Here is a 70,665-nt window from a genome sequence, read left to right as displayed (position 1 = left end):
CATTCATCTGTTGGAGGGTATCTTGGCTGTTTCCAGAGTCTTGCTATGGTAAATAGTGCTGCAATGAATATAGGTGTAAGGAAGGGGTTTTTGTATTACATTTTTGTGTTCCAAGGTATGTTTTATGTGCTAGCATGTAGTCTATCCTAGAGAATGTCCCATGTACATTGGAGAAGAATGTGTATCTAGGTTTCTGGGGATGGAGTGTCCTATCTATCTATCTATCTATCTATCTATCTATCTATCTATCTATCTATCTATCTATACATATATATCCACTAAGCTTCTTTCTTCCATTTATCTTTTCAGGTCTAGTATATTCTTGTTGGGTTTCAGTCTGGTTGACCTCTCCATTGTTGACAAAGCCGTGTTGAAGTCCCCCACAATTATTGTGTTGTTATTGATATTATTTTTCAGACTTGTCAACAATTGTATTAAATATTTTGCTGGCTCCTCATTTGGTGCATATATGTTTAGGAAAGTGATTTCTTCCTGCTCTACATACCCCTTGATTAATATAAAATGTCCATCTTTGTCCCTTAGAACCTTCCTGAGTATAAAGTTTGCATTATCTGATATTAGTATGGCCACTCCAGCTTTTTTATGGGTGTTGTTTGCTTGGATGATTTTTCTCCAGCCTTTAATTTTGAATCTATGTTTGTTCTGACTATTCAGGTGTGTTTCTTGTAGGCAGCAGAAGGTTGGATTGAGTTTTTTGATCCATTTAGCCACTCTGTGTCACTTGACATTGACATTGTCCTGGGATTTGAGTTGGTGCCATCTTTATATCGGAGTTTGGTGTGTCTGTTGGTCAGTCTTGTCTTAAAGTAGGGCATTCAGTTTTTCTTTTAAGAATGGTTTTGAGTCTGTAAAGTTTCTGAGCTGTTTTTTGTCTGTGAAACCATGTATTGTTCCTTCAAACCTGAAAGTGAGTTTTGCTGAGTGCAGTATTCTAGGTGAAGCATTTATTTAATTGAGTTTTGTCACTATGTCCCACCACTGCCTTCTGGCCTTAAGTGTTTCTGGTGACAGGTCTGCAGTAAATCTCAAGGATGTTCCCTTGAATGTAATTTCTCTTTTCGATATTGCTGATTTCAGAATTCTGTCTCTATCTGTGGGATTTGTCATTGTGACTAGGATGTGTGTTGGGGTGTTTTTTTCTGGGGTCTCTTTTAGTTGGTACTCTTCGAGCATGCAGGATTTCATCGCATGTATTCATTAGCTCTGGTAGTTTCTCTTTAATGATGTTCTTGACTGTAGATTCTTCCTGGAGATTTTCTTCCTGGGTCTCTGGGACTCCAATGATTCTTAAGTTGTTTCTGTTGAGCTTATCATAGACTTCTATTTTCATCTGTTCCCATTCTTTGAGTAATTTTTCCATTATTTTTATCATTTGCTTTAAGGCTTTTTTCCAATTTCTTCTGCTGTATAGAATTGTTATTCATCTCATCTTCCAGTGTACTCTATCCTCAGCTGCTGTTAACCCGTGGGAAAGCTCAACCATGTTTTTCTTCAATTCATCTACTGAATTTTTCAGACCTGTTATTTGACCTGAAATTTCAGTTTGGAGTTTTCTGATTTCTATCTTCATATTCTCTTGATTCTTATTAGTCTTCTCTTCTATACTTTCTTTGAGTTCTTTGAACATCTTCCATGTTGCGACTCTAAATTCCTTATCTGAGAGACTGATTAGTTGGTTGGTCATGTTCAAGTCATCAGAGTTGCCATCGTCATTCTCTATGTCTGGTGCTGGCCTGCATTGTTTCCCCATTGTCACACTTGTATTGTGGGTTTTTCTACGTGTTGTGGTTGTATTCATTGGCTAAATGATGTGCATGGCCGGGAAGCGAAGAGGAGTGGCCATGCTCCTCTGGCTCCACCCTTTCTGGGCTTGTAAACTCACCTCCAGGGAAGGCGAGCCGTCCTCAGATGAGCCACACACAGGATGAAATCAGGCCGAAAATGGAGCACAGCACAGAAAACAGGCAGATAGGGGTGCTGGCATCTGAGTTCCAGCAGAGTTCAGTGGTTTCCCCTTTCTGGGCGTGTAAGCTCAGCTCCAGGGAAGGCGAGCCATTGCAGATGAGCCACACACAGGTTGAAATCAGGCCGATAATGGAGCACAGCACAGAAGACAGGCAGATAGGGGTGCTGGCATTTGAGTTCCAGCAGAGTTCAGCCTTCAGCACAGTTCTTAGTGTGATTTTTTTCTTCTTGTTTTAATGGCATTCTTTCCTTAGAAAGAACTTTTCGGCCCCCTCCCAAGAGGTTCAAGCTACAGGACAGGAGACAGACACACACAGGGAGCACTCACAATTTCTCACGGTCAGGCCCCACTGGGCAGGCCAAGTATTATTTTTCTATGTATGGTTTTCATCATTGTACTTGGATATTCCTTGGGTGTTTTTATTTGGGTCTCTTTTATCTGGTACCCAGGATGTGTGTGCAGAAATATTCAGCTCTGGGAACTTCTCAGTAATGATATCTTTGATTCTTGCTTCATTATAGGGGTTTTCTTCCTGGCTCTCTGGGACCCCAATGACTTTTTTAATTATCTTTATTTAAAGACCGTGATTACAAATATAATTGTAGTTGTATGATTACAGTCATGTAAAGAACACCCCCCTTCACCAGTGCAGGATTCCCACCACCAATTTCCCAGGTCTACCTACTCTCCACTCCACCCACACCTGTACTTGAGACAGGCTTTCTTTTTCCCTCATTCATTCACAATGTTATGATAGTTTTCAGTGTAGTTATTTCTCTAACTGCACTTATCACTCTATGTGGTGATCTTCATGTCATTAGCTGCACCTACATGGGAAGATGGGGGGAAGTAAGGGTTGAGACTGAGGCAGTAAATATTAGAAATGAGCTTTGTAGGGCAGTATCAAGGTCACAATACAAGATGAATATTATGGAGATATAAAATATATGCATACAATACTATCAATATGAAAACAAGGAGAAAAAATTTCCAGTGACTGTCCCAACATAAACCAGTGCTAGAACGGCCCGCCCTCCTCCCTGAGCACATTCCCATTAGTGTAGGGAGAGGTAGGGGGAAAGCCTGTTGACCCCTATAGAGTCCACCTACACGGGCGCCCAGGGAAGGCCTGACGTCCAGGGGAGAAAAACCCTGTACCTGGCAAGAGCTGGTCTCCAGAATCAAGGAGGAAACTGGAAGCCAGATGTCTGCCCACCCTCCTCCCTGTGCACCTCCCCGCTGGAGTACGGAGGGAGGGGGGAAGCCTGAGGACCAATAAGAGTCCACCTGAACCTACTTCTGGCCATCTGAGCTGGCACCCAGGGAAGGCCTGGAGTCAGGGGAAAAAGACAAGGATGGCTGGGGGGCTGCCAAGCCTCCCAGCACTCCCCAGGCTACGGTGAAAGGCTCTGGTATGGGGCCTCCCCAGACCCTATACCTGGCAAGAGTTGGTCTCCAGAATCAAGGAGGAAACTGGAAGCCAGATGTCTGCCCACCCTCCTCCCCATGCACCTCCCCCCTGGAGTACGGAGGGAGGGGGGAAGCCTGAGGACTACTAAGAGTCCACCTAAACCCACTCTGGCCATCTGAGCTGGCACCCAGGGAAGGCCTGGAGTCAGGGGAAAAAGACAAGGATGGCTGGAGGCCTGCCAAACCTCCCAGCACTCCTCAGGCTAGGGAACCCAGTGACTTTTAAGTTATTTCTGTTGAACTTATCATGGAGTTCTATTGTCTGTCATTGAGAAATTTTTCCATCTTTTTTTCTTTTCTTTCTTTTTTTTTTTTTTTTTTTTTTTTGGTTTCTGGGCCACACCCGGTGATGCTCAGGGGTTACTCCTGGTTATGTGCTTAGAAATCGCTCCTGACTTGGGGACCATATCAGATGTCGTGGGATCAAACCATGGTTTGTCCTAGGCTAGTGCATGCAAGGCAGAAGCCTCACCTCTAGTACCACCACTCTGGCCCCATCGTTTTTAGGTTTTTTTTTTGTTTGTTTGTTTTTTTAAGATTTCTTCCCATATCTGTGATTGTCTGGAGGTGTTGTGCAGCTCACTTCTTCTTCTTCTTCTTCTTCTTCTAAAATCCTTATCAGAGAGGTTCAATTAATGGCCGATACTAGGTGAATCTGGTGGAATTCTTCATTGCTTTCCCATTGTAATGTGGTTGTTTTATATGTGCTGTGATGTGGTTCATTGACTAGAATAAAATTGCAGCCACAGGAGGAAGCAGAGCTTCTTTTCCCTCTGGACACAACGACCTAGGGTAAAAATGGCTCTTCTGAGTTACAAAAAGGACCTGCTGCCTGTCTACCTGTCTGCCTCTTACTCATTTATTGAAACAAATAATTGGATAGAGAAAGCCAAGAAATTGTCCCAAGATGCCCAGCAGTCATGGGCAAAGCAACCAAATGCGCATTTTCCCCATCCACTCTGGGACAGAAAGTGATATTGCCCAGCTAAAAGATTTATGAGAAAATTGATTAAGTTACAATAATAATGTTGTTGATAAATGTGGCAGCCTCTGAGTTCTTTGAAGAAAGGGCTGTACAAATATCTAGGCTGTTTTTTTATAAGACTTTTTCAAGTCTCCTTGGGAGGTTATTGTTTGGATCTGGAAATGCTGAGGCCACTGATTTACATGGGATAATTTTTGAGTGTCCCCAGATCCCTGATATAACTTGCTAAGCAGGAACACTCTGCTTTCTGACTGACGTTAAGTGAATCTTTGTTCTATTAAAAATAAAAATTAAAAAAAAAAAACCAAACTGAGACTCTGTGGTACAGGAAGAGCCCCAGGCAATTACCAGACTCTTGACTCTAAAAGTGTGAAAGTTGACTCTAAGGGATTTACTCTAAGGGTTTATCATGGGGTATTTGGGGCAGCAGGAAGGGCTTTATAAGGATATTCAGAAGTGTGCATCTCATGAGTGGGCAGGCTGCTTTCTGGCTCAGGATGGCATCCTTCTGGCTATTCCACTGGTTATTCCACTGCACTTTGTACCAGAGGAGACTGCATAAATCAAGGTTTCTGTGAATGTTTGAGGAGGGTAAGATGGCACTGATTAACTGTTAGTATACTTTTCTCCTAGCAACTGAGCACCCTGTTATTTTATAGGGTGCTGCTCTCCTGCCTGACTGAGGGCACTGTGAAGCAGTGCTGGCAGTTGCAGAGGGAACACATAAATGTTGCTAAAACAGTCAAGGGTTCTAGGAAATAAAGCTCTGCAGAGGAGCTGCTAGTAGATTGTCTAGGAACCAGCCTTTCTAAAACTCCTCTCTCAAACATCCATTCTTTGGAGTTAGAATCGAACTTTTTTCCATTTGCCAGCCCTTTTCACCCAAGAAATGCAACCCAGCCACTTCAGAATGGTTACATGGAAGGTTTTGGATGGATGTTTAGTCACTGTCCCACTGGAAACATTTACTGTTGTCAGATTTTCAAGCCCCAACCCCACATTCAGCAAAGACCCAAACAGTTCTAGTAGCTAAGTGAAGGTTCTTTCTACTTCATTTGCATTTTCAATTTAGACAACTGCTCCATCTAGTGGGATGAAAAAGCTCGAAACCCAAGTATTTGAGATTCCTTTTCAGAAAAGAGAATATGGAGAAACACTTGGAAAACTTCAAAACAGGTGGGAGGCACTTGCAAAATGGACAAATCCCATAAGCAATAAAAAATACTCTATTGTATTCTTCCTGATCATCAAATGACACAGATAGCTTTCAACCACAAAAGTATTCTTCCTGCCTCCCAGTTGGAGGGGGAAATAAGGGAGGCACTAAGACCAAACAGGTGCAAGACTACTAAGTAGTAAGCTAGGTACAGAGGGGACCACATATTCTCGCAGCCCCGGTGGGTGAGGGAGGAGGATATGGGAGGTAGGACAAACACGGAGGTGTAGGGAGGACACATCGGTGATGGGAATCCCCCCCTGATTTTATGTAAATATGTACCTAAGATATTATTGTCAACAATATGTAAGCCACTATGATCAAAATAAAAATTATATTTAAAAAAAGAGTATTCCTTACCACTCTCTTCAGGATTGTTTTTGAGAGAAATCTGACAAGAATGTGGTAGAAATGGGAAAAGTTTAATGCACCACTAGCTTAAGTGATGCTTAGGACAAAAATCAGCAAAAGAAACTTAAGTTTCAAGCCCCCTCCATGGGACCTCCATCCTGCTGAATTATGGGCAGCACCACTTCCTTTGCTTCCTCCAGCTGGGTTTTTTTTTTCAGGGTTAGTTCTGCAGGGAACCATCAGAACCAAACTGCACCCCACTGTGGCTATCAGCTGGCCATGCAACACATGGATAAATCCCTGGACTCTGCTGAAGAAAGCCAGTCTGTCAGGGTGTAGGGTTTACAGGTGTCTACACACTGTAGTGGGATTTCGGCTTTGAAAGGACATTTCACGTTCCTTTCTCTGCCACTCTTCATGGGCAAGTGGGCAGCCATCACCCAACATGGGGTTCCCCCCTCAACACCACCACTGCAGATGAGCATAACTGCCTGAAACAGAGCAGTCATTCAAGGGTTTGCTCCCCCGCCACCCCCTTTCCTAGCAGTTGTCACTCACTGAGAAAGCACCTGCTCTTCTCTTTGGCTGTCAGGCCCCAGAGCCTGCTTCATGCCTAGTCTCCAGCCGAGATAGTATAGTACAGTAAGTGGGGCCTGCAAACTGAGAGCGCTTCAGGGCAAGCCCCCCTGCAAAGCACACACAGGGCTCCAGACAGTCCTCAGGCTCACTGTGCGTGTATGTGTGGGCAGCAAGTCAAAGGCTGAGCCTGAGCATTTTCAGAAAGTTCCCAGGTGACTGAACCACACAGAGATATGCTCAGCTTGGGTTTTGGGCTTCTGAATTTGGGAAACTGCCAAGCTGAACAAGACCAAGAGAGAAATAAGTGCATGAGCCATCACCTTTCAAGTCCTTCTCAGAAGAGGGACACACTCTCCAAGGGTAGGTGAATATCTAGTGGGAGGCTCCAGATTGATGGAGGATGACGTTGACTCTTGACCTGTGCATGGTCCTAATGTGGTATTAAATAGCTGTTCAGATTAAGCCTTTTAATGGCCTCTGTTCTCCTTAATCTTGGCTCATGAGGACAGTTTACTTTAAAGATGGCTCGTGTAAGTAAGCCAAAACTAGTGGTGTGGGCAGATGGTAGAAGGAGCACCCCCACAAAACCTGCCACTCAAAGTGGAGCAGATGACCATCACAGCCCAAACTCTCCCTTTGTTCTATTTGCTAATGAGTGTCCTCATTGCTGGTAAATCGTAATAGTTAATTACTTGCAGTTCCTGTATCTGACAGATGGTGGCGACAGAGCTAAAGGTTAACCGGACAGAACCCGGCCTGAAGAGGCTGAGGAACAAAACTCAGGTTAAAAGAACTAGCTGGCTTCCCTCTCTTCCCTACTTTTACACCTCTTTATTTTTTCCTTTTCTCTTCTTCCTTTCTTTGGGGGGGCGGTGAGGGCATACTCGAAGGTGCTCAGGGTTTACTCCTGGCTCTGTGCTCAGGGATCTCTCCTGTTGGGCTCAGAATCCCACACACAGTCAGCTGTGTTCAAGGCCAGAGCCCCCTACACGCTGTACAATCTCTGGGTCACACTTTTTATTTTTTTAATGAAAATATGTTAGCTGCTATCACTCACATGTTTTAAACTTTATTTGGTAGTATTTAATGTGTTTTGTAATGTTTAAAGGGGGTAATCATGTAAGTGCATGCTGGATGTTCAAATTCTACCATTAGAAAAATTATGCTTAGGTTAGTACAGGCAAATGTCTATTTGTCTGATTTTTGTTTGTTTGTTTTTGGGCCACACCCAGCAGTGGCGCACAGGGGTTACTCCTGGCTCTGTGTTTAGAAATCTCTCCTGGTAAGCTATGAGGACCATATCGAATGCTGGGGACTGAACTAGGGTTTGTCCCGGGTTGGTTGTGTGCAAGGCAAAAGCCCTGTAGCTGTGCTATTGCACTGGCTTCTCTGATATTTTAAAAGCCAATTTTTAGTCTGCAATTTGTTCTGTGATGTCTGATAATAAACAGACAAGAATGTAATGACTATAATGTTACTTAAGAAAAGTGTTGTTTGGGGCCAGAGCAATAGTGAAGTGGTAGGGCGTTTGCCTTGCCCACAACTGATCCAGAACAGACCTTGCTTTGATCCCTGGCATCCCATGTAGTCCCCCCAGCCACGAGTAATTTCTGAGTGCATAACCAGGAGTAACTCCTGAGCGTCACTGGGTGTAGCTCCCCCAAAATTGTTGTTTGTACATCTACACAATGAAATATTATGTAGATGGTAGGAAAAAAATAAGTCATGAAATTTGCCTGTTCATGGATGGACATGGAGATTATTATGCTGAGTGAAATGAGTCAGAGGGAGAGAGATAGACATAGAATAGTCTCACTCATCTGTAGGATATAAAAAAATAAAGGATGGATGGTAATAATATCCAGAGACAATAGAGATAAGGAGGCCAGAGAGATAGTATGGAGGTAGGGCATTTGCCTTGCATGCAGAAAGATGTTGGTTTGAATCCCGGCATCTCATATGGTCCCCTGAGCCTGCCAGGAGCAATTTCTGAGTGTAGAGCCAGGAGTAACCCCTAAGTGCTGCCAGGTGTGACCCAAAAAGAAGCAAACAATTTAAAAAATATATAGATGAGGGCCAGAAGGACCAGCCCATGATATATATGAAGCTTACCACAAAGAGTGGTGAATGCAGTTAGTGTTCTAACTGTACTGACAACTACCAGGACAATGATAGTGAGAGAGAGAGAGAAAGAGAGAGAGAGAGAGAGAGAGAGAGAGAGAGAGAGAGAGAAGTAGAATGCCTGTCTCAGAGACAGGCAAGGGTAGAGGAGGAAGAAATGGGGGACATTGGTGGCAGAAAAGTTACACTGGTGAAGGGGAATGTACATTCAATGACTGAAACCCAACTATGGACATTTTTGTTACTACAGCGATTGAATAAAGAAGTTATTAAAGATTTTTAAAGCAGAAAAGTTGTTTATTAACATTAAGATGGTTATTTCTCATTAACTAAGAGTAAATTGGGCTCAGTTGCTCAGAATAGCAGAAGAAAATCAGGAAGATTTGTGTTGGACCTGGTGCAAAAATGAACTCTTTAAATATTAACTCTAATAAAATATGTCATTAGTAAGAGAAAAGAAAATAGTTCATTAGCAAATCACTTGTTTTTGAAGTGTGTGAATACATATTTTTCTTTTGAATCATTATGATCACAAAGAAAGTTACATTAATCACTGATTGCAATCATCTATCAGCAAGTGTCATAGCTACATCAAGAATGATCATGATACCACTGAACAGTAGTTTAAAATTCCAAAGTCTTTGCGGGGTCTACATGCATTTTGAAGCAAGGCATAGAGAACTTTGTTTTCTAGAATAATACTGCATATAATGACTTTTGAGCATATCCTTCACTATTTTGGGATTGTGCAAGCAATTTAATATTTTACTTTCTCAAATATAAAGTTCAACACCAACTCCCCCAATCTACGACTTTCCATAAAAAAAAAAAAAGACAGCCATAAGTGAATATAATCAGATGTGCTCAATAGCTTTGAAACAGGCCAGAAGAGGGAGAAAAGAAAAGTTAACTGTCCCAATAAGCTTCAGTGGACGTGGCAAGATTTAAACAAAAGGCACGCATAATCAAAATGTAAATGAGTTTGCTTTACCAAAACTGTACGTTTAAAGTCTTTTGTTGCAAGTTACCCTGAAACCGGCTTACAAGGTAATCGCTGTTTGCACCGAGATTGAGGCGGAGGTCTCAATGGCAGGAAACGGCTGCCGGCCCCACGGTGACAGGCATGCAAAGCCACGTTAATGTTCAGAATATGAATTGCCTCTGGGTGGCTCCTCGGCACAGCAGAAAACCAACTGTGTGCGTATCCGTGCGCCTGATGGACTCCAGGCGGCTCCCAGCCTGAAAACGTCACCACTTTGACATGTGCTGGTCTCCTCCTGACACGGGCAGCCCCGACACTGGGAAATGCCACAAAGGCAACCGGGCCCCCCTCCTTCGCCATACCCTCTGCCACCCCCTGGCGCTGCCCAAACGCTCTCCCCAGCCTGCCTAGTTACGCAGCCCGACAGCACTTCAAGGCACACAGAGGGAAGTGTGGGTGGAGGGGGGCCCCAGCTGCCTCCCCCCGCACCACCTCCCTGAATGCGGAGGGCACACAAACAGTATGATATGCATTATCCCTGTCAATAAAATGTCCCCATGCGCCGGGGGCTTTGTACAGAAGGCGCGGCAGCCTTTCTTCCAGCCCGCTCCATTTCTTTCCCTTCCTTTTTGCTATTCATATTATAAGTGTGTAATAGAATTCAGAAAATTATATGATGGCTCTTCTGGATCTGTATTGTCCCCGTGCTGCATATTTTAATGCTGGACTCCCGGCTTTACAAATCTGTGCTTCTCCCCCACTTCTTTTGCAGGACTCTTACTTAAGAGCCCCTTCAGGCTCTCTCAGAAACTTACTCCTCGATAGGGAATTTTGGGAATGCAAAGCGGACCTCGAGAAACAGACCCAAAAAGCGGCAGATCTCCAAGAAGAACTGGAAGTCAGAATCAAAGAAAATGCAAACCTAGGTAACCTCTTAAAAGTTGTCTAGAAGAGTCTGCATTGGAGCACTTGGTCAACGCCATTGCTGTGCAGGCTTTTCCAAACACACACTAACTTGGTTATTTCCATTTCAAACCCAACCTGATAACCATCTGGGATTTTCATTTAAGACAGCGTTCCTAGAAGGAGACATAGAATGCATTTCTGGGTTACCCTCCTGAACATCCTCTTTTAACTCGGGTTCAACAAAAATTTAAAAAAAATGTCAAACACTGGTAATCAAGTACAGGGTTTTGGAGAGAGAGGGGAAAAATAAAGCTTATCTGCTTTTCATTTGTAGTCCACTTAGAAACAGTATAAACAGCAGACACTTTTGTGGATTTTTATCTCTCATGCTTAATTTGTTTTCTAAAATTTGTAATAGGGACGGGCTTTGGTGGAGAAACCAAAGGAAAACATGTTACTTTAAGGAAACTATACTATTACACTCTTACTATGTGCTTTGTTAATTACCTTCCATTATCCCATAAAATTTAAATACAAAAAGGATAAAGTTGCATTTACATACCTATGACCTTTCTATAGGGCATACCATAAATGCTGATAAAAATTGCACTTAAGCCACTTGCTTTAAGTATGTTTTCACTATGTTATCCTTGTATTTGCATAAATTGCCCAATATTGCCCTTAATGGTAACTTCAACAGTCATGAGTTGGCTATGAAAATAAGTTTGCACCAAAACATAAAATCAAGCATATGATAGTATCTATTCCTATATAAGCATATAAGATGACATAATGCCAATATCATTTCTTTTCTCTTCTGTGGAATGGGGGGAATGCTTGTGCTGGTTTTGGAAGTGAGTTTCTGAGTGAGTTATGAAGTGCCACCTGCATGGCACTTTGTATTGGCTGTGTGACTAACAGCAAAATTGCCCATTGCTAGTACTCATGAAAAGCCTTCAGCCCTCAGCCACACTTGGATCTTGAACTTAGTTCTTAATCCCTATCTGACCAGCCGTCCGAACAGCAGGAAGAAGGCTGTGAATGTCAAGGGCAGTTGTGAAGGTCACAGTCCCCGCTCAGACCTGCGTCCACCATGCCTGCCAGCAGCGTGCAGATTGCCCTGCGGCCCCCCATTTGAATACAGGGGCATAAGTTTGTAATTTCATGGTTGGCCCCTCTCTCCTTTTGTTTGCAGAATTTGAAATTATGAATCTGAAAGAGAGGGCAGAAAAGAATCAGTCAAGTATTCAAAAGGTACTGTAACATTTTTACGTTGATGAATGACTCTTTTTCCATTGAAATATCAGTGTAATAGGTGCAAAAGAGTTGTCTCAGATGCCTTGTGATGCAAAGTTGATTTCTGTATTTAGACCTGGGTCTTGGGAAAAGATGAGTAATAACAGATTTTAAAATATATTCATGTTGAGAATTTTATTGGGTGAAGCTGATCATCTTCTAGATTGTTCATAAGAGGGAAATCCCAGTTACAAGACACAGGGAGTCTAACGATAAACTTATGGAAATTTTTGTGTTTTTTTGTTTTGGTTTTTGAGTCACACTTGGCAGCGCTCAGGGGTTATTACTGGCTTTATACTCAGAAATTGATCCTGGCAGGCTCGGGGGACCATATGAGATGCCGGAATTTGAACCACCAACCTTCTGCATGTAAGGTAAATGCCTTACCTCCGTGCTATCTCTCCGGCCCCCAAACTTACGGAAATTTTTAAGAATGGTCTTCATGTAAAATTTATTTTATTAAAGCTAACTGAAATAAATGTTAAGAGTGTAAATATTTGTATATTTTAGGGGCCCAACAGAAAACCATATCCACCACAAGAATACAAAGATCCCACATATTTCAGCAATGTTTCATCCCCCCATACACACATGTCATCTCAGCTTTATTTTGAGAGCTAAGCATTTGTTTTCAGTGGATATTACCTATTCCCTTGCTTTGATTTTTTATATTCTACATGTGAGTAAAGCCATATACTATTGGTCTTTATCTTTCTTATTTACATTTTTTCCTTTTGGTTTTTGAGCAGCTTTTGGTGGCACTCGAGATCTCCATAGTGTAGGAATTGAACTCAAGGGTCCTGCATGCAGAGCACAAGCTTCAGCCCTTTGTGTCTTCCCACCCAATTATTTCTCTAAGCATTACACCTACTTTCATCCATGTTGTAGTAGCAAAAGGCAAGACTTCATCTTTTTTAATATCTGACTGCACATTATGTGTTTGTATGTATATATACATATATATGAAAGATATATCTATATCTATATCACTCATTTATTGTTCCAGGTCTTGGCTCTCCTAAATAGTGCTGCAGTGAACACATCTTTTCAAATTAATACTTTTGTGTGTTCCTTTTTTACTTTTCCAGAAGTCACTACACTGTTCTCCATAGACACTGAACAGTCTACAACAGTGCCAACAGTGAATGAGGGTTCTCTTTCCCCCACAGCTCTGACAGCTCTGATTGTTTCTTGCCTTTTTTTATATAGGCCAAGGCATAAGCAGCCTTATTTTCAGATTAGGGTTGTTTTTTTTTTCTCTCCATATGAATGAACTAGGATTCTTTCATCCAGAAAACTGGTCTTTAGAACAAGGACTTCTTTGGGCCTCAAAAGATTTCCTAGGGTATGTAGGTAGCTGGAGCCTACAGTGTGTGCTCCACCAGCACTCCCAGATGTGCCTGCTTTGGTTGTCTTGCTCTTTATCTCACATCTTTGGTGGCTCCCAAAAGACTATCCTGTGATGGTCACTCTTAACTGTCCCAATGTGAGGCCCCTGAAGGCAGAGTCTACATGCTCAGGTAACTTCAAGAATCCAGTAGGATCCATATTTGAAAAGTGACAGGTAGGGACCCGGAGAGATAGCACAGCGGCATTTGCCTTGCAAGCAGCCGATCCAGGACCAAAGGTGGTTGGTTCAAATCCTGGTGTCCCATATGGTCCCCCGTGCCTGCCAGGAGCTATTTCTGAGCAGACAGCCAGGAGTAACCCCTGAGCATCGCCGGGTGTGGCCCAAAAACCAAAAAAAAAAAAAAAAAAAAAAGAAAAAAAAAAAAAAAGAAAAGTGACAGGTTAGCTGAGAAAAGGGCTCAATCTTCTGAGTGCATATTTGATCCCCAGGCACCTCTTCTCTTTTGAGTACTACTGGGAGCAACTCCCAAGGACAGTATCAGTAATAAGCCCTGAGCACCATTCAGTGTAACCTCCAAAACCAAGAAAAAGGAAATAGGTTAAACTTTTGACCCTGGGATTACTGATTATGAATTTTATTTTTAATAAAAATATTTGAAAATGTTAATAAATACAATGCTAAAGCAAACCTTGGAAGAACAGTAGCCCCTGTTCCTTGGCTTCTGTCCCAAATGGCATCTCTCTCCTTTACTAGCCACATGCCTTGGACTATCTGCTGGTTTTGTTTTGTTTGTGGCCTCCTTAGAGGAGCTACACTTGGTGATGCTCTAGAGAATGTACCTGGGTTCAAGCCAACCCTGTTACATATGCTGCAGCCCTTTGAGCTGTCTCTCAGTCCTTGGGAAGGGTTTGCTTCCTTTAGGATGGGCTACATAATGCCCAAATGGCATATCTAGTCATCAGTATTTTCTACCTTTGTGTTGCCTATCTGGTTAGCCATTAGGTCTTTAGTTTCTCCTCCTGGTCCCTTTAGTATCTCAAAGCCCCTCTCTCTGCAGTGATGGTCTGCAAAGTTGGTTGAAACCCTAATCATTTCCATAGACACGAGCCCCACTTGCCTCTACACGAGCCCCATTTGCCTCTTTCGACTCGCTTCCCATTACTAATCTAGCTTCTACACTACCACCACTTTAGCTAATACCTCAAACAGATGGATTCAAACTTCACCAGTTCCCAAGTCCGTTATGTATAAAATCAGACTATTTGAAATGCTGCTGATTTTTTGATGGGCATGTAACAGACATAGAACGTTATTGTAGTTTCAGGTTTTCCACATGATTTGACCTTTGTGTGCATCTTGAAGTAGTTTATTTACCACAGATCCTTTGCTGTTTTCATTGTTGCCACAGCATCCAAGAGATTATCGACCCTGGGGTGTCTGTGACCTCTCCTTGACTTCTTGACTTTGTATCTGCACTTTTGGACCCAAGACTTCCCTTTACCCATTTGATTCGCCCCTCTTCACCTCTGCTGGTTTGTCTGTTGAATGTATCTCATGTCAATTTGGATTCATTTAGTTCGTTTTTATAGTCTTTTTGTTTTTTTGTTTTTTGGGCCACACCCGGCAGTGCTCAGGGGTTACTCCTAGCTGTCTGCTCAGAAATAGCTCCTGGCAGGCACGGGGGACCATATGGGACCATATGGGACACCGGGATTCGAACCAACCACCTTTGGTCCTGGATCGGCTGCTTGCAAGGCAAACACCGCTGTGCTATCTCTGTGGGCCCTCATTTTTATAGTCTTAAGAATCTACAACAAGGGGCCGGAGAGATAGCATGGAGGTAAGGCGTTTGCCTTTCATGCAGGAGGTCATCGGTTCGAATCCCGGCGTCCCATATGGTCCCCCGTGCCTGCCAGGAACAATTTCTGAGCCTGGAGCCAGGAATAATCCCTGAGCACTGCCGGGTGTGACCCAAAAACCACAAAAAAAAAAAAAAAAAAAAAAAAAAAAGAGTCTACAACAAGTGAAATACTAGGGTATTTGTCTCATTTTATTTCACCTTGCAGATTCCCCCAGTGACCCATCCACACTGTTGCAGATGGCAAGATTTCTTGTGTGGTGATTGGGTCACTTCCCATTGTGCTTCTAACCCCGCCCCATCCTACCCTCACCCATCTTTATGTTGTTCATCCATCCATAAACAGGTCGCGTCTACAGAGTGATGCTTCTGTCTGCCACAGCTGAACACTCCTAGGTTCCTCCTCTCAAATTGTTTCCACAATAAGTCTTTCAACTAGGCTTTGTTGCTCTAATTTTACAGATGAGAAAATGAAAACTTGAAGCACAGAAAGCACTTTCCTGCACAGTTAATAAAGAATTCAGCTTTGAATTGAACCAATTTCTGGCCTCATTACATAGTGTGCCTTCCATTCCTCAAGTTGGCAAATCAAACCCTGCTCCCTGCAATTCCTGACTGTGTGTGCTGGATCCCATCCACCAGGTCCATCTCGACCCAGGTTTCTAGGTGACCTTTCATGGGTTGGTTTGCTCCTTTCCCAGCTTGTGGAATATCTACATTCTTCAAGGCCCTTGTCAAAAGGTGTCTCACCTGTGAAGTTAACACGTACATTATAAGTATTCTCTTATAGCATATGAGTTTTGTGCTTTTGATTCTTTGATGTTTTGTTTTTATTACATAGTAGGGTCATTTTTTTCTTCTCTTTTTCTTTTTTATGAAGGCTTCATGATTTGCAAAGTTATCTCATATAGTTTCAAGCATGCAATGACAATCCCAGTACCAATGTCACCTCCCCTCCACCAATGTCCCCATGTTCCCTCTCACCACCATCCAACCTGCCTCCTTGACAGGCACTTTCATAAGTTTGGCTACTGTGCTTCCAGTGTCATGCTTACAATTGTGGTTAATGTGATTTTTTTCCCACATTGCTCTCCTTCCACACTATCAATTCTCTGGGAGAAGCATCAATTTTAGTTTTTGGTTTTGCTTTGGTGCTATAGTCAGCCATACTTGGTGTCTACGCCCATCTCTGGGCTCTAAGAATGCTTTTGACTGTGCTCAGAGGACCATGCCAGGGATAGAACATGGGCTTCCAATAAGCAGAGCATGCACCCAGCCTAAGAAAATAGGTGTTCCATGATGGTTAATAAATTTTATAAATATATTAATTAACTGAATCAACATCAAAACCAAACTTGCATCTTATGTATTTTCAACACATGTTGAAAATATTAGGACCAGGATCCTGCCTTTTTGGAAAACAATATGGATATTCCTCAAGAAAAAAAAAACAAAAACCTAGAAATTGAGCTTCCATATAAGCCAGCAATACCACTACTAGGAATATACCCTAACAACCCAAAAATACAATGTTGAAAAGCCTTCTGCACTCCTGTATTCATTGCAGCACAATTTTCAACAGCCAGAATCTGGAAGCAAACCAAATGTCCAACAACAGATGGGTGGATAAAGAAACTATGGTATATCTACACAAAGGAATTCTATAGAGCTGGATGTATATGGAGAGTATTATGCTGAGTGAAATGAGTCAGAAGGAAAGAGATAGACATAGAATGATCACACTCATTTGTGAGATATATACAGATATATATTTAAATAGGTAGCATAGTAATAATATTCAGATACAATAGAGATGAAGGTCAGGAGGACCAGTCTATTGTAGGAAGTTTGTCACAAATATCAGGGGAGTACTTAGTGCTGTTAGGGCAGAGAAGGAACCACTATGACAACAAGAATTGGAAATTTTTACCCTGGACAAAAATTAGGTGCTGATAGGAGATAATGTAATGGGCATAATACCCCTCAGTAACAATACTGCATACCACAAAGTCTAAAGAGAAAGAAAGGGAGAGAGTGAGAATGAGAGAGTGCTGTTAAGACCATGTGGTGCTGGGGGTTGAACCTAGGTTTCCCACATGCAAAACATGAGCTCCAGCCATTAGAACCATATTCCTAACCCATGATGTTACATTTGGCGTAGGTGGCTGGGATAATTAAGGTCATAGACCCATTGAGTTTTATGTGATTATTTTTACTTGTTATGTAATAGAAGTATAATAATATTGATAATTCATCGACATTTTATTTTAATTTTCTCATAATTAAATCCTCTTATGTGTAATCAAAATATGTTTTAATTAAATAGTTTGGTGGAAAAATTCAAGTGTTTTTGTCTTTTAATCCAAATTAATTTTCTTTTCTTTCTTTCAGTTAACTGAAGGAAGAGAAAAATTAATAAATGAGCTTGAAAATGAAAAACTGTTAGTTCAAGAATTGGTAAGACTTAAATATGTCCTAATAAATTTAAATTCAGACATTGATGAATCCTGAAACTTTAGAAAATGCATTTGTAACTCAGTTATCTATTCATTTCACTATTATTAGTAATCTTTGTATCTACATTAATGTTTAAGATGATCCTTTTCAAGAAAACAATTATGAAATACACTAATTTAGGCAAATCATATGTATAATATATCAATATTACAATTTAAGTGTATAAATTTAAATTTCTTATTTTATAAAGATTCAGAAAAACAAATGGCAGAGCCCATATTTTGAATTTTCTATTTTTAGTTACACATTGGCACAAATGACAACAAAAAAGAGACCAGCTAGATATTTTGGCATTCTGTGTTAGTCTCATAAGAAAACACTGCCTTTTTATGTTCTTTTAGGAGAACTTTCCAGACGGCTGGTCTTTTATTTTATCGTTGGTCTACCCACCCCAAGGGCCTCCCCCACCGCACCCCCTGCTCAGCTTATGGTGTTGTATTTTGGCTTTCAACGGATCACCACTAGTATGTCTTTGTTACAGTAAACTGACTGTGTTTATTATAATTAAAAATAAGACACAGCTTGACTTACGTTATAAATGTGCTTGAAAAGAATATGATACTGTTTAGAAGAGAAAAGGTTGTTCATAGGAAATCAACACCACTTCAGATATTGAAACATTCCCTTTTTTACAGCTTGTCACACTTTGTGCCAAGTCATGACTGTTTTCCTAACTGGGTTTTGTTACTCTCAGCACCATGTGTTTTGGGTTTCTTGTCATAGAAATTAATGCAGAACAATGCTCCTGGACTACAATAAAGCCTTCTATGAAACCAACTGGGGAATGCAAGCAAAGAAGACTATTATGGTTGACTAGTCACAGAAACCTTGTGTTAACAAATAGGTTATTTTGAACCTTTTACTTTTAAATACCTGGCACATAAAAATCCTCTTCTTTAATTTTTTTTTTAAGTATACTCAGTCCACTGCTTCCCCCTCTTCTCCCTTCCCACCCCTTTCCTCTGGAGTCCAAGAGTTGCTTCTGACAACAACTAAATGTGCAAATAGTCATTAACTCTGAAGATGTTCTTAATGAGGAGGGAAACAGATGTTTTGTTGCTAGTCTCTTAGTGTTAAGAAAAAATGAAACCCTTTAATCAGTGAGTTTGTGCCTCTGCTGTCTGAACAGACTCATCCATTGGTTTTGACTTAGTTTGCCTCTGTAGTGAATTGAACTGGTGTTATTGTATTGTCTCTAGGGGGAACCAATCATATTTTATTTTGTTGTTTAAAAGTTTGTGGAGGACCCTACTTGTTGCCATGCAGCAAGAACTCACATCAGAAACTCCAAGACACCAGTAGAGCCTTGGACACATTTTGGGGTTCATGATCTGTGCAGAGATTGTGTTTAAAATTGTTGGCATCATGGTTCTTCCAATGCATATCTATGGGTGCAGGAAATGGCCACAGTGCTTCTTCCTGGTAAACAAGGCCTTCTGCTCTGGGTAGGAGGAAGGCTGATCAATAACTATTAGTGTTGCTTTTGTTTCTCGCCTTGGCGCTTTCTCCCCTAGAAAGATTTGTTATTTTTGTAGATGGAAAGTGGGATTAAGTGGAATTGACCATAGTTATTTTGGAAAAATTAAGAAACTCTCACTGAGGTTTTCTGTTTGTTTCATGCTTGTTGATTATTTATTACACAATGAATACAATTTCTTTTTTTCTCCTTTTTTTTAATGAATACAATTTCTATCCTGTATATTAGGAGCCCAATTTAGACAGCAATTTAGACAATTTAGAAAGGCATAATCAGTACGCACAAATATGCAATAAAATAAAGGAGTGTATCCTTAGGTTGACTTAGGGGGTGGGGAATACGTTTTCCTATGATTCCTTACTGACTTTTATTTACCTTGATGTAATAATCCCACTTCTGGGTAACTCTCTGAAGAAACAAAAACAACCTCACAGCAGCACAATAGTCAGTGACATGGAGGCAACCTAAGAGTCCACCCCTCAGGTAAATTGAATGAGCAGTGTCATATATGCGTGCATGTGTGCACACACACAGAAATACTAGTCAGCCACACACAATTAAATCTTGCTATTTGTAACAGTGTGGATGAATGCTGAGTGAAATAAGTCAGACACAGAAAGATAAATAATGATACGATCTCAATTGTATGTGGACTCTAAAAATAAACAAGTTGACAAAAAGAACAGAGAGTAGACCAGTGATTGCCAGAGATGGGGGTGGGCTTCAAGGACAGGAGAAGAGTGTTGATCAGAAGTAACACATTGTTGTTGATAAAATAAATAAAGCCAGGGACTATAATGGCCAGCATGTTTTCTGTAGTAATAAGATTATGTTGCACATCTTCAAATTGCTGAGGGTAGATTTTGAAAGTTTTCATCACAGGAAAAATTAAAACTAGGCTTTGTGATGTGAGTAACTAGTAGGGCTGATTTCACACACTATATGCATTTATCAAATCATAATGTACTCCTTTAGTAAGTGCAATGTTACATGTACATATATTTTTTATATTTCCAGGAACCTCCATACTGTTTTTCTAAAGTGGTTTTACCAATTTTTGTTCCCATCAAAGGTTCCATTTTCCCCCATATTATTACATTTTGTCTTTTTGATAATAGTGCTTCTGACTGCGGTGAGTCCATATCTCATGTGATTCTTCTTTGCATTTCCCTAGTGATTAGTGATGTTGAGCATCTCATTATTTGCCGTAAGTCTTTTGATTATCTTCTTTGGAAAATGTCTATTCAAATACTCTGTCCCCTTAAAAATTGAATTATTTGGGTCTTTGGTTAGGTAGTATTGAGTCGTATATTGTGTTTTGAAGGTAGTATATATCTTTATGTGTTTGGGGATATTGATCCCTCGTCGTGTATGTGGAAAATATTTTCTCCATTCCATAGGTTGTCCACTTATTGGCTATTTCTTCCGATATAGAAATGTTTACAGTTTTATATAAACTTACTTGAGATTGTTTCATTGTTTATGCTTTAGGTACCATATCCAAAAAATTCATTGTCAAGATCTATTTAATTTGTTAATTAGAATTTGTGTGTATGTAAATGGTAATGATTGAGGTTTAATTTCATTCTTTTACATGTGGATTTTTACATGCCAGTTTTCCTGGCATCACTTATTGAAGAAACTGCTTTTTGTCCATGAAATTTTCTTGACTCCCTTATCAATGTTGGTTGACCACATACATACAAATTTATTTCTACACTCTTAACTCTGTTCCATTGTACAGCCATTGTACTATTTTGATAGTAGAGCATTACTGTTTCAATTACTATATCTTTAAAATATAGTCTGAAATCAGGAATTGTGACTCTTTCAGGTTTGTTTTTCTTAGAAACATGTTGGCTATTTGTAGCCTTTTGTGATTTCATATAAATTTTAGTTTTTTTTTTAAATGCTACTGTAAAAACTAACATTGGAGTTTTGGTAAGGATTACATTGAATATTCATTTCAATGTATAGTTCTTGGTTAAATTTATTTCAGGTATTTTGTTACTTTGATGCTATCATAAATATGATTTACTTTATTCTCTTTCAGAGAACTTATAAGTGTATAGAAATGCCTTTGCTTTTTTAATACAAAGATTTTGTAGCCCATGTTTTTTGTCTTGTAGTTAATGAAAGAATCAACATTAGAAAAATACTGAATGTGAACTCCTACCCTGAGATAATTTTCCATCTGTTTTATTCCAATGTACTTTGTTCCTAGGAGCAATCCAGACAGAGGAGAGGAAGGATTTACAATTTGTTCTTAAATCCCATTCTCAGGGAGGTGCACTTTATTATCACTGCAGTTGATTTTGAGCTCATAGCTGGGTTCTGTGATGCTTGAATTCCTTCCCAAACAGACTTTAAGTCTATCCAGTTCCATGACACATAATGTGGTAACCTCTTGCCATTTAGCTAGGAAACTGATATTTTGTCATTCCATAACTGACTGTTATAAAATATATAACTGAGTTTCTGTGCTTACAGTTTGTGTTTTGATGCAATTTGGGCTAAAATTTCACTTCTGTGAGTATCACTCTTCAAAGATGAACATTCTACAGACAGAGACTATAGCTCGCTAATGTTTGTGTCATTTGACTGAGAATCAATCGCCATGGAATCTTGGGATGTTTTCAGTGGAATGTGCAAATAACATTTACACAGAATCTCTGGAAGTTGTGGCTATTTATGAAAACCAGTGTGCCGTGGGCAATGACCTACTGTGACCATATCCCTGTACATTCTACTCTCCATATGGTCTCCACGTCACTGACTTCCTGCCTTCACACCTACACTATGTGTTCCACAATGTTCAAAACCTCTGGTAGCCCCACTAGACTTGTCCAATCAACATACAGAGCAAAGAAAGAGAAATAAGTCTTATGATAGAAGAGTTCTCTTGAGTGGTTATAGTTCAGAATCCATCAGCATGAAATCTACGGATCCTTGTGCCCCACCTAAAGTCAACACAGATCTGTTTGATAATCAGAAGACTAATAACAATAATAGCTCAAAGTCCTGATTTGTTGCTCCTAAGTTAACTCCAGATTAGTTCTTATTTCTTTAGGCCACAGTTCAGAGAAAATGTCTCCTCCTCTTCCTTCTGATGATCTCAGACTGGACAAGGAGGCCACCGTAATATTCATACAGAACATGGTTCCTCTCTGGCTGTACCCTTCAAATCCTAGAAGCCCCAGAGGGATGCACTTGACCTTTTAATGCTGGCTGTGAATTAAACTGAAATAATCAAATATTCAGTTCATTTGAAAATAACAGTATCAAACCCTTTGTTCTAGCAAAATATTATTAGAAAGTAAATAGTTTTAACTAAAGAAAAATAAAACCAATGCAACCTGAAAAGATAATATCTTCTTAAGCAAAAACATTTAGTCAATTTAGTAAGAGTGGTATTTGTACTGTATTTTTACCAGAAATTGAACATTGCTAGATATTATGGAGAGGAGACATCAGTTGTACAGCAGGAGAACAACCCCACTTGTAATATTTTCTGCATCGTGTGGACCTTATAAAGGATTCTGGAATCAGACAGACCTTTTTTTCTCAAACTTTTCCTAGCCCAGTCCCCCTTCTGACCTGGTTTTCTTCCTGTATCACCTCTCTTACCCTTTGCCCCCTCAGTCTCCTGCCATGACCCCTGTTTATTGTATTTTCACCTCTGCCTCCCACGGTGGAATATCTTGGGCATCCCATAGGAACCATTTGGTCCTGTTGAGAAATACTACTTGGGCAAGCTCTGTTGCATGGGTATTTTCCTGGCTGGAAAAAAGATACTCATGAAAAAATATTTGCAGAAGTGTTCTGGAAAGAATTTGCATCTAGCATATAGAAAGAACTTTGAAGTCCAACAACATGGTAAGCAATCATCCTTTTGAAGTGGTAAACAATTTGAACAGACACCCCATTAAATAATACCTATAAATGGCAAACAATACCGGAAATAGATGTTTACTATCATTAAAATTAAAAGAAATAAAATTAAAATCTCAGTGAGATTACACTAGATGTCATCTATAATGGCTAAAATGTAAAATTATGATCATGCCAAGTATTGTAAAGCATGAGGAGTCACTGGAACTCTCAACTCTGCTGATAAAGTGAAATATTCAGATACTTTGGAAAACATTTTGACAAAATTAAAATTATTAGATGATCTGACCATTCCACTTTAGGCATTTATCCATGATAAATACAATACTTGGTGTGGTTAAGTATTGGCCATTATAGTTATTTATTTTCTAACTCATATTCAATATTATAATGTATATTTCTATACACTTGTAAGTAGTCAAATAGTCTAAAACGCTATTTTTTGCTTGAGGAAGTTTTATAGAGAATCTCCTCTTTGATACTTGCACATGCTAACAAATGTGTTCTCCAACTTCACAGACGGTTAAATACAAAGATGAAATGGAAACAAGAAAAAGGCTTAGCAGCATAGGATTCCGGGTTCGTATTTAAGTTGATTGTTTTGTTTTGTCTTGTTTAATGTGTTTGTTTTAGTTGAGGGGAGTCCCACCCCACTGTGCTCAGAGCTCACTTCCTGGCTCAGTGTTCAGAGATCACTCCCAGTGGGGTTTGAGGGACCTTATGGGGTGCTAGGAATGGGACTGGGGTCATCCCCTTGTAAGCCCTACCCACTTCTCTTTGCTCCAAGTTTCATTTGCTTTTTATTTGATCCTCCTCTGACTTTCATTTATCTGCATATACTTTCTACTTTCTAACATGAATTTGAAAAGAAAAATGCTTCAGAAGGGAGTCAAGAAGAGATGGATGACCAAGAGACAAAGGGAGGAGCAGGGGAAGAGGGAGGGTAGGCAGGCCAAGAAGTTGCCTGGCTGAGGAGTGGGTAGGGACCCCTGGTCTAGCTGATCTTGATCCTTCACTCACCCTGGTCTAACCTTCCATCCTGCCTTTGCTTCCCCAACCAAAACTCTAAACTCCCATTCCACAAAGACACCACTTCCAAGGTCTTTCAGTCCCCGTCCATCTGCTGTCTGCTTCTTGAAATTTCTTGGGACACAGGCATCAGAGGGAAAAGTGAGTCCTGGATATGCTGGACCTTAAGCCAGGCCTGGCCAGGGCTGGTTATTGAACTGGGCACCAGCACCACATCTACTGTCCTCCATGACTCCTGCTCAGGGGAGGGAAGAAAGGAAAGGGAAGGACAGGATCAAGGAAGCTGCCTATTAAACAAGCTTCCTATTCTCCTGCCAGACTTCCAAGACCAGCGGGGACAAGCATTTCTTACTCGGCAGGACCTCAGTGTCCAGGTTGCCCTCCAACATTGTGCTGGATTCACTGGCAGCTTTGGAACCTACAGCACTGCACCTGATTAAGAAAAAGGCAAAGGGGATAAAGAAGACTCTGGTGAAGGAAGATGGCTGGGTAAGGACCCTCACAGACTCAGAGCTGAGGACTGCATGGGCTGAGGATTGGTGTGGCCAAAACAAAGAGCTCAAGAAAGGGAAGGGGGAGAAAGAACAAGTCCACACCACTGCCCAGGTAAGAATGGTACTTGGTCTGCAGATTCCAGGGGGGAAAGTGGCAGTACTGCAAGAGGGAACCTGTGGCCAAGTTTGGGGTTTGAGGTGTCCAGTTCCAAAGGTTTCATCAGTGACCATGAAATCAGCTTATGCTTTAGGGGTCTGTCTTCTGAGATGCAGGGCAGGACAGCTAAGCAGGTTGAGTGACCTGGACAAAGTGTCCCATCCTGGGGTCTCAGCAATGGGGGGGAGTTTCCCCAGCAACAGCAGCAAATCTGGTGTTGCTTCTAAACTCTTGATGAGCTGGTGAGAGCCAGCTCAGTTCTTGCTTTCACATGGAGATGGAGCCCCAAGGGAAGTGGTGCCAATTTCACCCTCAGGAGAGACCAAGGCAGGCAGGACTCTGTCCTACCCGTGGAGTCTTCTCAGATGCTCATGCTCTTTCCCATGTACTGTCATAGTGTACCTGGATGATGCCAAAGCTGAAGGGCACGTTTCTTATTTTGTTGGTTTTGGGGTTGTGTGTGTGTGTGTGTGTGTGTGTGTGTGTGTGTCCTTTGTTTTTGAACTGCAAAGACTTTAAAGTTAATATGTAACAATAAGGCAGAATTGAACTGGGGGAGAAAGTGGATTGTGTGAGTTGGTGTTTATATCCTATATTAATTGACTTCCCTTGAATGTGGAAGACACATTTGCAGTTCACTATGTGGATATTTTTGGCCATTAATAAAAAAAAATCCTGTTGTTTTTAGTGGACCCTCTATGTGATATGTTCCTCAGTGTCCATCAGCTCTCTGTCTGTGTCTCAGGATGTTCATTGCTCTATTTCTTGTTTCTCTCTTTCCAACGTTTCCCTTATTGTGCTGGCCAGAATACTCTCAAAAATGACCTTTAGGGTTCAGAGAGATAGTACAGCAGTTGCCTTGGACATAGCCATCCCAGGTTCAATCTTCAGCATCCCATATGGTCCCTGAGCACCACCAGGAGTGATTCTTGAGCACAGAGCCAGGAGTAACATCTGGGTGTGGCCAGAAAACAAACAAACACAAATGGTTTTCTGTAGACTGCACAACAGAGGGCTTGCCACAGGCATTTCCTCAGTCTGTCTGTCTGCATCATTAATCATACTTATTTCCGAGAGGAGTGGCATTCGTGGGAACAGCACACGTGCTGCTCGGGGCAGGTACACACTGATAAACGGGATGTTTGGCCAGTCTGAAAAGCACGATATGAGCATGACTGTCAGATTTCTACTGGGGAAAGATTTCATGGCATAGGCTTTGTATTTGCACAGTGTTGGTTTGGGGGTATATATTTTGTTATCTGTAAAATATTTCCAACATGAGGCTCCCCAGAACAAGATTATATGAGATTTCTGATTTTCTCTTTCTTCTCCACCTTCCCTGGGTTTATTGAGGTTAAACCCAATTCCAGTTAATGCTTTTCTAAAACACTTGTAAGGTTCATAGGAGAGCCTGCTGTGTGCTGATGGAGACCGTAATAGATTCGCTGATCTGCAGAAAGTAGAAAGACCCATCTTGCAGGAAAAATGGACATAGATATTTGTCCCCATCTTCAAGTTCACTCAATACAAAGCAATTGATACTACATCAAAGCCTTCAGTAAAAACTCTAGAACATAGTTCTTTTAACACTCAAGAATTGGTTGCTAGGTCAACTACTTTTGCAATTATCTGCCTGACTAGGTAATAATTGTTTTCATTATTGCTGTCAGAGGATTATTTAATAGACTAACAGTATTATAGGTGAGGGGTAGCTTATTTTCCTTCTGATGAGGACCTACCACTACTACCCTGGCCATTCAGTGAAATTGCATGTCAAGTCACACTTACCCTGTACCTAAGTCTAATAGAGAAGAGTGTCCAACTCATTTCTTGTCTTTCTTTAGTTTCCCCTCTTGCTCCTTTTTGTGTCTTGATAGTGCAGGCAGTTAGTTGTGCTTCAAAGCAATGTGGGAAACCAGAATGTCCCTCATTACGTCCTGGCCACATAACGTGAGGAACACAGAAAGTTCTGGACGTGTGTATGGTCTTCCAAAGCTGTCAAAAATATTTACTCTCTTTTGATGGATTATGTTGACATAAAGGAATTTCCCTTTTTATACTGAATCTTTGTTCCTTAAATGAATAACTTTAAAGTGTAGAAGTAATTAAAGGCATAAGCTGCACTTACTTATTTTTAAAATAACATTTTCAGTTGCCTCTTAAACTTTTGATTTTGACAATCTGCTCTGAGAGACAGATAATAAAAATCTGGGGAATGTCTTAAAAGTTCAGCTAAAAGGTAGCATTTACTATCTACATTACTCTATCGAGAGTAATTTGAATGGGCTCGGACAATAGCACAGTGGAAGGGCATTTGCCTTGTACATGGCTGACCCAGGACAGACCTAGATTCGACCCCTTGTTTCCTTGAGCCAGGAGCTATTTCTGAGCACATTTCTGAGTAACCGCTGAATGTCACCGGATGTGGCCCAAAAAACAAAACAACAACAACAACAACAAAAAAGTAACTTGAAGATAAAATCAGTAAGTCATATTGGTATATTGGTATACATTGGTATATTTGGAACTTAAAATAGTGAAAATAATATTATTTGTTACACAAATGAAAATTTTTGTGTTAAACATCACTCAGAGTGGTTGGGCTTTGTCACTGAGCTTATTCTTTGGGGAACATTGAAAATATCTTATTTGTAGAATGATAATATTTAACTTTACTTTAACGTCAGGACCTAAGATAGTGCTGTGGAAATTACGAAGATATAAATTTGCAATTTGTACTGATTTAAACTTTTTTCAGGCATACTCAGCCATCAGGTGATACAGTTCCTGACATGTATTGTCCCCTTAGTGGCCACAGAGTGACATCCTTGGCTTTTAGGGCCACAGAGCAGCCATCTTGCCTTTCCTGCATGATGTGAACTTCTCCTAGTTCCAGACTTTTAGTTGTGGGCTTCTCTCCAGTTCCCTCTGGGAGCTGAAGACAATTTTAAAAAAATTTTTTTGAGACCAATATGAATTACAAGTCTATCACAGCTATATTTAAGGTACATAGTGACAGTGAATTAGGGCAATTCCCACCACCAGTGTCGACCTCCCTCCACCCCTATTCCCAGCATACTTCCCTTACATCCATCCACCCTTAGCCTCCTGGACTGCCAGCATAATAGATTAAAGCCAATATTAAACATCAAGTCATGTGCCCAGAATCCTTCAAAACTTTGAAACTTTGACATCCTGACACTTTGGAACTCAACCACAACAACCAAATCACTTACCAAGCAGTCACTCCTCCTCACTCCAGTGACTACCACAGCTTAATGCTGCAAATTCTTTCGCAAAGCTGTCACCTACCAAAGAGCTGCATTTTCACAGGAAAGACAGAGGATCTGGGTTTGTTGTTGTTTTCAGTATCACAGATAGGACCTCATTCATGTGCCCTACAGCTGAGCTACATTCTGGGTCTCAAGCAAATATCTTCTTTTGTTTATTTATGGGGGCCCACATCCAGTAGTCTTTGGGAACTATCTTGGCTATGTGCTCTTTAATAAGGATTTTCTCATCGCGGACTAGATTTGATTTCAATTCTGTTAGATTGGGTAGGTGGATTTATGGATTGACTTCCTGAAGTGCACTGGAGTCTCAGTTCACCTGGATGGAGCCAGGTGAGGAAGCCAAGCCAACACACTTATTTGGGGACTTCCTCTAGCCCATTGAAAATTTCTGCCTGAAGTTTGCATGGAGCCTTTGTCAGCCTAACTGTATAGGGCCTCAATGGCTGCTCTGACATGAAGTTTCACTTGAGGCATCAAATGATGAAAGAGAGGCTTGCTGAGTTGGAAAGAATTCTCTCAGTTAATAATTTGCTAAAAGAAGAGAATGGGTCACTCATGTATCTGGGTACAATGCTTTGTTTTGACTCTTGGTCTGTATGATGCTCAGAGATTTGTTGCCCACATCCTCCCTGTCCTTCTCAGTGTTCCTGATGTTCCAACCTTTCCCTGCTTTGTGTGAGGGAACACTACTCTCTGTCTGGGGTTCCCCACCACCACAAGCTAACACCCACTGGCACATTGCTAGTATTCAAAAAGAGCTATTTGCTTAGAAGGTAAACATAAAATATTTTCTAATTGTAAAAATTGTTCACAATTCTTTGGGGATAGAAGCCATTTTACTTCATAATGATTGTTAGATTGTTTGTCCATATATGGATAGCAATATGTTTAATGGTTTAAAGTAGTGAAAGATGTGGAGATTGTCAGATCAGAAAGGATGGCCAAAGTGGGCCAGAGTGATAGTATAATGAGTAAGGTACTTGCCTTGCAGACCTACCTGGGTTCAACCCCAGCATCCCAGATGGTCCCTCAACCCTCTGGGTCCTCAAACTATGGGGCACTATTGTTCATAGTTTTTTTTTTGTTTTTTTTGTTTGGTTGGTTGGTTGGTGAGTTTTTTGTGCCACACCCGGCTATACTCAGGGGTTACTCCTGCCTCTGTGCTCAGAAATTGCTCCTGGCTCAGAGGACCATATGGTATGCTGGGAATCAAACTCAGGTCCATCCTGGGTCCACTTCGTGCAAGGCAAACACCTTATCGCAGTGCTATCTCTTCGGCCCCTGTTCATAGCTTTTCTTAAAACTATAATCTGGCCCTCCAACTGTCTGAGGGACAATGAACTGGCCCCCTATTTAGAAAGTTTGAAGATCCCTGCCCAAGCCCTTTAAGAGTGATTCCTGAGGAGAGAGCCAGGAGTAGCCTGAGCACCAGGTGTGGCCCAAAACTCAATCAAACAAACAAAAAGAATGTCCCAAGTTTCAGAAGATAATTTTTTATTTGTTTGTTTTTGGGCCACACCTGGTGACGCTTGAGTTATTGCTGGTTATGCAATCAGAAATCGCTCCTGGCTTGGGGAACCATACGGGATGCTGGGGGATTAAACCGAGGTCCATCCTAGGCTAGTGTGGGCAAGGCAGACACCTTACCTCTTGCAGCACCTCTCAAGCCCCTCATAAGATAATTTTTATAGAAATGAGAAGAAATAGAAATTGTAATCACTTTTTCAAATAAATAAAAGAAACAGTAAAAATATCTTTGATCTGGACACCAGGCGGGGAAAATCCGCGAAAGTACACCGGCCCAGTGGGGCTCAGCTGTGAAAGACTGTGAGTGTGACCTGTCTATGTCTGTCTACTGTCCTCTTGCGTGAAACTCTTGCGAGTGGGGCAAAAAGAGGCTCAGAGGAGCACGGCCGCTCCGCTTCGCTACGCGGCCGTGCACTCTTTCTAAGGAAAGAACTCCATTGCAACAAGAAGGAAAAATCACACTAAGAACGGCGCTATATCACAGAAGCAAACATTTCTCTCTGGACTGTCTTCTCTGTTGCATGCTCAGGCCTAAGATTTGACCCGGTGTGAGGCTTCATCCACGGAGGACTCCCCTCCCTTAGAGGCAAGTCAGCCCATCCAGAAAGGGAGGAGCCAGAGGAGTGTGCTGCCTACATCATATAGACAATGAATACCACCACAACACGTAGAAAAACCCACAATACAAGTGTGACAATGGGGAAACAACGCAGGCCAGCATCAGACATAGAGAATGAAGATGACAATTCTGAGGACCAGATAATGACTGAACAACTAATCAACCTCTCAGATAAGGACTTTAGACTAGCAATATGGAAGGTGCTCAACAGACTCCAAGAAACCATGGATCGAGTTGAACAGAACACTAATAAGAACCAAGAAAATATGAAGGCAGAAATGACAAAACTCCAAACTGAAATAACATGTCAACTAACAGGACTGAAAAAGTCAGTAAACGAAGTGAATGACAAAATGGATAAGCTCTGGGGCAGGGTATCAGAAGCTGAGAATAGACTTGGTGCTGTGGAAGATGAGATACATAACAATTCCATACAGCAGGAGAGATTGGACAAAAAACTTAAAGCAAATGAGCAGACAATGGAAAAATTAGTCAAAGAATGGGAACAGACGAAAATAGAAGTCTATGATAAGATCAACAGAAACAACTTAAGAATCATTGGAGTCCCAGAGACCCAGGAAGAAAATTTCCAGGAAGAATCAATGGTCAAGAACATCATTAAAGAAAAACTTCCAGAGCTAAAGAATATATGTGATCAAATCCTGCATGCCCGAAGAGTACCAACCAAAAGAGACCCCAGAAAAACCACCCCAAGACACATCCTAGTCACAATGACAAATCCCACAGATAGAGACAGAATTCTGAAAACAGCAAGATCAAAAGGGGAAATCATGTTCAAGCAAGCTTCCCTGAGATTTACAGCAGACCTGTCACCAGAAACGCTCAATGCCAGAAAGCAGTGGTGGGATATTGTGACAAGACTGAATGAAATGAATGCTTCACCCAGAATACTATACCCAGCAAAACTCACTTTCCGGTTTGATGGAAGAATACATGGTTTCACAGACAAAAAACAGCTCAGAAACTTCACAGACACAAAACCAGTCTTAAGAGAAAAACTGAAAGACCTAATCTAAGACAAGACTACCCAAAAGACACACCAAATTTTGAAATAAAGATGGTGTTAAATCCCAGGACAATTCTTTCTCTCAACGTCAATGGACTAAATGCACCAGTTAAGAGACACAGAGTGGCTAAATGGATCAAAAAACTCAATCCAACCTTCTGCTGCCTACAAGAAACGCACCTGAATAGTCAGAACAAACATAGACTCAAAATAAAAGGCTGGAGAAAAGTTATCCAAGCAAACAACACCCATAAAAAAGCTGGAGTGGCCATACTAATATCAGATAATGCAAACTTTATACTCAGGAAGGTTGTAAGGGACAAAGACGGACATTTTATATTAATCAAGGGGTACGTAGAGCAGGAAGAATTCACTCTCCTAAACATATATGCACCGAATGAGGGGCCAGCAAAATATTTAATACAACTGTTGACAAATCTGAAAAATAATATCAACAACAACACAATAATTGTGGGGGACCTTAACACGGCTTTGTCAACACTGGACAGGTCAACCAGACTGAAACCCAACAAGAATATACTAGACCTGAGGAGAGAAATGGAAGAAAGAGGCCTAGTGGATATATATAGGACACTCCATCCCCAGAAACCTGGATACACATTCTTCTCCAATGTACATGGGACATTCTCCAGGATAGACTACATGCTGGCACATAAAACATACCTCCATAAGATCAAGAGGATAGAAATTTTGCAGACTACCTTCGCTGACCACAAGGCTCTGAAATTATTTGTGAACTCCAAAGGGACTCAGAAGAAACACTTTAACACCTGGAAGTTAAACAGCCTCATGCTCAATAACCAGTGGGTCCGAGATGAAATCAAGGAGGAAATAAAAAGGTTCCTGGAAACAAATGACAATAAAGACACAAACTCTCAGAACTTATGGAACACAGCAAAAGCAGTACTGAGAGGAAAATTTATAGCTTTGCAAGCACACATCAGGAAGGAAGAAGGAGCTTACCTGAGTAGCTTAATGACACAGCTAATAGAACTAGAAAATGCTCAACAAAAGGACCCAAGAATAGGAAGACAGAAGGAAATAACAAAGCTGAGAGCAGAAATCAACGAAGTGGAAACTCAAAAAACAATCCGAAAGATCAACGAAAGCAGAAGTTGGTTCTTTGAAAAAATAAACAAGATTGATAGACCACTGGCAAACCTAACAAAGAAAGAGAGAGAGAGAAACTTGATAACTCGTATCAGGAATGAAAAAGGAGAGATCACTACTGATATGACAGAGATTCAAAGGGTAATCAGAAACTACTTTGAAAAACTCTACGCCACTAAAAATGAGAACCTGGAAGAAATGGATAAATTCTTGGACTCTTATAATCTTCCACGGTTGAAGGAAGAGGATGTAGCATATCTAAACACCCCCATCACCATTGATGAAATTAAAACAGTAATCAAATGTCTGCCGAAAAACAAAAGCCCAGGTCCAGATGGATTCACTAATGAATTCTATCAAACTTTCCAAGAGGAACTACTGCCAATCTTGGCAAGACTCTTTCATGAAATTGAACAAACAGAAACACTTCCAAATAGCTTTTATGAAGCCAACATCACCCTGATACCTAAACCAGACAGAGACACTACCAAAAAAGAAAATTACAGACCAATATCACTGATGAATGCAGATGCAAAGATCCTCAACAAAATCCTGGCAAATAGGATTCAATGCCTCGTTAAGAAGATCATCCACTACGATCAAGTAGGTTTCATCCCAGGAATGCAAGGCTGGTTTAACATCCGTAAATCTATCAACATAATACACAACATCAATAACAAGAAAAATAAAAACCACATGATCATATCAATAGATGCAGAGAAAGCATTTGATAAGCTCCAACACCCATTCTTGATCAAAACTCTCAGCAAGATGGGAATGGAGGGAACCTTTCTCAATATAGTGAAGGCCATCTACCACAAGCCAGTGGCAAATATTATCCTCAATGGAGAAAAACTGAAAGCCTTCCCTCTAAATTCTGGCACAAGACAAGGCTGTCCTCTCTCACCACTCCTATTCAACATAGCACTGGAAGTACTTGCTATAGTGATTAGGCAAGAAAAGGATATCAAGGGAATCCAGATAGGAAAGGAAGAAGTCAAGCTCTCACTGTTTGCAGATGACATGATACTCTACTTAGAAAACCCTAAAGACTCTATCAAAAAGCTTCTAGAAACAATAGACTCATATAGCAAGGTGGCAGGCTACAAAATTAACACACAAAAATCAATGGCCTTTCTATATACCAATAGTAATAAGGATGAAATGGACATTAAGAAAACAACCCCATTCACAATAGTACCACACAAACTCAAATATCTTGGAATCAACTTGACTAAATATGTGAAGGACCTATACAAAGAAAACTATAAAACTCTGCTCCAAGAAATAAGAGAGGACACACGGAAATGGAAACACATACCCTGCTCATGGATTGGCAGGATTAACATCATCAAAATGTCAATACTCCCCAAGGCATTATACAGATTTAATGCCATCCCTCTAAAGATACCCATGACATTCTTCAAAGAAGTGGATCAGACACTTTTGAAATTCATTTGGAACAATAAACACCCTCGAATAGCTAAAGCAATCATTGGGAAAAAGAATATGGGAGGAATTACTTTTCCCAACTTTAAACTGTACTACAAAGCAACAGTTATCAAAACAGCATGGTATTGGAATAAAGATAGGTCCTCAGATCAGTGGAATAGGCTTGAATACTCAGAAAATGTTCCCCAGAGATACAACCATCTAATTTTTGATAAAGGAGCAGGAAATCCTAAATGGAGCAGGGAAAGCCTCTTCAACAAGTGGTGTTGGCACAATTGGATAGCCACTTGCAAAAAATTAAACTTAGACCCCCAGCTAACATCATGTACAAAGGTAAAATCCAAATGGATTAAAGACCTCGATATCAGCCCCAAAACCATAAGATATATAGAACAGCACATAGGCAAAACACTACAGGACATTACAGGCATCTTCAAGGAGGAAACTGCACTCTCCAAGCAAGTGAAAGCAGAGATTAACAGATGGGAATATATTAAGCTGAGAAGCTTCTGCACCTCAAAGGAAATAGTGCCCAGGATACAAGAGCCACCCACTGAGTGGGAGAAACTATTCACCCAATACCCATCAGATAAGGGGCTAATCTCCAAAATATACAAGGCACTGACAGAACTTTACAAGAAAAAAACATCTAACCCCATCAAAAAATGGGGAGAAGAAATGAACAGACACTTTGACAAAGAAGAAATACGCATGGCCAAAAGACACATGAAAAAATGTTCCACATCACTAATCATCAGGGAGATGCAAATCAAAACAACGATGAGATACCACCTCACACCCCAGAGAATGGCACACATCACAAAGAATGAGAATAAACAGTGTTGGCGGGGATGTGGAGAGAAAGGAACTCTTATCCACTGCTGGTGGGAATGCTGTCTAGTTCAACCTTTATGGAAAGCGATATGGAGATTCCTCCAAAAACTGGAAATCGAGCTCCCATACGATCCAGCTATACCACTCCTAGGAATATACCCTAGGAACACAAAAATACAATACAAAAACCCCTTCCTTACACCTATATTCATTGCAGCTCTATTTACCATAGCAAGACTCTGGAAACAACCAAGATGCCCTTCAACAGACGAATGGCTAAAGAAACTGTGGTACATATACACAATGGAATATTATGCAGCTGTCAGGAGAGATGAAGTCATGAAATTTTCCTATACATGGATGTACATGGAATCTATTATGCTGAGTGAAATAAGTCAGAGAGAGAGAGAAAAACGCAGAATGGTCTCACTCATCTATGGGTTTTAAGAAAAATGAAAGACACCCTGGTAATAATAATTTTCAGACACAAAAGAGAAAAGAGCTGGAAGTTCCAGCTCACCTCAGGAAGCTCACCACAAAGAGTGATGAGTTTAGTTAGAGAAATAACTACATTTTGAACTGTCCTAATATTGAGAATGTATGAGGGAAATGTAGAGCCTGTTTAGGGTACAGGCGGGGGTTGGGTGGGGAGGAGGGAGATTTGGGACTTGGGTGATGGGAATGTTGCACTGGTGATGGGTGGTGTTCCTTTTATGACTGAAACCCAAACACAATCATGTATGTAATCAAGGTGTTTAAATAAAAAAAAATTATGCATTAAAAAAAATATATCTTTGATCTTAGTTGTACTTGTGTAAATACAAACTGAGTGACTTACGTTTCACTTGCTTTAAAATAGGTAACATTTAAAAATATAAGTTCTGTTGTTATGAATAGACCTTATTTCTTTTTTTTAATTAAAATTTTTTTATTTTAACCAAAGCAAATTACAAATCTTTCACAGTAATATTTTAGACACATAGTGACATTGAATCAGGGGCATTCCCACCACCAGTGTTGTCCTCTCTCCACCCATATTCCCAGCATGCATCCCATAACTCTCTCCCTTGACCCTCCAGGCTGCTAGTATAAGTGGTCCCCTCTGTGTCTAGCTTGTTGTAGATTGAGTTTCGATTCTGTTGTCGTTGGCTTTGGATTTGGTGTTTAATAGACCTTATTTCTTAAGTATATTAATTTTTGCTTGTAAATATGCATGCAAATTCAAAAGAAAAGAAAATTATCTTAGATTATTGCTAATCACAAGTTTTATCTTTATTACTATTTAATTTATACTTCCCTACTTAGGAATTATCTGCTTTGATATTAATATAACCATTCATTTTCATCTCTGTCTATTGTACAGCAGTCCCTTATTTACACCTGTCAATGTAGTAGCCACATAAAGACCAGCATGTATATTCCAGAGAAAGTGGAATGTCAGCAGCTGACAAAATAAAATAACAATGTAATGTGGACAGAGCCAGAACTCAGTAGGCTATGGTGTAGTCAAGGTTGAAGTTCAACTTCAGCTGGAGAGCAAACACTTGAGTCCTACATGTATGATTGCTCTTTTGTAAAAAAATGATAATAGGGGCTATCTTCATCATTATGAGAGTATTGTTTTTTGAGGAGATTGAATTATTGTTTGCTTTACAGAAGATATGATTTAGCACAGTCTTATCTTTGGTTATTAGAGTTGATCATTATATGAGAGTCAGAAAAAGTGAGTGTTAAAAATGGGTGCTGGGGCTGGAGAGATAGCATGTAGGTAAGGCATTCTCCTTTCATGCAGAAGGTCGGTGGTTCGAATCCTGGCAGCCCATATGGTCCCCTGAGCCTGCCAGGAGTGGTTTCTGAGCATAGAGCCAGGAGTAACCCCTGAACGCTGCTGGGTGTGATCCAAAACAAAACAAAACAAAAAATGGATGCTATTTTGTACATTTTCACTGTATGTGAATTTCAAAATTTTTAAAGCAAACTTTTCCATCAGAGTTACTCTCTGTCTAGGGTTCTCCACCTCCACCAACTAACACCCACTGGCACATTGCTAGTGTTCAAAAAAAGCTATTTGCTTAGAAAGTAAGCATGATGTGATTTTGGATATAGTGAAATAAATAAACATAAGTACCTTTCTACATAGAAACCTAATGCTCTATCATTGTTTGGTTTGGTTTTCCTTGTTGAGCCACATTCAGTGGTACTCAGGCCTTACTCAAGGTTTTGCACTCCAGGATCATTCCTGGAAGGGCTCAAGATGCCATAGGAGATTCCAGGGTTGAAACCCAGGTCAGCTGCTTACAAGGAAAGCCCTCTAGTCCCTATACTGTGACGCTGACCCTATTTTTCCAATATATTTTTTTCTAGCTTTCTATGGACATTTTGATGTTTTTAATTTAATTTTTTCTTGCTAGCATACTGACAGCCCCCTGAAGTAGAAGATCTTCTGTAAATGACTTCCCTGCTCTATTATCCAAGTGGTATCAAATCACTGTGTCCTTGTACCCTGGGTTGAAAGGTAATTCAAGGATTGTGACTTGTATTTGAATATGGATAGGTGGTAGGATCTTTTTATGTATTTATGTGTTGATAGATCGATTGGTTTTGGGGCCATGCCCTGAAATACTCAAAATATTTTTTTGGCTCTGGAATAACTCCTGGCAATGTTGGGGAGGGGGGGCATATTGGATCTGGGAATCAAACCTAAGTCAACCTAATGCAAGACAAATGTTTTACCCACTGTTTTATCTCTCTGGCATCCTAAGTGGAAGGATCTTAAAAAACACATGCCTCCTTCCCTAAAGTGACCAACAACTTTTTTGAAACCTAGAAAAGCTAAAATTGAGAAAGGTATGGAATTTTTTTGATTCTACTGATATTTGGCCTGAACCTTTCTTTCTGCTCATTTCCATCTCAGGGAAATGGAAGCTGACAGTGGTGACTTGTTGGATACCTCAGAGAGTCTGAGACAGTGTTGACAAATAAGGAAATCATTATCTGGATGCTTTACGAACCACTACAGGGTTCTCCAGGCCTGTGGATTATTGTACAGAGGAAATAGGAGTTTGAGTTTAGAGGATATAGGTCCTCTAAAAAAAATTAAAAAAATAAACTCAGAAAAAATTGGCAGCCTAATATATTGCAGGCCTTGGGTTTGATCCCAACAAAATTACTAAATTCTATATTTTTCATAATTTCTCTCAAATATGCCTTCTCTGCTTGAGCCATGTTTTGCTTTCTGAATAGTATTTATTCTATTTATGGAAGGGGAAACCCAATAGCTCTTGGGGAACCATGCAGTTCCTTCCTTCCTTCCTTCCTTCCTTCCTTCCTTCCTTCCTTCCTTCCTTCCTTCCTTCCTTCCTTCCTTCCTTCCTTCCTTCCTTCCTTCCTTCCTTCTTTCCTTTCTTTCTGCTGAAGGGTATTCTATTGTGTATCTATACTACAGACAGTCATTTGTGGATAGACATTTAGATTGCTTTCATGTCTTTTTTTGGGGGGGGGTTGGGTCACACCCAGCGGCACTCAGGCTCCGTGGTCCTGGCTCTGCGCTCAGAAGTCACTCCTGGCAGGCTCTGGGGATTATCGGGGATGCCAGGATTCAAACTGGGGTCCATCCTATGTTGGCCACGTGCAAGGCCAAAAAAACTCCTTATCGCTGTGCTATTGCTTCGGTCCAGCTTTCATGTCTTGACTATTGTGAATAACATTCCATGAAAATAGCAATTGTGGTTTTATGCTTGTTGCATTTTGATTAATCAGACACTGAATTCTGTATGATTCTGCAATTTCTATGAAAACTTCCATTCGCATGACAACTTTGTATATATGTGAGTGTGAGGAGGTTGAGGAAGGTAAGTGATGGAGAGTCAACATTACTAAGGTGCTATTTTCATCCTGAATATTGACACCACCCTGGTCACTAAAAAACCACCACTTCATAGCATTCCTGGTCTTCTCTCTATCTTCATCTCACTCTGTAGCCAGCCTTTCTGTTCACTCTTTGAAAGAGTGTTAAGTCCCTTTACTATACTGAAATCTAATCTCCTCCCAGAAGTAAGCCTAGACCTTGCTTGAAACACTTCCCAACCCTGAAATAACAAGGACTTTCAGGTAACAAAACTCATTTCAAGGAGATAGTTGTTATAATAAATAAAAAATAAATGCACATATATCCATTGTATAGGGATATAGCAATAGCAAAACAATCTGTTTAATCTGGTGGGTTTTTTTTTTCTTAATGCTAACTTCTCTTTTTGCAAAGAGAACAATATAATATTAAAAATATATTCAATTTTATATTAAATAAAAGGCCATTCCTAGTGATACTCAAGGGCCAATATGGTGTTCAGGGGTCACATTGTGTGTGTATGTTGTTAGGGATAAATAAAACCTTGCAGGATAGGGCCCGGAGAGATAGCACAGCGGTGTTTGCCTTGCAAGCAGCCGATCCAGGACCAAAGGTGGTTGGTTCGAATCCCGGTGTCCCATATGGTCCCCCGTGCCTGCCAGGAGCTATTTCTGAGCAGACAGCCAGGAGTTAACCCCTGAGCACCGCCGGGTGTGGCCCAAAAACCGAAAACCAAAAAAAAAAAAAACTTGCAGGATAAAACCAAGATAAAAGGAGAAACCCTTTATCTTTTAGATAAAGACATGGGCTGTAACATTTGAGCTACATTCCCAGCCCCTATTACTTGTTAAATTTTTTTAAAAATAATTTTTATGTAAAATAAAAATTAGAATTGTGATTAGGGAGATAGTACAGGGTTAAGTTATATTTCTTTAATGCATTCTACCTCAGTTCTATCCACAGCACTATGCAGGCAACCTGAGCATTAAAGGATGCATGATGCATTATAGGATTCAGGAATTCCTGAATAGGAAGACTAGGTACATACTTCCTGTTAACTCAGGGTCTGAATTCTCAGGCCTCTGCTTTGAACCATCAATATGATTGGCTAAAAATCACCAGAGGGACTCTCGGGCCTAATGATTACCTTTTAGAAGATCCCATAAAAATTAAGTTTGTCTCCCTCTGGAACATTCTTAATAATGCTCTGACACCAACACATGCCAATTTTGATATGGCATCCTGACAATGAGGAAATGGCAACAGTTTGACTTAAGAGCAGGTTGTCTTACCTCACTACCTAACGATAAGATGAAATTGGAAGACGTGTCATCCTTTGATCTATGCAAAAGCCAAGATCACTGATTGCAGAAGACTGCCTATGACAACCATGACTGGGCAGAACTTTTCCTGGGACCAATAAAAAAGACCCTAGTCTAGGCTTTGGCCTATGATCTGTACAACCAAGATCTTTAATTCCAGAGGTCTGACTGAGACAACTGCAATTGAGTAGAACGTCTGGAAACATAATGAAAGACTCTGTCCTAGACTTCATCCTATGATGGGTGCAAAAACCAAGACCACCAACTACAGAATACTGATTAAAACAACAGTGATGGAACAGAACTTCTTGAACCATAGAGAAAGACTCCATCCTAGGCTCAATCCTATTACCTATGCAGGTACCAAAATCTCTAGTTACAGGGGCCTGATCTTATCATTCATGAATGAGTGGAAAGTTTCCAGACACCACAAAAGGACTTAGGGAAAAGTAAAAGAACAGGTATGGAGCCTGGAGTTATGCCCATGATAGTATACTTCAAGGGCAGAGAAACCCTGTCTCAAATCTCCCCAATATTTACTATGCCTATGCCAAAAAGAAAGCACAAATTAATTTTTAGTTGTTATTGTTGTTGTTGTTTTTATTTTGTTTTGTTTTATGTTTTATGCCCTGTTTTGTTTTTATTTCAGGACCATGATTATTGTTTGGTTGTTGTCTTTATTGCTGTGATGCTTTTCAGGTTTTTTGTTTAATTTGTTTTATTTATTTTTGTATTTTTTTTGTTTTTTGTTTTGTTTGTCTTTTGTTTTTTTGGGTCACACCCGGCAGCACTCAGGGGTTGCTCCTGGCTCTAGGCTCAGAAATCACTCCTGACAGGCTCGGGGACCATATGGGAAGCCAGGATTCGAACCACCATCCTCCTGTATGCAAGGCAAACACCTAACCTCCATGCTATCTCTCCAGCCCTTATTTTTGTATTGTTGTTATGTTTTTCTTCCTTTTTCTCTTTCTTCTCTTAAATTGATATTTATAGCCTCTAGAAGGACTCTTCCCATTTTTTTGCTTGTTTGATTTTTGCCGCCCCTTTTTTTCCCTTTCCTTCAAACAGAACCACATAACTTGAACCATGTGTTCTGCTTCATAAACTGAGGAGGAAACAAAGGAGGGTACCAAGACCAAACAGTCATATGAACATTGAATAGAAATAAAAAATGATCATACTTAGGTACCAAACCCAAAGCCAGCAACAACAGAATCGTTACCCAATCTACAACAAGCTAGACACAGAGGGGATGACTTTATACTAGCAGCCGGGGGGGGGGGGCAACGGAGGGGGATATGAGATGTATGCTGGAAACAGGGGTAGAGGGAGGACAACATTGGTGGTGGGAATGCTCCTGATTCAATGTCACTATGTACCTAAAATTTTACTGTGAATGATTTGTAACCCACTTTGGTCAAAATAAAAATTATTTTTAAAAAAATTAAGTTTGTGATGGCACTAAAAAGTAGAACATTTGAAAGTTGGCTTTATGATAATTGTTAGTAACCACACCCAAAAATATAGTTGCCATGTTCACACCAGTCCAGCTCCATAGACTCACTCTTTTCTCAAAAAAGATATAAACCAAGCTATAAAAAAAATCATGGGTACAATGGCCACACAGCTGAAAGCTGGCAATCTTGTGAGTAGAAATAAGGCAGGAGAATGAGAAGGCCAAAGCCATGCCTACTGCATTCATCACTCATAATTCCTGCTTTTCTTATTACCCTGCCTCACCACTCCTTTATGATTCTCTTCAGAGATGCCAAACAGACCAAACTTCACATATGCTGGTATGTGTACTAAATATCTCCAGGACTTTTATGGAGTGAGTGTAGGCACCCTCCTCAGACATCCTCCTCCTTCCAAGAGGCCTGGCAGCTGTCACCACACCCACAAATGAAGCACCATGTTCACACCAGTCCATTTCCATAAACTCACTCTTTTCTTGAAAGAGATGTAAATCAAGCCATGAAAAATCATGGGTACACTGCCCATGCAGCAGAAAGACAGAAATCTCAGGAGGAGAAGGTGGGCCAAGTCTCCATCTTCCCAAAGCCATTCTGGCTGCACCCATCACCCATAATCCCTGTTTCGCCTATGGCCCTGCCTCACTGCCCTTCTACGACTCTCTTTGGAAACACCAATCTGACCAAACTTCAGGTATGCCAGTATTTGGGCTGATATCACCATGGCTTTTTTGGATTTGAGTGCAGCCACCCTTTCCACACATCTTCCTTCTCTCAGGAGACCTGGCAGCTGAGTACATGCCCCACAAATACATAACAGTAAACGTGTTTTGAATTCCTAGACAATTTCAGTTGGTCAACCACCATAGGGATAATACTTTCATCCTTATAGGAACACACCAGTTTAGAAGCCAATATGTAGCTGAGGTCAATTAATGTTTGGAAACAAATGAAATAACAGAATGGACAACTCACAACAACTAAACCTGCCATTGTCTTAATGACTTCATTGGAGATACAGAAATTTTCACAAATTTGCTTGCCACTCTACTTTTTTTATTCTTTCTTTTTATAAAATTTTCTTTCTTCTTTTCCTTTTGCTCTATTTATCTTTAATAATTCTTTCTCACTTATCTCGAAATAAATTTTTATGGTCAGCTTGTCAACAACTATGTGATGCATTTTCTTTTTATTTAGTTTTATGCCTTAAATGATGATATTTAACTGAACAGAATTAAGGAAAAATTTGAAATATCATGTTTATGATAAAAAGACTCAAAATCAGAAAGACTTTAACATTCCCAGAAGTGATCCATAGATAAAATATAATTCTAAATTCCAGGCATTAATAGGACTTTTAATCAAATATGACTGTTCTATATAGAATATTAATAGGCTAAAACGTTTGAGAACTCTTTGTTTTGGATTTTTAGGCACTGGGGTTTACAGTAATTTTAATGACAGTATTTCATATATACAATATTCCAACATCATGCCCTCCACCAGAGCGATTCCCAATTTCAATCTACCTCCACTTTTCCTAAACTGGTAAATTCAATCCTGTAGATAAATTCTTAGGCTTTGCTACCTTTGGACAGTTATTATTTCCTTACTATACTTCTTTGTATTCCACATATGAGGTCAACCATTCTGTTTCTGTCTCTTTTCTTTTAACTAACTTCTCTCAGCATGCTACTCTCTAGACTCATCCATGTAATGGAAACCTGCGTGATTTCTTTTTTTTTTTAAATGGTCCGGTAGTATTCCACTGTTTACATAAACATTGCTTCTATATCCAATCATCTGTGGTCCCGAACTCTTTGAAGGAAAGCAAGATGAGATCAGAGACTGGTCCTCTGGATCTTTAGATGCAGCACATCAGTGATAAATAGGGAGGCTTGATGTTAACTCAGCAATAAAAAGCAGAGCATAGGGAACAAAGTGGAAAGGTTCCCAAAGTCCCATACAGAGATGAGAATGTGTCATTAATAGTGTGAACACTCACTGAAGGTCAGTGAAGAAAGGGTTGGCTTTTCAGTATGATGTATTTTCTTTAAAGTAAAACAAACAAACAAAAACAAAAAAAAAACCCTAAAATTTCTAATTACAGATGCAATGCATAAATACAGCTATAGAAATTAAATAAAGCAATGAAAATTGTCCTGAGGCTAGGGTTGGCATATTTTAAATCTTGATGGTCTCTCTCTCAGCTATAAAAAAACAAAAACAGATCCTTATGTATCAGATTTGAAATGTGTTAACTTTCTTTCCAGGCAAAAGTGGTGAGCCAGTTGACAGCAACCCAAGAAGAAGCAAAGGTGAGAATGTCATTCTTCAGGTTCATGATTATCAATGTGACCATCATTATGTCACAAATTACTCTTTGTATGGATGCTGGTTATTTGAAGAAAATGGCCGTGACTTTAAAAGTAATACTGAGAATCATCGTTGTTTGAATCAGAGGACCTGATTGCCTCTAGAATAAAATGCTGGAGGTATAACCTAATGAACCCATAGAAATGTCACTCCTTCATGATATGCCTTCAAGTCCACAAGGAAAGAGTCATTATTCCTTTGGCTGTAGGTTGTCCACCTGTAAGATGTAACAACCCTGAGAAATGACAGAAAGCATTAATGTGACTGAATTAATCTGATTTTTCCTACAAGCAGTTTGGAAAGAAAGGAAATATAGAGTAGCTGGGGCAGTAAAGAGCTAAAACAATCAGAATAAGAGAGGGAAACTGGGGCTGGAGGGAGAGATAGCACAGCGGTAGGGTGTTTGTATTGCACTCGGCTGACCTGGATGGAACTGGGTTTGATTCCCAGTATCCCATGTGGTCACCAGAGCTTGCCAGGAGCAATTTCTGAGTGCAGAGCCAGGAGTAACCCCTGAGTGCTGCTGGGTGTGTCCCCCCCCAATAAAAACTAAAAAAAAAAATGTTCCCTCCCAAAAAAGAGAGGGAAACCAGATTTGGAAAAGATACCTAAGAGGGGAGGGCAATGTAAAGATAAATTTTGGTTGCTTTGCAATATTGTCTGGAGCTGAAGTGACGCATTTTGTAGGAAACAGGCGATTGATTCTTAAATTCTTCCCATTTTTGAGAATTTGCAAATAATGTAACTGATTATATCACAAAAGTTATTTTATTAGCTAAGATTTTCAAACTATTTAATAAAAGTCACCTTTTAGATTTGCGGAGACACAGTATATTGTTCATATAAATAACCTTCTGATTATTTTCTGTGCAAAGATTCCAGACCACCATGTTTTGGAGAGGCAAATAGAACTGCTAAAGTCTTCCTTAGAGATTGAGAAAAAGAAAGCAGAAAGGTACTAATACGAATAATTCACAATCATTCATGAGAAGCTAATATGATATTCATAATCATTTGTAAATTTGTTGCAGGTATAAGAGGGAAGCAGAACGGATAAGCAAAATCTGGGAAAAGAAATTTTCAGTTCTCAGGAACAGGTATGATGTGGTGGTTTATACAAACTCGTTTCCTACAGATATGACTACTAGTAGTATGTACTACTACTAAAGTCAGTGGCCCAATATGCATGCTTTGAACTGTTGGGAGTAACTCCTTCCCCACAATGTGACAAATCATCATTTTTTGGATGTTGAGATTCTTGCATTTTTATTTATATTTATTAATATTAAATGCTCTTAAACTGTTTTAATAAAAATACAAAATTGACCAGAAGTGAAAGAGTCTCAAAGTTATGTAAAAGAAAAATAATTAGGCTTTATTTTATTTATTTTGCTTTTGGGTACACCTACTGATGTTCAGAGACTACTCCTGGCAATACTTTACGGAGCCTTGTGCCCCCCCCCCCCCGGGGGCATGCCCCACTATTTGAGAAGCACTGCTCTAGAGGAACATTTTCTTATCTGCTTGTGATGGCATTTGGCTGGTCTATATCTTTGTCAAATTGCTTGACATTTGTATTTCTTCTATGAAAAGGTGTCTGTTGATATCTTCTCCCTATTTTTGATAGGGTTGGATATTTTTTTCTTGTTAAGTTCTGTCAGTACCTTGTAAATCTTAAATATTAGCCCTTTATCTGATGGGTATTGGGTGAATAGTTTCTCCCATTCTGTGGGTGGCTTTTGTATGCTAGTCACTATTTCCTTTGAGGTACAGAAGCTTCTCAGCTTAATATAGTTCCATCTGTTTACCTCTACTTCCACTTGATAGTAGATTGCTGTTTCCTCCTTGAAGATGCCTTTATTCTCAATGTCAAGGATTGTTTCACCTATGTAAAACAAAGACTATATATATATATATATATATATATATATATATATATATATATATATATATATATACCTTATGGTTTGGGGTATGATATCAAGGGCTTTAATTATTTGGATTTAACCTTTGTGTATGGTGATAGATGGAGGTCTGAGTTCACTTTTTTCCATGTGGCTGACCAGTAGTCCCAATACTACTTGTTGAAGAGGCTTTCCTTGCTCTATTTTGCATTTCTTGTCCCTTTATCAAAGATTAGTTGATTGTATATCTGGGGAACATCTCTGCATACTCAAGTCTATTCACTGATCTGAGGGTTTGTTTTTATTCCAATACCATGCTGTTTTAATGACTATTGCTTTGTAATACAATTTAAAGTTGGGGAAAGTGATGTCTCCCATATTTCTTTTCCCCAGGGTTGCTCTAGCTATTTGTGAGTATTTATTATTACAAAATGAATTTCAGGAGTGTTTGATCTACTTCTTTGAAGAATATCATGGGTATCCTTAGAGGAAGTGCATTAAATCTGTACGATACTTTGGGGTTTATTGCCATTTTAATATTATCAATTCTCCAATTCATGAGCAGGGTATGTGCCTCCATTTCCTTTATTTCTTGAATCAGGGTTTTGTAGTTTTCTTTGTATAGGCCCTTCACTTCTTTTTATTTTATTTTATTTTATTTTTGGTTTTTGGGTCACACCCAGCAGCGCTCAGGGATCACTCCTGGCTCTACACTCAGAAGTCACCTCTGGCAAGCACGGGAGACCATATGGAATGCCAGGATTTGAACCACCGACCTTCTGCATGAAAGGCAAATGCCTTACCTCCATGCTATCTCTCCAGCCCTGGTCCTTCACTTCTTTAGTTAAGTTGACTTCAAGGTATTTGAGTTCATGTGACACCATGTGACACTAATGTGAATGGGGTTGTTTTTTTGATGTCCATTTCTTCTTTATCATTATTGGTGTATAAGAAGGCCATTGATCAAAAGGCACATGAAAAAAATGTTCCACATCACTAATCATCAGGGAGATGCAAATCAAAACAACAATGAGGGCACCATATTATACCACAGAGAGTAGCACACATCACCAAGAACAAGAACAATTAGTGCTGGCAGGAATGTGGAAAGAAAGGAAACTCTCATTCACTGCTGGTGGGAATGTCGTCTAGTCCAGCCTTTATGGAAAACAATATGGAGAGTCCTCAAAAAACTGAAAATTGAGCTCCCATATAATCCATCTATACCACTCCTAGGGATATACCTTACAGTCACATCATTCATTAATATTTTCCATGCATACATAGAATTCTATGTACAGCACTTTATGTCTTACACTGGAATCATCCCAGGTAGCTCCTACAATTCACATAATAGACCCCACCAGATTGATGTTCTTCTCCTTGTGTCAGAATGTTCTGCTTTGCTCTCTGCTTGAGTTCCACATCTGTGCTGATACTTGTCCTCTAAAAGTATAAACATGGATGAAACAATAAACTAAAAATGAAGGAAAGTTTAAGTAAACACTGGATTTCATTTTCCCCTGTATGAATTTTGGACTTCCTCTGAATCAAATAGAATAAATTTTATTTATTTACATATTTGTGATTCACTTTTGTCAAGTGTTACCTAGGATCTGTTCCTCAGAGATTCACCCGATATTTCTGGGACCATTTATAAGAACATTACTGTTTTCTTTCAGGTCTAATTTTTTGTTCATCAAGATTGTAATCCTTTTGTCTTCACAGACTCTTACTATGCTATATAAATATTTTAGACAGCACAAAATAATGCTATCCCCCTTCTCTATATTTTTCTAATTTGATTGACTAACTGGGACATAATGTGAAAAACTATGTTCCTCTAGTTCAGGTGTCTCAAATTCAATTTACCTGGGGGCCGCAGGAGGCAAAGTCGGGGTGATCCTTGAGTGCAAAGTGAGTAGTAAGCCTTGAACATTGGGGGTGTGACCCAAACAACTAAAACAAAGCAAAACAAAAAAAGATTCCTCTAGGGCAGGGCCACAAAATGTTGTATGGAGGGCCACAAACTGCCCGCGAGCCGCAAGTTTGAGACCCCTGCGAGTTGGTTGCCTTGCTAAGTGTCAAGTCAAAGTGGTAAATGGAACGATTCACAGAGTGCATATCTACAATACAGCATCATGGTGTGATGTAAAAGTTAATTGTGTGCTGCAGACTTAATGTGCCCTAGAACAGTGCTTTCATCATATCTGACCTGAGGTCACCGCACTCACTTTTGTTTAGTGGAGGAAAAACTTCACCCTAGTCGGATCGAATAACAGTGTAATTGATGTTTTCTCAGTCAATTCATGATTTGTAGTCAATCACAGACTCATTCAGAATCTCATCTCCAAACTTCTTTCTTTCCATTTCTTCTGAATAAACTCTAGTCCCCAGAAAATCAAACTGAAGAGCTAGCAACAAGAGCAGAGTTTGGTTCTTCCTCTCAGCATGGCATGCTTGGCAGCTATGCTGGTTTCATTACTACCATTTCTCTTAGCACAGATGGAACATAGGTGTGACTTGAAAATAGATGGCTACCTGGCTGGTTCCATAGATGTGCTGCCATTCCTTTTTTTTTTACCCCAGGAGTTGGTTCACATGCACCCATCTGAGCAATTGTTCTAGTGAGTTCTAGTGAATTCCTGGTACTAATGGTACTCAGTTTTGCCCTTCTCATGTTTCAAGTTTCTCTTTCTGTTTCTCTTGGTCTCTCTGTTCCTTTCAACTCTAAACATTAAGTTATTTTCTAGTTTAACACTCTCAAAAAACCTTGTGGATCTCTTATATATGTCATAAAATATCACAGGCTCATCCTATACATTTCTTGTCTTAGACCTAAAATTTGTCACTTCTCAAGATTCCCAAGTTCACTTTATGAAAAAATGCTGGTAAAAAGCACTGTGGAACAAGTATTGGAGTTAGTCGCTGATACTGTGTTGCATAGTTTCCTTGTCTTTGAAAGCTGGAAGATGTGTGTTGATTTTTAATGAAAGAATGAAAAAATATAAACATTTGATCATTCTTTTATGTTCATATATCTCTTACGCTAAAAATTCTAGTTCTGGCCTGTATGAAAACTGATTTACTTTATTCTCTAGGCTTAATACATACTCATTTACTGTTACTATAATTTCAGCCTTCACATACTCAAGAATGAGATGTTTACAAGACACACCTTGTATCGTCAATTTGCAGTGCTTGCTGATACATCCTTCAACTATGTTGTAAGTACCTATCATTTTATAAACTATTTGTCTTTAGCTGATATCTGCACATGTCTTTCTGCACTATCAATGTTTATTCAACACTTGTCACTACCAGCTCTAGAAATATTACTCTCTTAGTTACTTAGAGCATAAAACAGAGTGCCTGAGTCCAAGGAACTCAATCTAGTGTGAGCTATCGATGCGTAAGCAAATTGTAATGCCACAGTGATTGAGCTTGGAAGCAAGGCAAGATTTCAGGAAAGAGTGACTCATTCTAGCTGGGAGGTATCTATCGGTCTGACAGTTTTTGATCATGGGGGAAATGGAAAGAATTACCAGTGCTCAGGTTTAAAAAAAAAACAGTCACCTCTAAGGAGAAAAATATAATAAGAACCTGCGTCTAATGCCAAGATAATTTATTTGTAGATTAGTGAATCTGTGTTGATAAAACCCAATTTTAAAATAGATAAATATTTACCTGTTTAAATCAAAAATTTAATGTGGAAGTTCTAATTGTAAAAATAAATAGTGACCAATATAGAAATATAAGCAATCATTTTCCAGTAACATAATTAAGGGTCTGGAGAGCTAACCCAAAGTGATGAGGTACATTATCTTACATGTTTAAAGCCTGAAGTTTGAACCGAGGCACCACATAGCCATTGCTATCCTGGCATACCTAAGTGTGGTTCTGTGGCCCCCACCTCCACCACCTGACACATCATCCATAACCACATCATCCAGTGGGAGCACAGACAGTCAAGCTGGCATTGCCAATAAACATCACCAGGAGTGGCCTCTAGAACTCTGAGCAGTGAAAAGGCTCCCTGCAAAAACAAATGATTCATAATATTAGTAAGTAAAATAACACATTATAAGATCACATATCTGCACTAGGCATAAGAAATATAAAAGGTGATCTCACTTCATAGGGATTACAACCTAAAATCATTTTCTATATTTTATCAACAAATTATTTATTTTGCATGACTTTATTCTCTCAATGGCAATGTTATTCTCTCTTTTCTACTGATTTCACACGATTACCTTATGAAATACATTATTCCAACAATTCCTTTCAGATCACTTCAATCTTTTCACTGTATTTCATGTATATAAAACACATAATATCATTCATAGACAAAGGATACGTAAGGAAGGGAAGGGGGGGCTAAAATAGGCATTAAGATCCTTTAACAGAAATCAGTTTTGCTCAGTCTAATTTTTAGAATTTTTATTCTTTTTTTCTCCTCTCCAGAATATTTTATTCTTATTCAAATAAAAATTTCTTAAAATTCAATCTTGAACTGCAGAAAATTTATGAAGAGAATATTATGACATCCATTTATATTTAAAATTTCAAGATGTGTGATCTAAATAATTTTCTCCTAAAATATTTCTTTAAAGATCATTTCAAAATTTTAAGTTGCAGCATGAGAACAAATAAATTAAGGTCAGTAAGCAGATAACATTCTCTTATTTTGAGTCTCAAACTATATTTATATAATAATCTGAGCCCCAGCCAGAGGCATAGCACAGCAGTAGGGCAGTTGCCTTGCACACAGCTGACCCAGGACAGACCCCAGTTCATTTTTCCATGTTTCCCTATACTCAATTTACTTATTCACTCCACAAATATTTATAGATATAAATATGTATCAAACATCATGCTGAGAATGATATCTCCAGTGTAGGAAATCAAATAGTACACAAGAGCAATAAATAATAATGTGCTTATTCGTTCTTTTCTCATTGGACACCTGAGATATATGTACTATCTCCACTTAAGATATTTTTGGGAGAACTGAAGTGAACAGCATAGTGGATAGGGCATTTGCTTTACACATGGCCGACCCAGGTTCAGTCCCTGGCATCCCATATGTTCCCTTGAGCTTGCCAGGAATGATTTCTGAGCTGAGAGCCAGGAATAACATCTGAGCATGACGGCCAGGTGTGGTCAAAAATAAAAAACAAAATTAAAGATATATTTGGGGGAAAATGCAGATACAAAATAGACATTTTTTCAATAAGTCATTTGTGGATATACATTTTTTGGTAATTCTTTAATAAAAATAGAAAAGTTGGGACATAGTAGGGGGATGGGTTCAAGCAGTGCTGGAGATTGAATTCAGTTCCCTGGACATGAAAAGCATGTGCCTTGATAACTGAAATTTCTCCCCAAAGAAATTGTAAATACATAAAACAGTAAAAGCAAATCAGATTTTGATTAGTATTGCATTAAATTAGTAGATTAATTTGTATTAAATGAACATATTTAATGTTCTAAATAACCTAATTTATAAATGTTATATTTTGGTCTACACTTTATATTAGGATTTTTAGTATTTTCTCCACAAATGTCTTGCAATCTTCAAACATTTACTCCTAAGGGGATAAAAAGATAGCTCGGGGTCAAAGGGCTCATGAGAGCCAGATTTTTCATCTTTGTTTTTGGTTTTTTTTTTTTTTTTTTTTTTGGAGGCCAGACCCAGCAATATTAAGGGGTTACTCCTGGCTCTGCACTCAGAAATTGCTCCTGGCAGGCTCAGGGAACCATATAGGATGCAGGGACTGAACCCACATTCATCCTGGGTCAGCCACATGGAAGGCAAATGCACTACTGCTGTGCTACCACTCTGGCCTTGAGACCCAGGTTTAATCTTTTTCACTATGTAGTGTCTTTAGAACTGCCTAGTGTAGCCTTGAAGGCTCTAGGACTATGGGGCCCAAGGTTGTGAGGCTGCTCTGAACTTAGTATTTAACTATCTGGCCAGATTGACTGAGTTTCACTAGATCTGACTTCAAGGGTAGGTATCTTGTATACTGCTTAAGAGCCCCCAAATTTTAATTTTAGATATTTCTTAGTTTTATACATCCCTAATAGATGAGTTGCAAATATTCCCAGGTGATTTGTATTAATTTTTATATAATTTTAGGCTATTATTAGACTTATTTCTTTAATATTGTTTTATCTTCCTGGTAAATTTAACATTTTACTATATATTATATTGATTAAGTATTATATTGATAGTATTAATATTATGCAAGATATAATCTCTTTTTTACAGATACCTTTTTACTAAAGATGAGGTAGCATTGACCTTTATATAGGTAGCATTGAACATTATATGAATATTATATTTATAGGATTGTATTTCAACATCTATCCATTATATCATGATCAGCATTTAACAGCTAATTTAATCCACTACTATAATTAGATTCGCTTTGCCCATTTTACTCCTCTCTAACCTTTTTCTCCATTGGTAAACACCAATATGTTCTCTATGATTTTTTATTTTTGCTCTTACTTTGTTCTTTTGCTGTTTTTCATTATATTTCACATATAAGTGAATTCATATTATAGAGTTTTTCCACCAGTCTTATTTCATTTAGCATAATATCTTCAAAATTTATCCATGTTGTTACTAATACAAAATGTCATATTGTTGAATACTGTTCCATTTGTGTACATACATATTTAATAAGAATAAAGTCAAATTTATATTCAAATCATAATCAAATAAGAAAATTGAAAGTTATAGGGTAGAAAATAAATGTGTACTTTCTTAAGGTTTGGGCTGATATTATGACAGCTACCTTTCACACTACTTTCTGTAGGTCATTGCTTTCCTTCTATGTTTTTCTCTGGTGGGGTGTAGAATTACATATTAATTATAGAGTCCTGAATTGTGGTGGATGATGATGAGGCCTTTCTTGGCTGGGCCAGGCGTCTGCACCCCCTTGTAGCTGGCAGGTCTGCGGGTTCAGAGTAGCAGCGAGGAAATGATTCATAGGCAATCAGGTTCAGGAGGCATATTCAAGGCCCTAGCCATCAAGTGTGGCTTCTAAGCTAAACCTTTTAAGCAGGCTCCATAAGCAACTCTGCACTTAAATCTGTTTCTTATCTCTCCATGCTGTCAACTCCCCCTTCCACTTCTTGCTGGCTCTCTGCTGAATCTCTCACTGAATCCCCTTTCACCCCCTAGGCAACCCCTTTGCTACCTTCCATAGACCGCTCCCAGATATAGGATGGTCTGACCATCAAATAATATTAGCATTTTGCCTAGGGTGACAGTGGGGCTGTGCGAGTAGTAAAATTTTTTAATTATTACTACTACTACTACCTTTTGCTCATTATTGAAGAATATTTTTACTGGGTATAAAATTATAAATTGGTAATGTTTTCTTCTCTGCACATTTTAAAATATTCCACTCCTAATTTCTATTGTCACTATTAGGATTATTTTTCTTTAACTTTTTGAAATATTTTGTTGTCATGCAGGTGACTGATTCACACATATGAAGCATTTTCTCTACCACTGAGCCTCATCCCTTGCCCAAACTAGGCTTTCTTAATGTTGATCCTGTCTTTTGCCTCTAGCTGCTTTTAAGACCCATTTTTCTTCCTTAAAATTCTGGATTTTTACTCATGTTATAATGTGTCTAGCTATCAATTACTCTTTGTTTATCCTGCTTGAGAATCATTAGAATTCTTGAAAATGAAAATTATTTTAAGAATTCTCAGTCTTTTGTATATATTTCTATATTATTTTGATTCTATTTTTCTTTTGAAACCCTGAATTAAAAATATCATATCTTGGTTATGGTAATAATATCCAGAGACAATAGAGATGAGGGCCAGGAGGAAGCTTGCCATAAAAAGTGGTGAATGCAGTTAAGGTAGAGAAGGATCCACTTTGACGCTAGTTAGAACTGATCATTCTGGACAAACACTGGGCGCTGAAACTGTACAAAGCAATATGCATGGTACCTCTTCATTAACAATAGTGCAAACCATAGTGTCAAAAGGAAAAGAGAAAGAGAAGTAAAATGCCTGTCCCAGAGGCAGGCGGTGGGGTGAAGGGAAACTGGAGACATTGGTGACAGAAAATGTGCAATGGTGAAGGGTGGTGTATATTCTATGACTGAAACACAATCATGAATAATTCTGTATCCACTGTGCTTACATAGTTATTAAAAATGAAATAAAATAAAAATAAAATATCATGGCTTGAGTTTGAGAGATAGCCCAATGGGTTGGAGTTCATTTTGGCATTCAGGAGACCTGGGTTAAATTTCCAGCGATATCTGGTCCTTCAGACACTAAAGTGGGATCCCTACTGGTATTGCAGGTGTTGTCCATAAACAACAAATAATAGCCCTTTATATTAGCATAGATTTGTGTTGCACACTTGAAACCATATCATTTTTATAAATGTGCTATTATAATATTTAAGTTTTCTGCTACATATTCTTGCTACAGAATGAAAGGATATGTGGTCTTGGGATCAGAACGATAGTCTAGACTCTAGAGCAGTTTTCTTTACCTCTTCTTTTTTTAAAATGTTTTATTTACCTTTTAATATATAATGTTGATGACAATTCGCATGCATGCCACTGCTTCTGAAAATTCCAGCTAGCCTTTTGAATTTTTCCCCTTCCATTTCCTGGAACTCTGGACCATTGCACTGCTGCTTTCTGAAGAGAGGAGAGATCAGGGAGCACCTTGCAGTACCTGAGCAATCAAAAGTAGTAAATCCTCAAAGGGGGCAGGAGTCATCAAAGGAAGTAGAGTCTGTAGAGACACTGTTGAAACAGTTTTCCTTGCATCTTATTCCAAGTACTCTCAATTAAGAAAGGCATCTATTCCCTGGGTTCACAAAAAGTTGATTTTCTTTTTCCATATTTGACCAAATATGTTAGCAGCCCAGTTTTCCTATCTTGGACTGAAGAACCTTCTTTATCTGGATTTCCTCTTCATACGATGGTCTGTACATGTGTCTTTCAGAAAGCGAAGCCTTTATTTGTGCAACCAAGGAGTCCTGTACATGGAAGTGAATCTTCTGAAAGTGAATATCGTTATTCTTCAGTAAGTAGGTTATTTTTTCCTTGTTAAACTTTTATCTTTGTTTTGTTTGTTTGCTTTTGGACCACACCTGGTGACACTCAGGGGTTACTCCTGGCTATGCGCTCAGAAATCACTCCTGGCTTGGGGGACTATATGGGACGCTGGGTTAGCACTTGCAAGGCAGATGCCCTCCCACTTGTGCCACTGCTCCAATGCCTCCTTGACTTTTAATCAATTGGGATTATTCAACTCCAGGAATGAATTTTTTTCTGGTTTATATCTACAGCTGGACAGTAGGTATGCTAATGAAGCCAATGAACAACTTTCAAACTCCAAAGGTAAGAATCTTTCTTTGAAAAATAAAAAGTCTAATGTATGGAAGGGATATTTAATCTAATTAACTTCAGTATCTTGTTGCCAAATTTTAGAATTTTATGCAGATGCATTCTTTTCAGTCAACATATAAACTAACCCATAATTAAGCTGAATAAAAGATTGCTAATACATATGTCTACATATTAAATGCTTCTGCTAGAAAATAAATTTAGTCATACTTCAAAATAAAATCTTAACAGGAATGTTGTTTTTTTTAATTTCTAATAAACCTAAAAAGCTATTCAACTCCAATTTTCCAACGTACTAACTAGAAGTATGACTATTTCTAGCATCTTTTTCCCCCTATCATTCCTTAAAGAGCTTTTGTAACTGAAAGTATGCTTAGCCCACACATCTTTAGTAAAGTAGGTTTCCTTTTCTCTGATCATAGAAGCAAAAATAGGAAAGTGACTTAGGGTTTATGTGTTTAGGAGTAGGGAGGATTTGTTTTTTTCTTTCTTTTTTCTTTTTCTTTTATTGGCTATACCTAGTTGTGATCAGGGCTTACTCTTGGCTCTGCACTCCTCACTGGCTTCAGGAACCATATGGGGTTCCGGGAATCAAACCAAGGTTGGCCATGTGCAAGACAAGTGTCTTAACAACTGTACTGTCATTTTTTTGAAGGTGTTGTTGACCAGCAAGGTAATTGAATAAAATTAAAGAAATTAATCACTTATTAGTATATTGGCTCAAAAATAAAGTATATTCTAATAATCGTAACTATTAGACCTTAGGCCCTTATAAACAAGTTCCATTTGCAAAATAGGACATTATTCATTTAAATTATTTTAATAAATTTATTTACTTTTAATAAATAAATAAATTTATTTATTTACACAGCAGTTTATAGGTTATAAGAGTTCTTCCATCATTGTCCCCAGTTTCCCAACTTCTACAAGTTTGCTTCATGATATGTGCAAACAAATTTACTTAATATTGCTTATTACAACTAAATGGTAATAGAATTATCAAAAAAGACTTAAGAGAAGATTGTCACATCTCATAATGGAGTCATTATGTCACTGAAGATTTACTACGCTGCTTATTGCTAGTTGAGTATTTTGTTACTAGTTTTGTTTTTGAGCTTATGTGACTTCTATGATAATTTCACATCTAATTTGGTTTTCAGGACTTTGAGGATTTGTGGATTTGAGGATTTGGGCTGATGATATCATAATATAGTGGTTGCAGTGGATGGTGGGTGTGACTGCCAGGTTTCTGGAAGTACAGAGGCACGGTATAGTGGGATGGGGTGGGGCGGGGTGGGGGTTAGACAGCAGACCCTGGCTCCAAAGTATCCTGGAGATGAGATTAATGCAAAAGCTGTGATGCTATGCCATTGGCATTGAGGCATTGTGTGTGTGTGTGTGTGTGTGTGTGTGTGTGTGTGTCTTCAGTTGAGGCTTTGGCAGCCCAGGGAATTGTCCCATTCCTCTTCCAAGGGATCCCAGCATGATGAGCTTCAAGAATGCTATATCCATGAGTCTTTTTGGCTTAGTTTGACTCTTTTGAGAGTTAGATGAGTCTATGGTGCTGGCCAGGTAGACAGACATGGTGGTGTCTCTGGATCATGGGCCTCCTTTGAATTATTGAGATAACCGAGGGTGTCAGTTGTTTCTTTTTTTTTATGGCTAGAAATGAATTTTGAGGGAAAGAAATTCTCATTATGAGTTTTAAGTCCTAGACTCTACTTTTTTTTTCTGTTTGGGGACTATTCTTGGCTCTGTGCTCAGAAGTGACCCCGGTGGTTCCAAGTATCTTCAGATGTAAGGGCAAACCTTACCTCTTGGGCTCTTTCTATGCTCATAAACCCTAATTTTTAAATCTACTCTTTGAAAACTAAACCAAGTTTTAGTAGACACCGCTCCTCTGACTTCTGACTAAAGATAGACTTTTATTGTGGAGTTGAGAGAGCCCCAAGCTTTCCAGAGACTGAGGCTCTTCAAGTGATTGAATATTCCTGCCTCCTGAGCCGGTATTTGGATTACAGAGCTCCCAAGACTGGACTCTCTAAAATCCATTTTCTAGCTTATATCTAGCGACCACCCTTTACAAAAACATCAGCATAATTTTTCATCTATAGGCATCAGTTCTTAAGGAAGTGATTGGATCTGTTGAGTTGTAAATTTCAACCCATTTCAACCCAAAGCTAAATTATCTTAGTATATGAACTGAAGAGGGACAATCCTGATTTTTGTTATCAACATAGAGTTTTGTGTTTGAAACCTGTAGTTTGGATAACCTAAAATTTTTACTTGAAAGTTAATCTAATAGCACTGTTCAATTCCCTAACCCACCCTTCTCCCCCAAAACACCAAAAAAACTGCAGTTGAGAATTTCCAAAGTTGATTTAAAAAAAAAAACACTATTTTTCAAAGGTCCACTTTAAGTAAAATAAACATACCTTGTTGACCACCTGAATTTAAAAAGGTGGCTCCAGGGGCCGGAGAGATAGCATGGAGGTAAGGTGTTTGCCTTGGATGCAGAAGGTTGGTGGTTTGAATCCCAGCATTCCATATGGTTCCCCCGGGCCTGCCAGGAGCGATTTCTGAGCATAGAGCCAGGAGTAATCCCAGAGCACTGCCGGGTGTGACCCAAAAACCAAAAATCAATCAATCAATCAATAAATAATAAAAAATAAAAAGAAGAGGCTCCAGAAACCAAACATGACCATTCCCTTTTCAGAGCACTGAGTAGGAAATTATGGAGTTATTTCAAGCTCATCTGCTGAAAGCTTTCTGAAACTCCTTGTGTCCTCTCTCCCTGTTTTTTGCCTGACTAATAAAATTGACTCTAAGTGCTACTTTCTGATCCACTATTTTGCTGTATGATGCAAAGCTCCTCCTCACCACAGAAGAGCCTCTGATATGACTTTGCCTTGTCATGCTCTTTCATCTGAAAAGAATTAAGCTATTCAAATGTCTCTAGTTAGATGGGTACCAGTTCATCCAAAATTTACTAGGAACAATTATTTTAGTGAATTTTCAGAGTGCTGGGGCTCAAGCCTCCATGGTTCTCACATGCAAAACTTGCCATTCTTCCACTGAGCCACACACATCTCGGGTCCCACATTTCCTTTTGAGGTTTTTTTTTTTTTTTTGGTCCACACCCCAAATCAGGGTCCACTTCTAATCTGTGTTTGGGGTTACTTCTGGAGGTGTTTAGGATGTTGTATCAGGCTCAGATGTTTAGGTTCTTGTCCTCACAGAGTCAAAATAAAAACAAGTGACTAGAGAATAAATGGTCAAATTCAGTTAAAGACTTTATTTAGGGAGAGACAAAGAAGGAGAAAGTAAGGCAGGGACGTTCCCAGATTATGGGCAGGGTATCCTAGAGCAAGCTGAAGCCCTTTCTAACAAAGCTGGACAGGGGAGCATTCTTTATTATGTTTCAAAAATGTGGACAACTCAAAGAGGGGAGAGGATGTGAGATTCTCTTCTGCTGTTGAATAGGCAGGGCTTTGGCCATCAGGGTTTTCAGGCACCTTCTAGGCCTCCCCTGTGACCTTTCATGCCATGTGATTCCTTTTGTAATGGCTATATCCCTAATCTGGCCCTCTGTTTCCCTTGTTTCTACCAAGGTATCATTCCCAGGAGGTTTTTTTTTGGGGGGGGGGTTTTAAAGTGACAATGATCAAACTTAGACCTGTCACATGCACAGTGTTTGCTTCAACTCTGTGATCTCTGTCTCTCTCTTGTCTCTTTCTTTCTCTTTGTCTATCTCTCTCTGTCTCTGTCTCTCTTTATACCTCTCTCTCTCCAAACCTCTCTTTCAGGCCCCCTCAATATAAGTAAGCTCTTTAATGTCAGTGTGGTATTGAGTTCCATTTTTTAGAGTAGGTTAATGGATGTTAACCATTTAAATCCCAAGAGACATTCATAGTCTCTGTTGATGTGGTACTTCACTCTCCCACCATGAGATGGTTTAACCAGTTATGTACAATAGCATTTAGAGAGTTGTCATGCTTATCCTCACAGTACCCTAGGAGGTGGCCATTCTTGCTTTTCTCCAGTCATCAACAGAGAGGTTTAGGAAGCTGCTGTAAGAATGAAATAGAGCTGTCTGTGTGCTTCAAGTTCACTCAGTTAAATAGACTTGTCCCAAGGCTCATGTTTGACAGTGAATTGTACCATTCTGGACAATGCATGATGGGAAAACAGGAAGTAAGGTTTGGTAAAAGGAGCGATTTCCCTGCACATGTCAGGTCAGGAGACACTTACAGGGTTCTGACTTCTCAGTTTCCTCTTCTGAGTGAATTGGAGACACTGTCCTGCTCTTCCTTTTGTTATGAGGATTGAAGATGTACCTGCAGGACAGGCCTCCTAATCCTGTCTTGCTATTATAGAATCCCTCTCCCCAAACTACAATCTCATGAGTTGACATTGGACCCCATCACAAGTCCTCAGCAGGAGGTTTGTGGCTTTAATGAGCAAATCTATCCTTTAGACAAACTTAAGTAAAAAATAAAATCCAGTTTGGGCATAAAAATGTTCTGGTAGATGTTTTTAAAAGAGTGAAGTAAAGTGTAGTTTAAAATAAAGCATATCGGGTGATATCTTTTTTCCCAAGTCATATTGCAAATGACTTTGGCTGTCCTGCAAATTCTAATCCCCCAAACTCTCAAAAGAACAAGTCATGCGTACACCAGCGGATGTTGAAGAGATAAATGTTTGTGAATATAAGGAAATTGTTTTAAAGAGGAACAAAACTATCTGTGAAATTTCAAAGCAGTGCTTTACAGAGTTGTAATTATCCCAAGAGAGCCCCAGTAACATTATTAATTTGTTTGCTACTTAGCAGTGATAAAATTTGGGATCTGAGCTGCCCATTGTGTTCTGTGCACTGCCACAGATTTTATGTACTCAAGAAGACCTTTCTCACAGTCCAGTAATTAGATCCTATTGACATTGTAATCTCTGGAAATGTTCTTAATGAGCCCCAAAGACACGAATCTCAATGATAAAACCTCAAAGTAACAGTGACTCTTTAAGGAGCTTGTCGCTAAGAGAAAGCTCAAACAGGAATATCTGAAACACAGGAGAAAGGCAAAGTTAAACCAAGATTAATTAATAATTAATTAATTCTCCAAGACATTTATTAATTCTCTGAAACACTTAGGATGGAAACATCGAAGATCTGATCTTAAAGGATTTTAAAGATTGGCAAAGCAATTCTAGTATATTTGGCATATGGCATTCAAGTCTTTTCACCCTTGGAAAATTTAGATATGGAATGAATTTTACCAAATGCATTTTCACTGATTTATAAATTTATAAACAAAAACTTGTGATCACACAAGAAATTGGAACTCAAAAAATTTAGGCATTAATGATTTTGACTATAAGTTAAAGGCATTTTCAAAATTATATTTAATGTGCTTGGCATAATAGCTACATATACCTCATGTATATCATTCACTGGTGACTGTTAGAAAAAATGTATTAATGAATTTGGTCAAATACTAGGACAAACTTGATGTAGCAAATATAATTAATGACTAGGTGTCTTTAATGTGTAGGAAATAAAAGTATCACTGCCATTTTTCTTCTACTTCCCTCTATCATCTATAACTTAATTTTATATTTCTAAGTTATATATATATCATCCTCTTTGCCTTCAAATTTGTCATAGTTGCTAGCTACATTTTTCTGGGAATTTTCCTTGTTCTTTACAGGTTCTTTCTCCTGAGCAAAACTATCACATGAGAACCAGTGCCACAGAGGAAGAACTATATTGAGTTCTACACAAATGTAAACTAGGGTTAAAAAATTATAAATTAATTTAAGGAGTTGTTTCTTTTTTTTATTTAAACAACTTTATTACATACATGATTGTGTTGTTTGGGTTTCAGTCATGTAAAGAACACCACCCATCACCAGTGCAACATTCCCATCACCAGTGTCCCAAATCTCTCTCCTCCCCACCCAACCCCCCGCCTGTAACTCTAGACAGGCTTTCTATTTCCCTCATACATTCTCATTATTAGGATAGTTCAAAACGTAGTTATTTCACTAATTAAACTCATTCCTGTTTGTGGTGAGCTTCATGAGGTGAGCTGTAACTTCCAGCTCTTTTCTCTTTTGTATCTGAAAGTTATTACTGCAAGAATGTCTTTCATTTTTCTTAAAACCCATAGATGAATGAGACCATTCTGTGTCTTTCTCTCTATCTGACTTATTTCACTCAGCATAATAGATTCCATGTACATCCATGTATAGGAAAATTTCATGACTTCATCTCTCCTGACAGCTGTATTTCTTATAGGTACAATTGTGTTAGAAATTTTTAATTTGTTGTTAACAGGCATTTTAGATTTTCAGAAAACACCAAAAACATGGTGAACACCAGGTGGCTCTATTAGATATTGTTGTGCTTAATCTGTACAAGAAATAAGACTCTGAAGATATAATTCAGAACCCCAACACTCATTTACATCACTCTATCTTCTTCACTTTCCTCTTTTATTAAAGGGGCTTTCAAACTCACATTTATATTGTCTTCTAGAATCTAAAACTCTTATCAACTCAGTTTTCACATCCAGGCATGCTAAAATAGCAGAATTAATTTTGTAGGTGGTGTGATTTTTGGACTTTCTTTCATTCTAATATAATAGCTGAACAGTCATATCACCATTCAATCATCGTGCTCTTGGTTTAAAATGTTACTTCTGATTAAAGCCAAGTTATGTATTCATTTATATTTTGGAGGCTATATTTTGCAGTGCTCAGGGCTTACTCCTGGTTCTGCACTCAGAGGTCACTCCTGTAGAACTCCGGGGACAGATATGGGGTTCCAGGGATCAAACCTGTGTCAACTATGTGCAAGGCATGTATATAACTTTCCCACTGTACTATCACTCTATTCAGTAAGTTTATTTAAAATTTAATTTTTTTCTAGGTGCTGTATTCTATGCAACTGACCTATTTGTCCTTTCTGCCCTAAAACCAGAACTTAGCATTTCCACTCCAATAGACTAGCAAAAAAAAAGTGATTTTAAAATCAATCTTGATACCTGACACAGAAAATCTTTCCTTGTTCTGTACAATTTTTCTAACCCTTGTAATTTCAGGAAGACTAGTTCAGGATTCGTGAGGAAAAACAACAGCTGCTGATATTTTGATTGAAAGATTGATCTGGAGGGGTTAGAGATAGATAGATCAGTGAGCAAAGATATTTTGCCTTGCACACAACCAATCTGGGTCTGGAGTGTTCCCTGAGTACACAGCCAGTAGTAAACTCTGAGCAAGTGTGGCCCAAACATTAAAAAAGTATATAATAATAATCTGGAAAAAATTAAGGGTTTTATGACAGGAACTAGATACTAGATACTAGAGAGATAGTATAGAGGGTTAGGTCCTTGTTTTGCATGAAACCTACTCCAGTTCAATTCCCAGCACTGCATATGGTTCCCTGAGCACCACCAAGGGTCACCCCTAAGCATAAAGCCAAGAATAGCCCTTGAGCAATGTCAGGCTTTGCACAAACTTTCTACCTCCTCAAAGTTCAATGACAATGAGTTCTTCCATTACGAATAAATATAACTTCCTATTGACTTCAACAATTTCCTATCTTTTAAATAATGTTTTATAGTATTTCATAAGATCTTGAACAAAATTCAATACCCAGCACTAATAGCATTTATGTTATAGAAAAAAGAATTTACTAATAATAGTATTAGTTATTTCAATAAGTTAGTTAAGAGTAAATCAAATAAAAATGTGCAGACTTGCTAAATCCTAATGGTTTTAATATCTTGTCTGAAAATTTCTTTGTTTCTCTTTGACACTCCCATTATCTATCTATTCTATCTCTTTTGGTTTTCAGACCATACTTGGTGGTGTGCCAGGGCTACTTCCAGCTTGGTGCCTTGGGGTTACTCCTCACAGTTTTTGAGAACTTGTTCTTGAGAGCCTCACTGTAGCCTTTCTTTGATGGGGACAGCACAGCAGTGGTGCTCAGAGGGCAATGAAGTGCCAAGGATCAAACCCAGGGTTTTCAATGCAAAGCATCTGTCCCAAACCTTTGAGTATCTCCTCACCCTAAGTCCAGTTCTTATAAATGAAGCGCTACCTTACCTTCATCCCAGCTGGCTGTGCTGTTCCTCTGTATAAAGTGAATGTTTGCTCTCATGCCTGTAACTTACTGCTAAAATAATGGAAAGAAAGAAGTAAGGGAAGGAGGAAGGAGGAAGGGTGGGAGGAAGGGAAAAAGGAAAGTAGGGAAAAAAGAAAAAAAGAGGAATGAAAGGAGGGAGAAAGGAAGGAAGGAGAGAAGGAAGGAAAGGAGGGAGGGAGAGAGGGAAGGAGGAAGGGAGGGAAGGAAGAGAGAAAGGGAAGAATGGAAGAAGGGAGGGAGGGATGGAAGTAGGGAGGGAGGAAGTTCATTAATAAACACATAACCTTGTCAGCACTTAACATGACTTTATTAAAGCAGCCCAGGGCAGCTCCTATGGGATGTGACTGAATGAATTCCAGGACCTTCATGTTGACTCCAGAGACATCCACTGTCACCGTGAACTGTGACCTCCCAGTGTGTGTTCACTGCATGTGAGCAGAAAGAAGTATACCCTTTACTTCGCTTCCTACCACGCAGAAGATGTATATTCCTGACTGATGAGAAAGCTATCCTTTCAGGCTACCAGATCTTACTAGTAGTAAGGAACAAATATGATAAGATGGGAGTGTCAGTGCACCTCTCCTGGCCTCAGTAAAGACAAATCAGCCTCTGGTCCTTCTCTTATGTGACCATATCCCCATATTTTGTTAGAAGAGAGTCCCCCTTTATGCTTGAAATGGTCTCCTCTTGTGTCCAAAACACCCACAAAGTCTAGTTCTCTCAGCACTTTAGCTCTGTCTCCTCATGGTTTGTTTGCCCCTTTCTGAGCGGTGAGTGTTTGGACAACTAAGGATCCCATTCTTTTTTTTTTTAATAATTCCTTTATTTAAACACCGTGATTACAAACATAATTGTAGTATGATTCCAGTCATAACAAGAACACCCATCTTCACCATGCAACCTTCCTATCGCCAATGCCCCCATCTCTTCCCTCCCCACCCCTACCTATACTGTAGACAGGCTTTCTACATCCCTCACTGACATTGTTATGATAGTTCTCAGTGTAGTTATTTCTCTAACTGCACTCTCCACTCTTTGTGGTGAGCTTCATATCTTGAGCCAATCTTTCTGGCCCTCATCTCTGGGAATTATTTCAATGTCTTTAATTTTTCTTAAAGCCCATAGATGAGTTAGACTATTCTGTGTGTGTCTCTCCCTCTGACTAATTTTACTCAGCATAATAGTTTCCATGTACATCCATGTATATGAAAATTAAATGACTTCATCTCTCTGGAGGCTGCATAATATTCCATTGTGTATATGTACCACAGTTTCTTTAGCCATTCATCTGTTGAGGGGCATCTTGGTTGTTTCCAGAGTCTGGCTATTGTAAATAGTGCTGCGATTTTATAGGTGTGAGGAAGAGATTTTTGTATTGGATTTTTGTGTTCCAAGGGTATATTCCAAGGAGTGGTATGCGACCACCCAAACCTGCCCGCAGGGACGGGGGTCGCAGTTATTCGTGGGTCACGAAGAGGACTTAACCTGTAAAAGAATTGGGAGGGGAACAGACAGGACTCAAGTCAAGAATCTGATCAAGAGTGTTTACTGCAAAGTTCACAGAGCTTATATACCAAGCCACAAAGAGGCAGGGGGGTGGGCCTGCGGAAAGAAATGTGTAACATGAAGGCATTTACCATCAAAACATTTACAATTACCCAATGTTTTTACTAAACATAAAGTTAAACCTAGCTCTTAACTCATGCTTGAAAGGTCAGCAGGAACAAGGCTGGCAACATAGTTTAGCAAACCTCCTCAGGCATCCTGTTAGGTAGCACAATTTGTGCTAACTTTTTCTTGATTTTTTACTCATTTCCTAAGCCCCAGGGTGGGAGGCCTCGAAGGCAGCTATACCAGGAAGTTGTGCAAAGCAGCAGCAGAAGCAGACCAAGGGTGTGGGGCTGTCAGGTCCCTGACAGTGGTATAGCTGGGTCAAATGGGAGCTCAATTTCCAGTTTTTAAAAGAATCTCCATATTGTTTTCCATAAGGGCTGGACTAGATGGCATTCCCACTAGCAATCAATGAGAGTTCCTTTCTCCTCACATCCCTGCCAGCACTGATTGCTCTTGTTCTTTGTGATGCGTGCCAGTCTCTGTGGCATGAGATGGTACCTCATTGTTGTTTTGATTTGCATCTCCCTGATGGTTAGTGATGTGGAGCATTTTTTCATGTGCCTTTTGGCCATTTGTATTTCCTCTTTGTCAAAGTGTCTGTTCATTTCTTCTCTCCATTTTTTTGATGGGTTTATATGTTTTTTCTTCTTAAGTTCTGTCAGTACTTTGTGTTGTATAAAATAATAAAAAGGCCCTTATGATGGAGCTGGATGGAGGTGGATGGTAGTGGAGGCTTTTCTCCTCCAGCCCAGGACCATGTGGCTCCAACTCCCTCTAGCCGGTGCAGGTAGAGGCGAGGAAATCATCCACAGACAGGTTCCAAGAAATATCAGCTTTATTCATGCCCTAGCCAACATATGTGGCCTATTATAACCATTTACGCTGGATTCCTATTCAGCCCTGCATTGTACCTTGTCTTTCAGCCATCTCTCCACCAGCTACTTCTCCTTCCTCCATCCATGCAAATCCCCTTTTTTCCCTGAGGTCAAACCTTTTGTAACCTCCCCAAGACCTCTCCCAGAAATGGGAGGGTCTTTCTTGTAGGTAAGGTAACATGAAGAATGGGGGGTGTGGTAACACCTTGTATATCTTAGATATTAGCTCCTTATCTGATGGGTACTGGGTGAATAGTTTTTCCCATTCTGTGGATGGCTTTTGTATCCTAGGCATTATTTTAAGGATCCGATTCTTGTGGTTCACTATTACACATTGTTATTCCCTTCCTCTGACCTTCAATAGACCTCATGCTTTGGGGATAGAATGCAGTTCTTCCATTTAACTTGGGAAAGGCTCCCTGTGTGAGTTTATCACTCCTTACTGTTCCCTGCTGTTCTGGGTTCTTCCAAACTTCTCTCCTGAATACAGGCTTTAGCCCTGCTTGAAGACTCTGCCTGGTCTGGCAGAGCTGCTCTATCTAGGAGACCTGCTAAAATGGTGGAATAAGGCAGATATTGATTTCTCACCATTGAAAAATCTCATCTTGCTTTCTTGGTTGTCTTGGGATTCCACAAAGTAGCAACAGCCACCCAGTGCTATGAACATTACAACAGGTCATTAGTCAAGGCAAGTCTCATGGCCAAGACCAGGGTCATGGGAGTAGAAGTAGAGGAGATAGAATGAAAGATCATAAACATCATGGGGCACAAATCTCACCTACCAGATTTCATCTTCTCTTTGTTTATTCATTCATTCATTCATTCATTTATTCCACAGCCTTTATCAGCTTCTCTAAGCAACCCCTAGTCTGCCAGGCTCTGAGGATAGAGAGAGTTTTCACAGTGCTTAAAATTGAACCTTCTAAAATGGATTCTCAAAGGCTAGCACCTGTAGTAGAAGGAATATCAGTGTTTTCAAAGGCCACAAATGGACCAAGGAAGTAGATTGCAATGGATTCTCTGCCATCTTCATCATTTCCACAGAAACATCTCCCTGTTGCTCAGGATAGTCTATTAATATTTCTCTACTTCAAAGGATAACCTAAATATAGAAAGAAAACTTAAAGTTCATCTTCAGTATTTATATAGGTTGGAAGGTACAGACAAAAATGAGGTGACTCTGGGCTCAGTGCTCAGATGGAACCTGGGTCTCCTGCATGAAAAACCATGTGCTTTAGTCTATTAAGCTTCTCCTCTGGCCCTCAGTCTAAGTAGACAAATATTTGGGTTTTTTGAGGGGGCCACAACCAGCAGAGCTTAGGGGTTATTCCTGGCTCTGTGCTCAGAAATTACTCCTTATAGGTTTGATGAACCATCTGGGATGCTAGGAATAAAACCCAGGTTGGCTGCATGCAAGGCAAATGCCCTGCTCACCGTGCTACTTCTCAGGCTCCAGCAGCTAAGTTTTTGTTTAAGCCTTTGACCCCAAGTTGTTTCTTTGCTTAAAAGAATAAATGGCTGCATGTACCTTCAAATTCTAACCCATCCAAATGACATAGTCCTAAAGCCCACAAGAAAAACCCCTTTAAAAATGACTAAAGATTCCACTGTGCTTATATTGATGTTTTTTCCAGGATTGGGATAGATTGCATTGGGATCCCAGACTTTCATAAAGAGGGGTTGGGGAATAGAGTTGGGCCTTCATTCCTCACAAAAGGGCACAATGCGAAGCACATCTGTGAACATCGCATAATTTGTTATGTTCTTCAAAGAGGTGGGTTTTTGTTAGACACAAACCAAAGCTATTTGGTACTGTGTCACCAATGATCCCTATTCAGGACCAGAAAAGAAATTGGCCTCAGAAGAGTGAAAGGAGAGTAAATTTTTCTTTAAAAATTCGATACAGATTATCACTTCAAAATGCAGGAGGGAATTTTACAAGTGACAGTGCACTGATTAGCTTTCCAATGGGCACCCAGTTCTTTATGGGACACATACTAGCAATGGTCAACTGTGACCAATGTGGTTTATTACTCCTCCAGAAGAGCTGAACTGAAATTACCCCTCTAATTTAATTGAGAGATGTTGGGTGAACTTGAACTGTTTCATGGACATGAATGACCAGAGAATTTCTTTAATAAGACATTAAAGGCTGACTATGGTAACTCTCTCTCTCTCTAATGATTTGATACAATCATTTCTTTAGTTCATTCACATATCTTTCATATATATTTTAACAGCTTACATGAAAAATAGGAAGGACTTTCTATATCCCAATATTATAAAAAGGAGGGGTTTCCCTTTGTTTTAAAAAGAGAAATCTTCATATTGTAGTTAAATATTTGGGACAGTTTTTAGGTAGTCAATGCTTTGCAAAGGAACATTAATTCAGAAAAAGAAACTTACAGTCCTTAAACTTTGGTAAAATTTCATAGATCAACTATTTTCCACGTGATAAGCACACAATTATTTTAACTACTCTCTTCTGATTTCATTGATTGAGGAAAAAAGGGGACAGCAGGCAGTTTGGTCCCAGGATGTTACATTCTCCTTTGTATTTCCCTGTGTGCTGGGCAGTAGAAACTCTCACTGGTGGCATCTCAGTGAAAAACAAATGGCAACTTGGTCAGTCCTGTGCCACACAAAGTGGCATCAGAGGCTAAGGCTCCTTCTCTGCGAATGCCTTGCTAAGATAACTTAGCTAAGATAACTTCCGCCCTATTCCCTATTACTAATGTTAAGAATTAATTTAAATAGATGATTATTTCTTAAAGCATTTAAATATTTGCTTTTCAAACTTGGGCACACAAATGCCCAGATAGAATCTCCAAAAATAAATGACAAAATCACCCTTCATGTTACTAGTGACTCTTTAAATGGAATTTTTCATTGAAACTTTGTCACTAAAACAGAAAGGCCTTTTGGTTGTGCCCATACAAGCATAATAAATGGTATATGTTTGTGATACTGAATGACTCTTGCCCATATGCTGCACTGCAAAGCTACATGAATGAGGCATTTACCAAATCAGGCCCACCACATTAAACAGAAAAACAATCTTTATTCATGGTAACTTATCAGTTTCAATTAATCAACCTTAACAATGGAAATTCTGATGTGTTCAAGCAACTTGAAAGCAATAGGTCATCTCCAGGGCAGCCATGTTGTGTCTTTGTGCCTAAGGTTTCCAACAAAGCCACATCTCCAATAAATATACATACATATACATATGTACATGTGCAATATCCATACCAATGGATGGGACAGGGAGGCCCTGTTGTGCCAGAAAAAAATACATGTTTGTTGCTTATGATTTTTGTCATAGCCCACATAGCTATTCTCCTTCAACTATTACTTTTGGAGCTCTGCAAGTTTGAACAAAAGAAAAGAAATTTCCATTGGATGACCATCCTTTCAGTTTCTGTGCTGCTATGTGAATAGCTTTGTACAAACCATTCCAGTGGTTTTGAAAGGGGGTAACCATTGGTTTGATTTGGTTACACGGTTTAGTAAAGCGCTCCCTCCCACTGCCTTAGGGTCTGTGAAAGGTCTGTGACCTGTTTAGAACTGCCAAGTGAAATGTCATGTCGCCCCTCCCAAATGGGAGTCTCTGCATTCATTTGATCAGTATAAAAAATGATTGGGGATGGCGAGATCAGTGCTTTTGAATTGCAATTTATAGCAGTTTACAAAAATGCACATTGTTGGAAAAGAAAACATGGAAGTGTTTTTTCTAAATTGCATTACCTGTGAAATGTCATTAGTTTTTTTTTAAGGATATTCACACCCCTCTTTTTTTTATTATTATTTAGGAGACTTATTTCAGCTGTGAAAAATCAGAATCTTATAAGATGATCATTTTGTTTAGCTTGTGTTTTGGTCTTACTGGCAGAATTAAGGAAAGCAAAGGGTCAGAATTCTTGGTATACACATAATTTGCTACCATTTCCCTTTATCAGTTTTCTGAGAGGGTCTTTGCTAATGAATTACCTTGGCAGAAGAGTCTAGTTACCTTCCCAGATTATAAAAGAAATTCATTTATTGGCGAAAGCTTAGCTGATTTCAAAAGCCCCTAAATTGACCACTTCTCAGTTCTTTCATCCAAGAGTTTGCTTCCTTGTCAAATAAATACTTTCTTCGCCATGGAATCCACACACTCACCAAGATCTGAGATGTGTTCATTTTTTTTCACAAACCTTGTAAAAGAACATATGGATTTTATTCCCTAAAGTTGGGGGGTGGGCACGATAAAGGCTGTTCAAGTTCACAGAGGCTTAATGCAGCCACCTGGGACTCTGGGGTGCAGAAAAAAATGCCCTCTGTCCTATGTCCAGGAATCCTGAAAACTTCATTCCCTCACCTTAAATGGTGGGTGGGATTGGACATGATTTTTGAAAATTTTTTCTTATACCAAGCAAAGTTACCTGGAGAAAAGGCCCCGAGCATTCCTGGTTGACACTTTAAAAAAGAGGTTGGACAAAAGTCCTGGCCTAATCATCCACACCCTCGAACTCCACTTTGAACCTCCCCACCATAGAAAGCTGAAGTTGTCACGTTTTTATCTTTGTTCATGTTAAGCCTGGGAATGACAGCAGGCCCTGTGTTCCCCATCCCACCGCCCAGCCCTCAGAGGCCACATTAACACTTACCAGTGACCAAAGACTGCCAGGCTTTGTAGCCTTCTCCACGCCCCCTGGCTTTCACTGGGATTAACTCAGGGCCTTTGTTCCCCTTCAAAGCTGGAACATGGAAGCCCATGTTGTGGTTGTCTCAGACCCCCAAGGCTTCTGCTTCTCTGGCTAGTGACACTCCAGGTGAATGTCTCCCCATGAAGAGCAGAGAGCCAAGTCTGGTGTGGAGGTTTGGGGGTGGTGTCAGTGAACATTCGCAGGTCCCAACTTTATAAACCTTCCCACTCTACCCTCTACCAATTTGTTACTTCTTCTCATAATTTTCTAGTTCATATAGATTATAAAAACATGTTTCAACCTTATGGACATTCCTAGACCCAAACTGGCTCATTGTTCCTCTTCTGGAACCTTTTACCAGAATGAAAAGATTACTTTTACTTAACCTCTAAGGAGGAAGCACTCAGCAGAAGATCCTAGGCATCTAGGACCACATCTGTCCTTTTTAGGAGTTTCTAGAAATTTCT

The 70,665-nt window shown here is 39.4% G+C and overlaps 1 long non-coding RNA gene across 1 annotated transcript; it reads left to right on the top strand.

Annotated features, from left to right (window-relative positions):
• The first annotated feature begins 23,542 nt into the window (after positions 1-23,542).
• Positions 23,543-43,509, top strand: LOC126014521 (uncharacterized). The gene is made up of 3 exons (XR_007497568.1): positions 23,543-23,566; positions 24,335-24,505; positions 43,465-43,509. It is a non-coding gene; the product is annotated as an uncharacterized LOC126014521 (long non-coding RNA).
• Positions 43,510-70,665: the final 27,156 nt, after the last annotated feature.

The sequence above is a fragment of the Suncus etruscus genome, chromosome 7 (genome assembly GCF_024139225.1).
Source record: "Suncus etruscus isolate mSunEtr1 chromosome 7, mSunEtr1.pri.cur, whole genome shotgun sequence".
Classification (NCBI taxonomy): domain Eukaryota; kingdom Metazoa; phylum Chordata; class Mammalia; order Eulipotyphla; family Soricidae; genus Suncus; species Suncus etruscus.
This window is presented reverse-complemented; position numbering and strand designations above follow the sequence as displayed.